The 72,089-nt window shown below is 35.9% G+C and overlaps 3 protein-coding genes across 4 annotated transcripts; all 3 read right to left on the minus strand.

Moving 5' to 3' along the window:
- Positions 1–37,974: 37,974 nt before the first annotated feature.
- Positions 37,975–41,646, minus strand: LOC113312658 (protein FAR-RED ELONGATED HYPOCOTYL 1-like). Its single transcript, XM_026561392.1, has 3 exons — positions 41,402–41,646; positions 38,396–39,012; positions 37,975–38,271 (listed from the first exon to the last, which is right to left on the minus strand). The coding sequence occupies exons 1-3, from the start codon at positions 41,440–41,442 to the stop codon at positions 38,198–38,200; spliced, it is 732 nt and encodes a 243-aa protein (XP_026417177.1). The 5' UTR covers positions 41,443–41,646; the 3' UTR covers positions 37,975–38,197.
- A 6,494-nt stretch (positions 41,647–48,140) lies between these two features.
- Positions 48,141–50,629, minus strand: LOC113313486 (laccase-17-like). Its single transcript, XM_026562269.1, has 5 exons — positions 50,408–50,629; positions 49,897–50,293; positions 49,655–49,783; positions 48,566–49,537; positions 48,141–48,477 (listed from the first exon to the last, which is right to left on the minus strand). The coding sequence occupies exons 1-5, from the start codon at positions 50,555–50,557 to the stop codon at positions 48,347–48,349; spliced, it is 1,779 nt and encodes a 592-aa protein (XP_026418054.1). The 5' UTR covers positions 50,558–50,629; the 3' UTR covers positions 48,141–48,346.
- Positions 50,630–51,442: 813 nt separating this feature from the next.
- On the minus strand, positions 51,443–54,188 carry LOC113307782 (E3 ubiquitin-protein ligase SDIR1-like). Of its 2 annotated transcripts, none has more exons than XM_026556231.1 (9): positions 54,000–54,188; positions 53,483–53,615; positions 53,276–53,330; positions 53,132–53,184; positions 52,791–53,019; positions 52,525–52,639; positions 52,321–52,366; positions 51,992–52,120; positions 51,443–51,845 (listed from the first exon to the last, which is right to left on the minus strand). In XM_026556231.1, the coding sequence occupies exons 2-9, from the start codon at positions 53,558–53,560 to the stop codon at positions 51,720–51,722; spliced, it is 831 nt and encodes a 276-aa protein (XP_026412016.1). In that variant the 5' UTR covers positions 53,561–53,615; positions 54,000–54,188; the 3' UTR covers positions 51,443–51,719. The 2 variants fall into 2 exon arrangements, with proteins under 2 accessions (XP_026412016.1, XP_026412015.1); XM_026556230.1 differs by having other exon boundaries at positions 53,483–53,621.
- Positions 54,189–72,089: the final 17,901 nt, after the last annotated feature.

A 72,089-nucleotide genomic window follows, 5' to 3' on the forward strand; every position in this document is an offset into this window, starting at 1 on the left:
GGCAATAGAGGAGGAAGAGGGCCCAACCTTCCAATCCCTAAATTATTAATTTTATTTCCCTAATTTTGCCATACCTATTTGTGTTTGGAAAATGGGTTATTTGTCCAAATATTTTTAAATCACGGTTCAAATGGAGAGTAAAAAATAGTTTGGGTGAAGTGGTCAAAAAAAAAATAATAAGGATGAAACTGGTTTCATCCTAGCTTAAATTTAAAAATAGCATGGATAAAACTGGATACATCCTGTGTAAATTAAAAATAAGAAAAAAATATTTGAAAATGGGCACGATGAAACTGGTTACATCCTGCCTATTTTTACATTTTTGTCCATTCAAACAGTATCAAAATCTAACTGTCCATTCACCCAGGACTTGTTGATTTTGGTCTTTTTAACCAATTTTGTGTTTGTTATTCCAGATTGAAATCTAGTTGTTTTTATTTTGGGTTTGTATATTCATATGCCATGAGATGTCAAACGTTATGGTTCCCCATTCCCAGTTTCGTGGGTCAAAATCCAACCGTACTCGCGTAGGTGAATGTGCTTCTCTAACAAAGTTATGGAGTTGCTTACTGAATGTTAATATCCTGAAAAGAAAGATAAACTTGACAATCCACCGATTTGCTGATCGGAAATACTGTAAAAACTTAGGAGTAAGCTCGGAAGGGTCAACCGTTAACATGGTCCATGATAGTAGACTTAACAAAGTAAGAAATATTTTAAATGTTTCTAGTAGTATTGTGATTTGTGAGCATGTATATGTATAGTGTGTACGTAAAAGCAGTTAAAGTGCAGCATGCATAGATCAGTTGTCCTCGACAACCAGAGTGATTGCAGTATGTACCTTTGTTTCCCCTCCGCATGTGAACTTTCACAGTTAACGTTACTAATGAGTGTGTTTCGTGATCTTAGTATCTACTTTACTTTGATTCGGATCCGGAGGGCTAATGTAATTTTCTATTGATTATATACGAGTTATTCTTGTTTGCTTAAAATAAAATAATTGTTAGGGAGAAAGCCACTTTTACTACAGGGAAAGTTGATTATAGGGTGGATTTAGAAAAATGTTTTCGTTTATTAACAATCTCTTAACCAAATATCATGAGTTTACATAGCAAGTATATATGTAAACAGTTAAAGCCAAAACGTCATTAGTTGTGAGGTTTTGGGTTCAATTTTGACAACTATAGCTATACGTACCTTCGAGTGATGAACATCAACATTTCAAATGTCTTTGCCATTTTCATGGTTCACTTGGAAGCCATCATGCCAAAATCTATTAGGTGACCGTTGTCTCGTAAGATGTTGTTGCTGTTTTATCAATTATAATCATCATGCCCCATTATCATTAGCATCATAAGGAGGACTGTAGGTTGTATACATCAATTTTTCAATCTAAATGTCCATTGGCACTTCGAATGTTCTTGTGGTCCTCTCTGACCTCGTTATACTTTGCCTACAGGAGTCGTTACATACCCATATAGTATATTTTACAAAATAATCAACTAGTATAACAAATTATTCGCCTACATCCTAATTTAGTGATCACCGAAATGCAAACCAATAACTTCAATCACGAACTACTGCCGATAAGATTAAGTCTGACTGATCATTTGGCCACATGTTTATATGAATATGAGGACTGAGTAGGTAACACAAGTATTTTAAGTAGGATAAGGGTGGTCCGGAAAAAAAAAATGATTGTTGGTAAGGGGAAGTTTTATTTAAATCCACCCCAAACTCAGCTTCCTCCTAATAAAAGTGATTTTCCCCCTATTAGTTATCTAAAATAAAGAATTCATTTCACTTTAGCTTTCGTATATCTTGGGCTTTAATAACCATTCATGGGTCTGTAATCCATTTTAAAACTACGGCATATGTTCGGGACATGGGTTTTTCCTTGAGCAACTCCTTAACTATTAGTTAAGTAAGTAATTATTTTTATTTTTTGGTAAGTTTTGTAATTAATTTATTTTTTGTAAGTTTTGTATCAGTACTAGAGCGTTAGGGTAAGTCCAATGAAAATGATCAAATTTGCTTATTTGATGGTCACGTGATGGGCAAATTCACTTTTTCACGGTGAGAAAGATAAATATTTGTAGAGCCGACCGTCCTTACCAGGGACGATTATCCCAGTTTGAGTTGAGGCTTGTCTCATCAAGAACCGAGCCTTGATACAACTTGAAAAACGGAAATATCTCTAATCGTTAAATCTAACGGCTATATGCATGTTACTCTTATATAAATCATTATCCATCCACCAATAAACGCAACAACTTTTATCTATTTTTCTATTTTCACAAAAATTCATCAGATTTCTTCTATCAAATTTTTTCCATCGATATGTTTTGTTTTAAGGCGTGTTAATCAAATATTTTTCTCTTTACGGATCCTACTTTGGAAAATGAGGAAGTGCAGATAGTTGCATTGTTATTTCTCCAACAACAACAACAACAACAACAACAATGGATGCTTCAGCTAGATTGAACGAACGAAGCTTCGGACGACGACAAACTCCATGAAACAATTATATGTGCAAGTGGCGTGAGCTCTAGAACCGAGAGCATCATTGGCATGAAGATATATGTGGAGATTTCGAGAGGAATGACATCAACAAATGATGCATGATTATTTTATCAATAAATGTGTTTACTCAGATGAAGATTTTCAACGCCTCTTCCGTATGCCGCAACACTTGGTTATTAGGTTTATCGGAGAGTTTTGTAGGGTAAATCTTAAATTCAACTATCAATTTGGTGCAATGAATTTATGGGGACATAATCCTGAACAAAAAGTCACAACAACCCTAAGAATTCTAGGCAACAGATACCTGTGATAAGTACAGTCGTATGGAAAAAACGACATACGAAAATCTCGGTATTGTTTCGGCGAAACTGTAGTCAACTATTTTGGTCCACATTTTTTACGACAACCAACGCAAGATGATGTCGACCGATCACTCGTTGAAAATGAGAATAAAGGCTTTCTCTGGAATGCTAGGTAGCCTTGATTGCATGCGTTGGTTGGTTGTGGCATGGATGTCATTATGCTTGGCAAGGGAAGTATAAGGGCCAGTACTCAAAACCAATTGTTATTTTGGAAGCGACGACATCTTATGATTGTTATATATGGCATGCTTTTTTTGGACCCCTAGGTTCAAATAACAACATCAATATTTTGCACAAATCGCCTTAGTTTGACAAACTGAAGTATGGAAATGCTCCAGCTGCAGATTTCACCGTCAAAGGAAATAACTATAAGATTGGGTATTTTATTCAGCGTGGTCAACTTTAGTTCAAGTTTACGTCGAGTTACCTGAAGCCGAGGAGCATCGTGGTAGAAGGAATTTTAATGTAAAGTAGACGGCGTGTATAAAGAACTCGAAACAAAACTTTACATTTAAGATTAAGGGAAAATCTCACTGCGTACAATTGTGTTGAATTTGGAAGAAGAAATCCTCACAGGATTGAATTTTTTTTTACTTTATGGTTTGTTTAATTAGAATTAACAAACACTGAAATTGAAACCAAAAATCACATTGAATTTAAAACTAACTATTACATACATGATTTAAAACTAAAACTAAACAAGTGTAATAGCATTACTTAATTTTCATTTTCATCTAAGTCATCTTCATCAAAATTAAAGTTAACTGTTGTTAGTTGTTATCGTGCCTTCTGTGATTAAACTTCATCAAATTCATCATGCCATAATCGTAGTTATGTAGCATTCATTCTTGGCGCATCCCTTCCCATGATTCCTCTCATGTGTGCATTGAACAAATTCTGTTCCACCACCTTACGACCTTTCCTCATTTCTGAAACCATTTTCTTACACTTTATCATTGTAACAATATCATTTTTTTTTCCAAAAGATTCGTGAAGGTTGTATTATGAAGTTGATGATTATTCGGCATCTTGAGCCGCCTTTCTGTTTCTTTTTGCTCTTTTGACACCCACTTCATCAGATCTATTTGCATTTCCATTAACATTAAGATTATAAATACCATGTGGGAAATTTCCAGCGTTGGGATTAGGGTTTGAGCTTGTATCTGGTGGAGAATAAGGAGACCCAATTTGCTGAGAAACATTTTCGACAGTTCAGATATATCGATTCAGCTTTATGAGGATGTGGAAACATGCTTCATACTTGAAATATGAAGAGTATTTTCTTTGCCATTCCTCTCGAGTTTTTCTTGCTTTAGTTTGAATATTTTTAAATTAGTTGTTACAACAAACATAACACGTTTTAAAAATCGATTCAAGCAAGAACGCGACTTATCAAATCGATTTCAGTATCATCGCTCGTTATTCGACGATCCATTTGCATCATCAGAGCAACCCAACTGTTCATGTATTTGATAATTGCATTAAAAAGACTCGACAACGCCTAAACATCATGCTTTAACATATTCCAGTTTGCTGACCAAAAAAATTATAAATTTCCCCCTAAAGAGTATTATGATGTTGTTCAACACCATTGATGGAATCAAGCGTAAATGTTATATAAGCTCTGAAATATCCTTATCTTCATCCAGACTATATTTTGGACCGCAAGTTTTCTGGGAAACATTTGTGTATAATTATTTTGGGTTACTGGCCATTTTTTTTTGGAACTATTTTTATATTAATTTAGAGATTAAGAGTTTGAGGGCGAAAATTTGAATTGAAAATGAAAATATAATATTTTTGGGGTATAAAAGGTATGATTTAGGGGTTGAAATTAATTGAATTTATACGGAATTAGATTATAGCCATTGGATGAACCAGTTATCGGCTCAAACATGACCCAACATCTCAGTATGAGATGAGGCTCGGCCTTACCTAGGACAACCGTCCAAGTTTTGAAAAAGTGGGGGTATAAAAACCACACCCAATAATTCATTCGGCAATCGGTATGGACTAACTCCAATATAATTCCGAGAGAATCAACTAGACAGTCAGACTCATTCAAGAAGAGATATCAAAGAGTTATATCTCTTTCTCAAATCAATCAACAAATCAACAAGAAGGAATCCGTGAACTGATTGATATGAGAATCACTTGAACGGTACCAAAGACTAATGTCCAAGTGTCAATCAATTTATATCCAACAAACAAGGTCGGATTTCCCAATTGATTGAACCACGCACAACCTGTGATATTTCAATTATATAAAATATAATGCGGAAAAGAAATAACACAGACACCAGAAATTTTGTTAACGAGGAAACCGCAAATGCAGAAAAACCCCGGGACCTAGTCCAGAATAAACACACACTGATTATAAGTTGTTACACCAATTTCCTAGTACCTATTCGAACTAGATGTAATTCCTGCTTCAGCTGTATTCAAGCACTTTTAGAACTCCTAGCAGAACACCGATTCTCTTTAGGAATTCTTAACGTAAATCTTCTAGAAGAACACCGATTCTCTTTAGGAATTATTAACGTAAATCTTCTAGCAAAACACAAATTCTCTTTAGAAGTTATTCTCGAAATCTTCTGGCAGAACAGAGTCCTCTTCAGAAGCACTCTTAAAAATCTTCTAGCAGAATGTTAGTTCTCTTTGAAAGATGCAACAACACGTTGATATTTGTCGATCTTTTGTTTTCACAAAACACCGGTTTGATTTCCCTTTAGATGTGAATCAAGGTTTTGGAAAGTTGTGTTTGTTTTGAGAAAAACAATTACTAGGTAAAAGTAATATTAAAACAAACTTGTAGATTAGAGTTTATTATACTCTTCAAAAATGGAAGAGAAAACTAATTATTCTACAACAAGAACAACTAGAATAAATCCAGAGATATCTTGTTTAAAATTTCTTAAGGATTTTTTACGAGATACCTTAATCGAAGTTTTCTTTCTAGTTTCGATTTCAACTAACAAGTGTTGGTATACGATCAACAACTGAAATCTATGAAAACCTAGGGTTTACGATCAATAACTCTTGAATGGTCTTATATTAGAAGAGAAGACCTTATAATAGACAAGAGGTGCAAAACCTAGATTACAAGTTGTGCAAACAATCACGAAGATTATTATCAACTCGGCTTTGCGATCCCCAAGGCAAAGACTTTTATCTCACTCTTGTTCACAAAGAACAGAAGACATAGAAAACAACCTTATGAACCTTACACCAATTTTCTAAGGGATGAAAATATGGTATTTACGAACCCTTTATTTATAGTGAACAAGGTAGCTTGAAATCTAAGGAAAGCTATTTTCAGTTTCAAGACTCTCCTAATTTTGAGAGTCTTTCCTAAGTTACAACTCTTACCAAAATAATTAAATAATTAATTAATTTAGCAAATGTTGTATTTATGTGAATAAATCACAATTTATCTTAATCTTATTTATGTGAATAAATCAAATATGGTAAAAAAATATCTTAATTATTTGTATGTATTAAAAGATATCACAAACACTTTAATATGGTAATCAAATATGTTTGGAGTAATAGCTATCTTGCCTAGATAAGGTGATGAGTGCCAAATATTGTATATATTTATCCCTTTTTGTTGGCATTTAACTCATCTTTTGTGCATTAATTCTACATTTTATCCCATATTCTGTATTTTCATTGTTTTCAAGAATAAATATTTTTCTTACTTAATTTGCATTTTTAGGTAATAAATAAAGTTTGGATGAATTGCGGAGCGGAAAAGAGCAGAAAAGTAGTGAAAAGCCGGGAGGAATTACGCAAAGAAGCCGTGAAGAATGATGTGCGGAAGACCAAAAGGGTAGAAATGGGCTTGAAGAAGAAGAATTGATCTTAAAGAAGAAGTGGGCTCTAGATTGTCCAAGCCCAAAACTCATTTCTCAAACCCAAAGTCTAAACCCAAAGCCTAAAACCCAAATCCATTCCCGCCTCCGCCTGTAGCCGTCAGATTGGATCTCAGCTGAATCCAATGGTCGCTTCAGTAAAGTGCATCAAAATCCGAGGTTCTTGTCAAACACCATAGTGCTTAAATTCCAAGCCTTCAGATTAGATTGCCTTTGAATCCTACGGTCGCTCCTATGCCTGTGCATCAAATATCGATACTCCCGCTTAAACTACAACACCTAACCTAATCTTGCACCGTTAACTTCGTTGTATTTTACATCCAACGGTTGCTACAAACTCTGTTCCATCTCACCGTCCGATCCACCTACCATCTCCATATCCTAAGGCTTCAGCTTGCGATACATCAAACTTTTCTGTACCGACTCACACCAAGTTTTTGGCGCCGCTGCCGGGGAGTGGTGCTGCCATCTGCTGATTTCCTTTGCTGATTTCCTTTGCTGATTTCCTTTGCTGATTTTCTTTTGTGGTGTTGCTGATAAACAAGCCTGCAAACTGCCTGTTGCTGTTGTTGAGCTGTGCTGCTAGCCTGAACTGCTGCCTGAAGCCTACCTGTGCTGCTGCTGCTGCTTCCTGTTTCTGCTGCCAGCCTCTGCTGCTGCCAAGACTGCTGCTGTTGCTGCTCCCTGCTGCTGCTGCTGAGTCCCTGCTGAAGCTGCTGCAGCTGGTGTAAGATAAAGCCCAACTGGGCTTGTGAAGTGAACTGATTTGAACCAAGCCCAACTGGGCCTTGAGTGTTGAAGCCAAAGCTTAGGATGATCCAAAGCCCAACTGGGCTTTTGCAACCAAACTGAGCAGCTGGGCTGTGCTTCAAAGGTAAGCCTAAACCCATTAAGAGAACCCAACCTGTGGGCTTCCATTTTTAATTTGTGGGCTTGTAATAATTTTTGTTTTTCTTTATTTTTTATTTGGGCTTGTAATAATTTTTCTTTTTCTTCTTTTTCTTTCTTTTATGGGTTTGTAATTATTATTGTTGTTTTTATTTTCTTTTATGGGTTGTGCTAATTTATGCTAGGCTAAGTTTAAAAAAAAAAAAAAAAATTTGCTCCTTATTTCAAAAACCAAAATTTTATCCCAAGCAAAACCAAATTTTCTTTTCAAAACCCTTTCAAACCAAATTTTCAAAACCCATAAAAACCAAATGTTTCCCATCAAAAACCAAATGTTTTTCATTCCCATCAAAACCAAAATTTTCCCATAAAAAACCAAATTTTGAAAACCCTTTAAAACCAAATAGTGGGCTTTGTGTCTTTTCAGTATGGGCCAACCTAATACTCTCCATGAATACATGTATCCCACAATAAAAATTCCATTATCATGTATTGTCTTACCTCAAACCAATAACCCTTTTAAAATAAATGCAAGCATGATACAAATACTTCCTATATTTCGAGGGTTCGATTCTGAGAACCCCTATACTCATGTAAGAGAGTTTGAACAAATTTGTCGGACTATGCAACCTGATCATATGTCCGAAGACTCTCTGAAATTGCGTTTGTTTATATTTTCTCTAAAGGAAAGGGCCAAAACATGGTTTTACGGTTTGAGACCGCAGTCAATCACCACTTGGGACTAACTCACAAATCAATTTGTCGGAAAGTTCTTTCCACATCATAGGACCATCTCTATTCGTCGAAGTATTAATTGTTTTGTCCAGTTAGATGGAGAAACACTTTTTCATTATTTTGAACGATTTAATGATTTGTTGTTTGAGTGTCCTCATCATGGCCTCGAGAAGTGGAGACTGGTCGCCATTCTTTATGAGGGACTAGACTTTAAGTCTCGAGCCTTGGTTGAATCTATGTGTAATGGTGAATTCATTGATAAAACTGTGGACGATGCATGGTTATTTCTAGCTGAAGTTGCAGAGAAAACCCATCAGTGGGAAACCTATAGGGAAACTAGGACCATGCCACATGATATGGGTAATCACCATGAGTCAGATGTTGATTTTCCCAATGAGCTTAATTCTGGATATAGTGTTTCATACCCTATTGCTGAAAATGTCAATCCATATTCACCTATTTTAGAGGCAGATGTATGGACGAAAAACACTAATGGTTTTGACAAAGTAGGATTTTCATGTATTTGTGATGATGATGATTATGATGATGTTATATTAGAAGAACATGTCTATGCTGAAAATGTTATGGAACCTTTGGGTTCAAATACATTAGGCTTTTCTGCCCCGACCTTCATGAATGATGTTTCTTCTAGTATTCCATATACATGTGATGAGGCTACTGATTTAGATGTTGTGCAGTTATCCTGTGAAGAGCATGACTTAGGTAATGTTGAATCTTCTGTTGACACTAATGATCCTATGCATGAAAATATAGTTGATGTGTCTGATTCCATACTTAAGCCACAATATATTGCTTCTTTTGATGTTAATTTGGATATTTCGGATAACCATGATTCTGAATTTGGACTTGTGAAATTGTGTTGTGATGATGAGCATGCTACACAACTTGATTATGATTTAGAAAATGCTGATGTGACTGATAATATTGGTACTTTTGATCTCATGCATGTGAGAAACTTAGATGTCACCTTCTTGCCTAAGTCACAGATTGAGATCATTCCACCCAACCTAGATTTGGTTTGTAACAAAAATTTTAAACCAACTTTTCTGAAGATTCCCAACCTAGGATTGGAACTGTGTGCCTCTCAAGTCCTCTTGGACTATTTTGCATCTAAATACAATACTTTTAAGGAGCCACAGTTGGAATATGCATGTTTGTCCATCCCAAACAAAGTCCATTTTCAGTTAGACCTTGTGAATCCTGCACCCCTAAAATTGTTAGATTTTGTGCTTAAAAGTAAACCTGTTGAAAAATTTAGGTTTAGGGGTGATTCATCCGGTTTTTCACTCTCGCTCTCATTTCAGTCCAATTTTAGTGTTTTGAAACTGTCTATGTTTCAACACTTTGTCTTTTGGGTTGATCCTCAACTCTTTAGATTGTTAGTGTATGGTGAATTTTTGTATATAATCCAGTAGATAAAATTTTAAAAACCCTTTTGTTCCTTTTGTATATTTTGCTAATCCAATATGATCTCGGCTGAATATGTTGGATTTTCCTTGAATAACGGAGTTTAAGCTTTCGCCGAAATCGGGTATTCTCTTTCCTTTTCTCTACTCAACATGATCCTCTTCATATTGTTTTTTTTTCATATTTTGAAACATTGAGGACAATGTTTAGTTTAGGTTTGGGGGTATAGAGTAGATACCATGATAATATGCCATAATTGAAAACAAGAACTCCTCTTTTTGAAAAAATTTGAAAAATTCCAAAAAAAATTAAAAAATAAAAACATAAAAATGGAGCTCATTTACCTTGAAATGTTGACTCTTGTGCAAATATGTAATTATTAGGAGTCTTAGTCTAGATATTTAGGCACCCTGATTCTAGCACAATTCACATAGTGATAAGAAACTTGCACGCGCACGATCTACCAATACATGTATAGCCTCGATCTTCAAGGTGTTTGATAGGAAGTTAGATTGCCAATCACTTTAGAATACTGAATGAGACTTGACTAGCTTGTTCTTTGGTTGGCTGGGATAGAAGTTGGAGGATACGTTAAGAAAAGCAACCATAGAATTTGACCGGATGCATTCGATAAGGGCCACCTCTTGCTAAGAGTCATGTAATTATGTTTTTCTTTTTGTTCATGTATCAAAAGTGTCACTATGTTGTAAACATCAAAGTTATTTCTTCTTTAAAAAAAAAAAAAAAAATCAAAAAAAAAAATAAATAAAATAAAATAAAATAATAATTCAATCAAGTATTTATTTATTCCATGTTTTGTCATGTTAAAGACAATAGTTCTCTCTTGTTCCAAAAATAAAAGAGAGTAATCAATGTAAATAAGAGTCATGTAAAGAGTCATCTTTTTGTTGTAAATAGTCTTGTAATAAGCAAGGAGGGTACAGCCATCGATGTATAACGCGGGTAAACTGAAATATCACCAACTCATTGGGTGAACATTCACAATTCTCGTAAAGCCGGACAGCTAGCTTGGCTTAGAATTCGGTTCTTAGCCTAAAAACTATCTCTTGGTGATTAGTAGTCATAACTTCAGATCTTTCTTTACACATGTGTAGATACACTTTACACTCTTATCACATGTCTTTTTTTGTTATCAGTGCTAGGATTGTGCCTTTGATAGCTAGATTGACATCTCCATTTTTCTGTGAGCTTAAACTGACTTGCATATGTCACATTTGATGGAATCTGAGCTTATATTTTGACCTAGAACTTTGTAGGTACGTTCTAAGCAAACCTTCACGAGACTTAACTCGTCCACTAGGGACACTTAGTGGTTTAAAAGGCTTAGTGCATATGCTAAATGCATTCGAGAGACCAGCGACAGTGGTATAGTTAGGATTTCCTTAGTTTTGTTTTACTTGAGGACAAGTAAAATTCAGGTTTGGGGATATTTGATGAGTGCCAAATATTGTATATATTTATCCCTTTTTGTTGGCATTTAACTCATCTTTTGTGCATTAATTCTACATTTTATCCCATATTCTGTATTTTCATTGTTTTCAAGAATAAATATTTTTCTTACTTAATTTGCATTTTTAGGTAATAAATAAAGTTTGGATGAATTGCGGAGCGGAAAAGAGCAGAAAAGTAGTGAAAAGCCGGGAGGAATTACGCAAAGAAGCCGTGAAGAATGATGTGCGGAAGACCAAAAGGGTAGAAATGGGCTTGAAGAAGAAGAATTGATCTTAAAGAAGAAGTGGGCTCTAGATTGTCCAAGCCCAAAACTCATTTCTCAAACCCAAATTCTAAACCCAAAGCCTAAAACCCAAATCCATTCCCGCCTCCGCCTGTAGCCGTCAGATTGGATCTCAGCTGAATCCAATGGTCGCTTTAGTAAAGTGCATCAAAATCCGAGGTTCTTGTCAAACACCATAATGCTTAAATTCCAAGCCTTCAGATTAGATTGCCTTTGAATCCTACGGTCGCTCCTATGCCTGTGCATCAAATATCGATACTCCCGCTTAAACTACAACACCTAACCTAATCTTGCACCGTTAACTTCGTTGTATTTTACATCCAACGGTTGCTACAAACTCTGTTCCATCTCACCGTCCGATCCACCTACCATCTCCATATCCTAAGGCTTCAGCTTGCGATACATCAAACTTTTCTGTACCGACTCACACCAATGTTTCAAAATATGGTTAGTTAAATTTTCAAAAAAATTTAACTAACACATTATCTACAAGAAAATTTAACTAACCATATTTTGAAACATTGGTGTGAGTCGGTACAGAAAAGTTTGATGTATCGCAAGCTGAAGCCTTAGGATATGGAGATGGTAGGTGGATCGGACGGTGAGATGGAACAGAGTTTGTAGCAACCGTTGGATGTAAAATACAACGAAGTTAACGGTGCAAGATTAGGTTAGGTGTTGTAGTTTAAGCGGGAGTATCGATATTTGATGCACAGGCATAGGAGCGACCGTAGGATTCAAAGGCAATCTAATCTGAAGGCTTGGAATTTAAGCACTATGGTGTTTGACAAGAACCTCGGATTTTGATGCACTTTACTGAAGCGACCATTGGATTCAACTGAGATCCAATCTGACGGCTACAGGCGGAGGCGGGAATGGATTTGGGTTTTAGGCTTTGGGTTTAGAATTTGGGTTTGAGAAATGAGTTTTGGGCTTGGACAATCTAGAGCCCACTTCTTCTTTAAGATCAATTCTTCTTCTTCAAGCCCATTTCTACCCTTTTGGTCTTCCGCACATCATTCTTCACGGCTTCTTTGCGTAATTCCTCCCGGCTTTTCACTACTTTTCTGCTCTTTTCTGCTCCGCAATTCATCCAAACTTTATTTATTACCTAAAAATGCAAATTAAGTAAGAAAAATATTTATTCTTGAAAACAATGAAAATACAGAATATGGGATAAAATGTAGAATTAATGCACAAAAGATGAGTTAAATGCCAACAAAAAGGGATAAATATATACAATATTTGGCACTCATCAAATACCCCCAAACCTGAATTTTACTTGTCCTCAAGTAAAACAAAACTAAGGAAATCCTAACTATACCACTGTCGTTGGTCTCTCGAATGCATTTAGCATATGCACTAAGCCTTTTAAACCACTAAGTGTCCCTAGTGGACGAGTTAAGTCTCGTGAAGGTTTGCTTAGAACGTACCTACAAAGTTCTAGGTCAAAATATAAGCTCAGATTCCATCAAATGTGACATATGCAAGTCAGTTTAAGCTCACAGCAAAATGGAGATGTCAATCTAGCTATCAAAGGCACAATCCTAGCACTGATAACAAAAAAAGACATGTGATAAGAGTGTAAAGTGTATCTACACATGTGTAAAGAAAGATCTGAAGTTATGACTACTAATCACCAAGAGATAGTTTTAGGCTAAGAACCGAATTCTAAGCCAAGCTAGCTGTCCGGCTTTACGAGAATTGTGAATGTTCACCCAATGAGTTGGTGATATTTCAGTTTACCCGCGTTATACATCGATGGTTGTACCCTCCTTGCTTATTACAAGACTATTTACAACAAAAAGATGACTCTTTACATGACTCTTATTTACATTGATTACTCTCTTTTATTTTTGGAACAAGAGAGAACTATTGTCTTTAACATGACAAAACATGGAATAAATAAATACTTGATTGAATTTTTTTTTTTTTTTTTTTTGATTTTTTTTTTTTTTTTTTTTTTTTTTTTTTGATTTTTGAAGAAGAAATAACTTTGATGTTTACAACATAGTGACACTTTTGATACATGAACAAAAAGAAAAACATAATTACATGACTCTTAGCAAGAGGTGGCCCTTATCGAATGCATCCGGTCAAATTCTATGGTTGCTTTTCTTAACGTATCCTCCAACTTCTATCCCAGCCAACCAAAGAACAAGCTAGTCAAGTCTCATTCAGTATTCTAAAGTGATTGGCAATCTAACTTCCTATCAAACACCTTGAAGATCGAGGCCATACATGTATTGGTAGATCGTGCGCGTGCAAATTTCTTATCACTATGTGAATTGTGCTAGAATCAGGGTGCCTAAATATCTAGACTAAGACTCCTAATAATTACATATTTGCACAAGAGTCAACATTTCAAGGTAAATGAGCTCCATTTTTTATGATTTTTCATTTTTTAATTTTTTTGGAATTTTTCAATTTTTTCAAAAAGATGGAGTTTTGTTTTCAATTATGGCATATTATCGTGGTATCTACTCTATACCCCCAAACCTAAACTAAACATTGTCCTCAATGTTTCAAAATATGGAAAGAATTAAAATGCAACATATGGAAAGGGACATGCTGAGTAGAGTAAAAGGAGAGAGAATACCCGATTTCGGCGAAAGCAGAATTAAAACTCCGTTATCCAAGGCAAAACTCCAACATATTCGGAGTCCAATGGATGAGCACAAAATATATACAAAAGGAAATTTAACTAACACATTATCTACAAGAAAATTTGGTTTTTAATGGGATTGGACTTTTTGGGAAAAATTTGGTTTTTAATGGGATTGGACTTTTTGGGAAAAATTTGGTTTAGTCGGGAGACATTTGGCTTTGATGGAAAAAGAAAAATTTTGGTTGTTTAGGGAAACATTTGGAAAACTTTGGTTTTTATGGGAGAAATTTTTGGTTTTTGAAATTGGGAGCAAAAGAATTTTTTTTTTTTTTTTTTTTTTAAAAAAGAAAATAAAATTTGGTTTTTGAATGGGAGCAAGCCCACTGTTGGTTCTCTAATGGAATGGGAGGAAGGCTGCGGCCCACGAAACACTAAGTTTTAATTTTGAAAGTTTAATTTGGCCCAGTTGGTTAAGGCCCGACGTTTGTTTTAAAACTTTGGTTTCGAGGTCTACTCTTGAGTGGAAACAAGCCCACAATCAGTTACAAGCTCAGCTGGGTTTAAACCCAGAGTCCAAAATACAAGTCCAACGAAAGAATTTAAACAAGCCCACAAATTAAACAAACAAGCCCACAAATAAATTATTACAAACCCAACAGAAAATAAGAGAAGCCCAAAAATTGGCTTTAATATTACAAGCCCACAATTTAAAAAATTGGAAGCCCACAATTCGGGTTCTCTTAAATGGGTTACCTTTTAAGCACAGCCCAGCTGCTCTGATATTGTTGCAAAAACCCAGTTGGGCTTTGGTTCTTTTCCTTGGTGGCGTCCCAGCAGAGGAAAAACAGGTTCAGAACAGCAGGTCCAACAGCAAATGAAGTGAAGCAGATGCAGATGCAAATGCTATGCAGTGAAATGCAAAAATAGCTAATAAAACTACAAGAAAAACACAGCACCAATCCCCGGCAACGGTGCCAAAAACTTGGTGTGAAAATGGGGTTGCACACAAAACTTGCAAGTATACAAGGCCAAGCTTTATAATATAGGGATGAGTAGGGGTTTGTCCACAGGGAGTGGGAGCATACAAGAAGTTTTCCTAAGCTAGCAATGGAGACAAGGCACTATGGCAGTGAGCAGGGCAAAGTAAAATGGCAATTGCAAAGAACCAAAACAGTTAATCAAAGCAAGGATGACAAAACAGCATGGAACCAAGGCTGTGAGCCAAGGGCAGGGGTGAGTTTGTGCACTGATTTCAATGCACAACAGGCTTCAAAATACAAGAAATAAACATCAAGATAGCTAAGAAATTTAGCTGAGCAGGGAGCAAAATAAGACTGAAATTGTAAGTGACTGAAATAAGGTATTGTGGTCTAAGCTAAGGCTTAGAGTCCACCTTTGTGTCCTAGTCAAACAATGTGATCCTAGGTTGAGTTGAAAATCCTATGCATACATCTAGAATGGGAGGAAAACTAATTTGCTCATTAGTTTGCCCCTAGCATTGACTGTCTTTTGACAGAACAATCAATCACAGGCACTATGAGCATCAATCTCTTCCCATTGCTCAATCAAAACAATGCACTAAGGCTCTAACCTAGCATTCCACTATCAGACAGTGCACTGAAGTTTCATCTGAGCCTCAGCTAGTGAGACTTAGCTCATGACTAACATGCTAACACTAACATACATCATACAAGATAATTGAAACATGAATTCAAAAATTGAACATAAACAGAACATGAACATTACACAGTGAATACCAAGAATAGAACATATACAGAACAGCAAAGTTCTGGACACTGGCTAGTCCAGCATAAAACCTCACACACAAACCCACAGTTCCCTTTTATACCCAATACCCAATTTAGGGTTTATAGAAAAATACCCAAATTCAAACAGTGAAATTAGGTATATGATTTACCTAATTTTTGACAGTACAAATTGAACCCATAACTAATTCATTGCTTCTCCTAACAGAAATTATGGTTTTCTATAAAAATCCCAAAAATTGAGAAATTAGGGTTTCGTAAAATCTTACTTTGATGGCGCAATTTCTTCAATCAATCGCTGACCCATCCTTCCTCTGACTTCACTGCTCCTTCCCATGCCTTTTCTAGCTTCGATTGATAACATGCAATCATTCTCATCAATTCCACACGTCACTGAAATCGTGTGATGTTGATGAAGTTGATTGAAAGTTACCATGTGCGGTAGGTGGTGGTGATGATAAAGAAGGTGGTGTGGTTGTGGCAGAGTTGGTGGTGGCGGACATGGTGGTACGGTGGAGCGGCAGTGGAGTTGGTGGTGGTACGGGTAGAAGGAAGAGAAGAGGGGAGTGAAAATGATTAGGGTTAGGTCTATTTTGGGGTTATATATGCTAGGGTTATTTCGGTGTGAGTCGGTACAGAAAAGTTTGATGTATCGCAAGTTGAAGCCTTAGGATATGGAGATGGTAGGTGGATCGGACGGTGAGATGGAACAGAGTTTGTAGCAACCGTTGGATGTAAAATACAACGAAGTTAACGGTGCAAGATTAGGTTAGGTGTTGTAGTTTAAGCGGGAGTATCGATATTTGATGCACAGGCATAGGAGCGACCGTAGGATTCAAAGGCAATCTAATCTGAAGGCTTGGAATTTAAGCACTATGGTGTTTGACAAGAACCTCGGATTTTGATGCACTTTACTGAAGCGACCATTGGATTCAGCTGAGATCCAATCTGACGGCTACAGGCGGAGGCGGGAATGGATTTGGGTTTTAGGCTTTGGGTTTAGAATTTGGGTTTGAGAAATGAGTTTTGGGCTTGGACAATCTAGAGCCCACTTTTTCTTTAAGATCAATTCTTCTTCTTCAAGCCCATTTCTACCCTTTTGGTCTTCCGCACATCATTCTTCACGGCTTCTTTGCGTAATTCCTCCCGGCTTTTCACTACTTTTCTGCTCTTTTCCGCTCCGCAATTCATCCAAACTTTATTTATTACCTAAAAATGCAAATTAAGTAAGAAAAATATTTATTCTTGAAAACAATGAAAATATAGAATATGAGATAAAATGTAGAATTAATGCACAAAAGATGAGTTAAATGCCAACAAAAAGGGATAAATATATACAATATTTGGCACTCATCATAAGGAAACATCAAAAACATGACTAAAAAAGGCCTATAATCATGTATTTGGGCTCAAGTACGTGAACCGTTACAAACAGTTCGTGGCTTGTTTCCTACTAACGAACTGTAACAGTTACAATAACACTTATAATTGTTACCTTAATAAATCACTCATAACTTCATCGTTTAACTCAAAATTGAGTGATTATTGGCTCGTTGAATTCGTAGGCACATTCACTATAACATGAGAACCTTTCCAGGGATAAAGGTTATTGTCACAAAAGTCGTAGCTCAAATAACCTCGAGTATATATATACATAAATGTACATTTACCGTCATAGGAATTGTTCCATAGAGTGGGCATTTGTTTCGACAGATTAGAAAGGTAGAATTGTACAAGAATCCAAATGGAATAAATCACCACATACCTTTGTTGATGAAGTCCTTATTGATGTCTTCTTGTAGTCTTCGATCTTCATCCTTCAAGGATAGCTTCGATTCTACTTCTTAGACCTAATCTAGTCTGAAACTAACTTTAGTATACTAAATCAAGAATGTGTATTGATAACTAACTTGACATACCAACGCTAATGGGTTCAACCGAGCAATGCTCTAATAATCTCCCCCTTTGTCAATTTACATATGGATTAAAAAATAAAATCCTTACAACTCCAAAATCCATCATGCTTGATTTCCTTGGTTATTCAAATTCTTGAATTATGCGTATGTTCATCATGTACTTATTGAAGATCCGTAGCATAGTATTATTACACAGAATCAAAGTTCAATTGCATCACAACTTTGACAATAATACTATGGTGATATGTGTCACTCCTCCTTAGTCAATACTTTATCTCACAATGAAAACCACTCCCCCTTACATAATGATATGTAAACCATATGTATGTAGTGTGAATTACAAAATAATTCTCCCCCTTTTTGTCAATATAAATTGGCAAAGGTACGAAAACTAGCGGTATACATAAATGTACAATTTACCGTCATAGGAATTGTTCCATAGAGTGAGCATTTGTTTCAACAGATTAGAAAGGTAGAATTGAACAAGAATCCAAATGAAATCAATCACCACCTACCTTTGTTGATGTCTTCTTGTAGTCTTCAATCTTCATCCTTCAAAAATAACTTCGATTCTACTTCTTAGACCTAATCTAGTCTGAAACTAACTTTAGTATACTAAATCAAGAATGTGTTTTGACAACTAAATTTGACAACTAACTTGACATACCAACGCTAGTGGGTTCAACCAAGCAATGCTCTAATAAGTTTGACCCGCTCGCATCTTATTGAGACGCTCGACTCAATCTGAGATGGATATACAAACTCACAAATTTAAGTGTTTGTCCATCCATTTTGATTGTTTGCGGTCCCACTGTCCATTTGCTCATCTGCTTATTTGGTGGCAATAGGAAAATCTACTCATGATTGTGGCGATAGGAAAATATGCTCATTTGCTCTCCCCACTGTCCTTGCCCTTACATATATAGGGAGGGCTCTTTTCATTATATCATCGAACAAAACATTATGCAAAAAATAAGGAGGATCCTGGATCTAAACATTAAAAAAAAACCTCATTTGCAGTTTTTTCTTCTATCATACTTGATGTCGAGTTGCTTTTTCTATCATGATTGTGGAAGCTAATATATATTGTGAAAATAAAAAGGCATAAATATATATCAATTTTCAAATCCTCAAAACACCAAGTACCATATCTTTTACCGTTGCACAAATTTATTATGTGATGAGAGTCACTTTCAATTTTAATATGCATTATACCATGTCTAATAGAAAGCTTCATATCCCTAATAGCCTAATTTCCATGCACCATTGGTATTATTGAAGATTGAGCATCCTTATACATATGGAGTATCTAACACATGCGGAGATCTTTTCCGTTATGAAAAATATACATAAATCTTCACAAAATCTCCGAACCTTTTTGATCTTTTAAAATATTTATTAAAACTATAACAAATCGGCTACGTTCATCTTAGTGTAATTTTTTTTAATGTATCCGACGTTCGATGACCGGTTGACACATAAAGGAAAAAACTTTTGATGACCCGATAGGATATCTATATGGATCTCCTTAGATTTGAGGGTTATCATCCGGATTTGATAGATTTGTAGATAATATACCTTGTCATAGTAGCATATTTTGGTCCACATCATATGCATCACCACAAATTCATGGATGTTTTATTTCTTTCGTAGGATGTGCAAAAATTGTCTTTATAATGAACTATAAAAACAAATTAAAAAAGAGATGAAGATGCATATTTTTGTATCGGGATTATACTTTCGGAATAGGTACCTACACAAAATTACGATTGGTTTACTGGTTTAATTATATCTCCCGACTTGATCTGTTGCGGATTTACGTCAATCGATTTCTTATTTGCGGGTCTAATTAGTGAGTTTATCTCTAGGTCGATGATCATAACTTAATAGGAGATAGAATCAGATAAAAAATGATTCTTATTGATTGAGTTAGACTGAATCATACGTTTTATCTCCAAGTCTTGAACCTCATATCCTTGGTATTATCTTCACTTCTGCACAACTCGCGTCTTCCACGTGTCGTGATATTATTTTTCCTGTCACGTCCTATGTTAAGTTATTATCTTCAGATCGTTCTCGAAGTGAGGACTTGTTACTCGATCTCGACGTGATCTCCGTCTTATCTCCGAGCTCCAGGACACTCCAGTTGTCAGTTGTTGGTAGATGCTATATTTTGTCATCTACAAGAACCGAAAATTGAAATAAAATATACATATATACAAACCAATTAAATTAGTTTGTTAAGTGTTTGCATTTTAAATGGCTTTTTTTTTCTTGTGGAAAAGTCTTGGTATTCCTGAGCTTTTATTTCTTATTAAGATCTTTTTAATTAAATTAAATTGTTTTCTTGGATAATATAAAAAATTCACTAATAATATCATTCGTTAATGGAAGACGAAAACAAACAGAGTGCACTTGGTAATTATATAAGTGAAAAAGTTTACATTTTAAGGTAACTGGCGCAACACATTACATCACATAAAACTTAACATGTAAAATTAAAAACTACAAGTACTTCCATGCCGAGATGGTAATTGTATATACAAATAACTATGGCATAAAATCAAAAAATAATATAGATAAGTTCCTAGCTGGAAATTTGGCAGGCGAAGAAAATATGGATTGGCAAAAGTGTGTGCCTTAATAAGCTATGTGAAATGTAACTTTCCCCAGTTATTCGTGATTCGAGAAAAGTGTGAAAATGCTTAAATTCGTACTTAATGTGTTTATCATATTCAATTATGTGGTAATAATTATGCATATATTTTCTAATAACTAGTACTATATCAAGCAAATTTGTTGATTGATAAATTTATATTCCCTATTAATGTAGAGTAATTTTTAGATATCTACCATTTTAAATTTAATTAGAAAATAGTACCTTAATGAACGTGGTATTTGGAAACCGGGAATATAAAGTTTAATCTTATTTTAGCATAATTGATACCTTTTGTAGCTAACGAAGAAAAATTGTTTTCTTTTGAAGCATAAAATAATTTATTAATTTAGGAACGCATTATACGAAGGTACGTAATACCCATTGAGTTTTTAATAAGATTTGATTTAAAATAGATGGAATTGTAAAATCCCATATGGTTCTTGAGAAAACTTTTGTCTGGTCCTAGTCTGTAGTATGGTCTATCAATTTGTATGTCGCTTGGTTTCCTTCTTTATTGTTGTGATCTAATGCAATGTGCGGTTTTGTTTCGTTCATCGCTTGATTTCCGCTATCATACTAGAGATATGCCAAAGTGGTTTTACATCGGTTTTTATGAAGTAGGCCAAGTTTTTTGAGTCTATTTTAGGGTACACTTCCGTTCATTGTTTGTCCGTCACCGTTCCTGTTGCCATCAACATAGACCATGTTTTAGTTATCATGGCAATGGTGGTCCCAAGAGGTTAGCCTAATATTGTGAGGGTTGTTGTCCTGGAATCCCTACAGAGGAAACTAAAGGAGAGGTTGCCAAGGAAACCACCAACTTTTTCGTTCGAAAACCTGTATGGATTAACTTGCCAAAATCAGTAGTGTAAATCAAAAAATGAGATCTTATATCTGACTTGAAGAACAAGTTTTACTTGGACGATCTTACAAATAAATATCCAAGTAATAACCTAGTATGTACCCGAACTGTATGTGAACCGAATTTCAACAAGAGAAACTTGTAATTTGTTTTTCAAGATACGAATTCTCAAGAACAAATCTTGTAGGTTCATCACAGTTTTTTAAGCTTAAATTTTGTCTAGGTTATTTAACATACTACTTGTGATATTTCTACTATAAAGATAAATAATACAATGAGGGAAAGAAATAACACATGACACTAATAAATTTTGTTAATGAGGAAAATTACAATGTGCTGAAAAACCCTAGGGACTAGTCATGAACTTGAACACCATTTTGTATTAATCCGCTACAGACAATAGTCTGCTATCAAACTTCGAAATGGAATGTGACTGAGACTGAATTGACCCCACATGTACTTCAGTTTCAGTTGTGCTCCTTTACGTCTCATGGATCTTGCAAGACCCTACATAACACGATTCCCCTTGCTGGTGCACTTCAGGGGGCCAATGAGTTGCTTCAATCTAAGAGAAGACTTTTTTACTATTCTGCCTCTTACAAAATGTCTATTTGATTTCCCTTCAGAAAAATATTAAATCATGGTACTGACATCTATATACTTATAAGGGATCTTCAAGAAAAGAAGATATCAAGCAAAATCAATAATTATTACTCTCTTCTAAACTTATAAAGATGGCCTAATCAATTCTACCTCACAAGAACAATCTAAAAAAATCAAGCCAGAAGTAATTTAGATATCTATCTTGTGGAATCACAAAGTCTAAGACGAAGAATACATTGTGATTTCTATCTATCTCATTTCTAATTTACAATTCTGAAACTATAACAATCTGTATGAATAATATCCGGATATCAAAAAACTATCATATAAAAGATAGTCTGATCGAGCTTTATGAATCCCTTAATGAAGTCTTTCAGAGTCGTAACCTGATACAGTTTAACCATAAGAAACCTAGATTTTAGAGGACGACTTTAGCCGCAACTAGGACACAGAATTGTCAAGATTAAGATTCTAGTGTGTAAAGATTCTCTATTTTTATTGACGAACAAGGCTTGGTAGATTACAAACAAAACTAGGTTCGTGAACTAGTTTCCATATTTACGAATTGTTTGTAACCAAGCACGCTAAACTTCCACATATATATTGTTCATATAAAAATGTGAGAAATATGCTTAGAATCACAAAGAGATATGTGTAACTGTAAATATACGTTATGCACCAAGCGGTTTTCCAAGAACAATGATTTAGTAGTTCTGCAATCGACAAGCTGAAATTTATAAGTCTGAATCAGTTCCTGAACTGTTCAAACAGTTTGTGAAAAAATTATTGTCTCGTAACTCATGAGTCTTTTGTATTTGAAAAGTTCATGAACTATCCAAATCAGTTTTTGCACTTGCATACAAAAGGTGTACATGAAAATCTAAGAATCAACCAATTCGCGAACTGTATAAATTATCTTGTTTCCTATTGAAATAAAATAGTATCCGGGACTATCTCAAAATCGATTAGTTTGCAAACTGATCAAATCAGTTCGTGTACGCGTGTTAATTGATATTTAATTAAAAAGTCTTTATTTTTGTATGTTCAAGTTCGTGAACTGAGTAAAAACAGTTTGTCAACATAAGAACTAATTTGACTACTCCTTATTGATTGAGTTCTTCCTTGCATTGTTCATTATAATACTAAAGTCATCTTATGTGTCTCAGAAGATGGTAGATTATATGAGTAAATAGGATAGTCAATTTTCACATACCTTTGTTGATGAAGATTTTGTTGACATTGGTGTTTTCATTTTTCATTCTTCAAGGTCGATTGGTGGATTTTGATACTTAGCTACCATGCTTTATTCCAAGTCCGAGACTGGCTACAATAGACCATAAATCAAGATATTGTTTTGATCAACTAAATATGACAACAAACTTTATATACCAAAACTTGCGAGTTCGACTGAAAGATGCTCTACCTGAAACTATCCCATGCATGACCCGGGTTTTCTCTTCCCATCCCATCGGTGTTGATTTTTCCAGTTTGGAACCGGATAGCCCCAACCTACTGAAATCATCGTTGTAGATCTAGTTATGCTTTTGTGATTTGGATTAACCGTTGGCGGTACGTTTTGTAAATACAGGGGTAAAACCCCAACATCACAAGTGAATTCCTAACCTGGCGAGAGCGTTATTTGGAATATAAGAGATGTGTTGGTTGTTGCATCAGGATAAGAGATGTATTGTTATTTGGAATATATTTTGGAATCCATTTACGACTAACCATGAGGAGTATAAAAGGAAACAAAATGTGGTGGTGATTCCAGATGGGCTTTGTATTGCATAATTTTTTTGGATCAATGTCGAACGATTAATTGAAGTAGGTATATTAGGCAACGTATTTGAGTGACTAAAGAGATACATGAAGAAGATTTTCCAAGTTTTCACGAGACTTGGCATTGCATAAGAACATAGATAGTTGTTTCTGGAGCAGCATATCATATTGAGAAGATGCTAGAGTTTGTGAGGTGGATTTCGTTGAGAATGTTGAAGGTGGGTAAACATTCATTCATAACTTTCCACAAGAAAACTATATCTTTCATGGGCACTGCAGTGTCTGATTGGCGTATTGGATTCAACAGTTGTATCCTGGAGAATTATTTATAAATATTCGGATATGGTATTTGGTCAAATGATCTTGTCACTGGTGTAGAGATGTTTATAATTCTTTTCGTTCTCAAGATCGGAAGTTGCGAAAGCTTTTCATAGACCCAATAATGTGAATATCAACCATTGTTTTGTAAAGGTTGGCATTGGGTTGCATCGAGGGGGTGAATTGTGGGATCAAATTTTCCACGTAGAATTTATCATTTTATTCCCATTACAATAGAAAGTATGTTGTTTAATGATAGGTAAGAGAGAAATTCATTGTTTCTATTCTAGGCTAGTTATGGGAGGTATAAATAGGTTAAGAGTAAAAATGAATTCCTATTTGAGGTATTTCTCTCTTTGGAAGTTGACTTGTTGTATATTTTTATTAAACAATTTTATGAAAAATAATTAACCCAAAAATATTTATAATGAAATTTTAAAATTTGTGTCTAATTCGGAATTAAGTCGTTAGGTCCAAATAGAGCGCATTTCAGATTCGATGATTAATAATCCACATTTCAGATTCGATGATTAATAATCTACAATAAACATGCAGAAAAGAAACTATGCGTTTATGACTGTTAGTGAGAATTCTTTGTTGAATACTTGTTGTCTTTGCAGGTCCGATACTAAGTCTAATTGTCATACTTTTCCAAATTGTTCCCTTTCGGAAAAGAATGGTGTTAAAGTTTTAAATATAACTGGAAAACACCTCGTTTTTCTGCTCGCGGTAAAGAAATTTGGAGACTTTATGTTGCTTCCCTATGGGTTATTTGGTTAGAACATAACAATCATACCTTCAACGACAAAAAACGCAAAGTTGAAGATCTTATAAAGGATATTAAGTTAACTTCGTTTAGCTAGGTAACTTACTCTCCTTGTATAGTTGGGTTCCTAGTTAGTAAGTTCGCGAATGATTCGCGAATCATTCGCGAATTTTTCCGTATCACGAATTTTACCGTCTTATTCGCGTACGTTTGCAACTCCGAACCCAAGTCGCGTATTATGTGGCATTCCCGGATTATTCGCGAACCGTTCACGAATTTTACGTATCCCGAATGATACGTCCGCTTAATTCTTCATAAATTCTTTAGCTTTTACTTTTCAAAGATCCCATTTTTTGGGCTTTACTGCCTCCCGAGCATACACGACCGAATATTAGACGTGTTGTAATTTTTCTGAAACAAAAACGACTGAAGAGATTTGAAGGTGAAGGTGAGAGAGATCTCAAACTCACTAACCAAGCATCTAAACCACCATACGACGTCCTCTTGGATAACTAATGTTGTATATATTATTAATATCATCATATTAAGTTTATTTTTTCTTTAAATAACTCACACATATGCATAAAAATTGGTCTATGACCTTATAAATACAAATTATTTGTTATATATAGATACCGAATTTTCAGAGCCGAACTCACATTTATAAATCGAATTATATACGTACGTATGCCGTTCCGAATTACTAACGAACCACGTCCCGTTGACCGAATTTTGGACCGAATCTGGATTTTACAAAACCGTATAATACTCGTACGTTTGACGTTCCGTACGTTTGCCGAATCCCGAATTGCTAACTAGGGTTGGGTTATCTATTAATTATGTACTACAATTTTTAACTGGAAAGAGTTGTTCTTTAACTCTTCTTGTTTGTTCAATGTCCTTTAGTTTTTTTCCTGTTGGCTTGTACCTTCTTTTCCCATTTGTTTTTATGCTTTGGTGGTTGGTTGTATTTTGACACTCCTTCCTTTTCCAATAAATTTATTTTTACCGAACAAAATAAATAAATACTCCACAAGAATAAATTCGTAATTATTAATCCGGTATTATTCGTATATGATCCCCAACTATGCTCATTTGATTTTATTCAATTTTTTACCTTCTTTTGAAGCATCTGTCATTCGTTATTACATATAAATTTGTCACATTCTTGATCTATTTGGGTAAAGCATCTCTCATTTGTTATAACAGATAAATTTGTCACATTCTCGATCTATTTGAGTAGAAACCAGATCCATGGGCAACTACAATCGTAGTGGAGTTCTTTATCATTAAAGGCATATTCACTTAAAAAAATTAATAAAGTACCAAGAAGGTATAAAGTTTCTTCAATTGTCAATGGAAGATTGAAATTGTGAAGAATCTGGATACATATTCTTATTATTTTAGGGTTTCAGTTCAGTGGTCCTCACCAAAATTCCTCTTGTACTTTGGCGATATTGGTGCGTAAAGTTGCTATACCGGACAAGTGCAGCACCAGTGAGGCTTAGCATCAGTGCCGCACACCACGTTCCAATTCAGACGAACTTACGGTTATAGATTAGTTGTATCTAGTCAACAATGAAACCACCAAATAATTTATGAACCCATTTGTTTGTTTTTGTCTATTTAGTAGGGTGTACACGTTATAAACGACGCGAATGAACGCAGTGGCGCTTCCTAGTCATAGCTGTAGAGGGGCCGTCACTCATCTCGGCTCATCTCCTCTCAAGTCTCAACTCCTCTCTCCCCTCTGTTGTCTTATACTACTGATTTCTACTACATCAAACTAGAATTTCCTCTCTAGTGCAAGTTACTAGAGGAAAAACACCTAAAAGTGTGTAGTGCATAAGTAAATATATTTTATTAAGATGAAGACAAAAGGTGAACAAAGAAAATTGACATCAGTGAAAGCCCACCAAAAAGTTGCGTAGAGACGGTAGAGTGTAAACCATCACCTTCTTTTTTATCCTCATCAGGCATGAACTGAGGTTAGCAGTTTGGATATAGATATCACAATATAAATGACTGATACTGATACCAATGAACGTATACTGTATGGAGAATCCCGACTGAAACAAGTACTCCCTCTGTTCCATTGTTAGTTGACCTACTTTATAACAGTGGGACATAAATATTATTATACATCAATGGTAAAAAAAATGACTCAGTATTTGTATCTCATCGAGCTACACATGCACACGAAACAGTTGTACATGGTCATTCACCGGCATCGCGCTACACTCAAAAGACCTTGATGGGTTGTCAAATTACTGGTAGGTACCAAAATTCACATAAACTAAATGATTTTCTAATTTGTTTCATACGGATTTTTATACATTCCGTAAAATCCAGTACCTATTAGCAGCTATGACCATGCTAAACTTTACATGTCCACCTAAAAACTAGTGATGGATGTGGATGCAGCTAGTTGCTAGTTTCACAAGCCATTGTAATAACTATACAGTAATCATCTTCAGACTGTGAAATGATCATACCTCTGCATTAAAGATTAATTATCTCAGCCAAATAAATACTCCCTCCCTTACTTTTTAATAAGCCAGTTTTTATAAATAAATATTCCGAAAAAATAGTCCAGTTTTCTAATTGGGAAAGTCAAATGTTACTTTAATTTTCTGGGACCATTTTTCTTTTAACTTCTTTTGATGACAAGTGCTATGTGGACCATTTCACTTATTTCTTTGGCTGACAAGTGTCATGGGGATCATTTCACTTCACTTCTTTTATTGACAAGTGTCTAGAGGACCACTTTCAATAATTAGTTCTCTTAATTTCCTTAATTTTCTTAAAAAAAAAGAAACTGGCTTATTAAAAAGTTGGCTTATTAAAAAGTAACGGAGGGAGTAATTAATTAGACTATCTTAGAATATGGTTAAACAATTTAATTAGACTAATGATGCTGTTACGTAATAAGAGCAAGTCTTATGGTGGAATCCATCCATCTTCCATCTTCCACGCCACCTCTTCACTTGAAACTGTGGATGGAAACGCAAGTGTAATGGTGGAATAGTAGAAACGCTATTCTTAATGGAACTAAACAAACGCAATTAAAAATGGAGTTAAAAAAACGCAATTAAGAATGGAACTTTGTTTTTCAGCCGTTAGATTTGAAAAACTCATTTTAAACCTACGGATAAAAAGAAACGCAATTCTTAATGGCGTTTTTTTAGCGCCAATCTTATTTGTGTTTAGCGCTATTCTTATTGGCGTTTAGATGGATTCCACGAACCCTTCCAAACCCTCGTTGAATTTTTTGTGAAAAACCCCAACTTGAAAGCCACTAGACTTGGTATTCCATGATTTTTCCACACTTGAAATAGGTTGGATTCCACCATAAGACTTACTCTAATACTAATACTGAATAAAATTGGTAGAAAAAAAAAAACTGAGAGTGTGGACCCTTTTAAAGAGCGGAGATGGTGCCTCCGCTGCCACACTATATCTCTGCTATCTCACAGTCACAGCCTTATAAATAACCTGACTCTTTGTTTCTCTTCCCCCATCAACATTAACATCGTCACCCCTCTCTCTCTCTCTCTCTCTCTCTCTCTCTACCAAAATCAGAAAGTGAAACTGAAAATATTAGGGTTCAGTTTAAACTGGTGTCCATCTGATTCTCTCTAAGTCAGGTCATGGCTGTGGTTACTGATGCTACTAGTTCTCATCAGTTTTTTCTAGATGACAAGTGGAAATTATCAAGAAAAGAAGGATCAAGAAGCACTCACCATAAATCCTCATCAAATTCTCATCATCATCTAGTAAGGAATTCATCAGAAAGAAGATGTGCTTTTACAAAAAAGTGTTCAAGTTTAGTTAAAGAACAAAGAGCTAGGTTTTACATTATGAGAAGGTGTGTTACTATGCTTATTTGTTGGCGAGAATACTCTGATTCTTAATCTCATCAACACCTTCTCTTCTTCTTTTTTTCCCCATCCGGTGGAGATTTTGTACAAATCTTTTTATCTTTTTTGTTTGGTTCCACATTTTGGAATCAAATTGATAATGCTATTACTGTTACTACTAATAATCTACAGACAAATTTTGATCAAAACTTGCTTCTTAATTTCATTAAATCATTGTTAGATAGATCTACAAGTTAGGGATTTTTGTTTCTCATACTCAACTTTCAATATCTCGTTTACTGGACCTGAAGTGATGTGTCTATGTGAGGCTGTGAGCAGAGAGATTCCCACGATTTGATTAACTGATCAAGGAAAGTGGAATAAGTTAATTTTGGTCATGAAAATTTGTGATTTGAATTGATTGATAGAAAATATGATATGATTTCACTTACTTAATTGTTATTAAATGAAGTTTTGGGTTTAAAATCTTTAAATTACTGAAACGGGGAGAAAAGATAATAAAACACTTCCACCTGCGAGGCTGTCACTTGAACAGTGTTGTTTATAGGTTGAATAGCTGGAGAAGTTATTGATGCGCAAATTGCGAGGCTTTGTATAGTACACAAATACCCTTACTTTTTTCTGCGTTTGACAAGAGAGTGCTCTACCTTCCAGTGTTTTATCAATTCAGTCACAGAGTCACTCAATTGGTAAAAATAAAAGAGCGTATATTGCTTTTTGACCCTCTTCTTTTTGTCCTTGAATCTTGACCTCCTTTTTCTTTTTTCTCACAAAGGTTCTTTGGTCCTTTGACTGAGAAAAGAGAAAGGTCGAAGAAAATGTTCAGAAACACGGATGCGATGCGATATGGTTTTTTTGGCATGCAACAAAAGCTTTTTAGAGGGTGTGTGGACAAATCTTTTGGAAGTTACTTTCTGATTTATAAAAGTAGAAAAGATCCATGAATTACGTTGCGAACAAAATTGAAATCCGAAAATATTCACAAAACAACAGATTTGTAATGATCACATTTAATGTGTGATGAAAGATGCTAGACTAGAGGGCCACATATGCCTTGCGGACCGGCAAGGAAATTGCGATTTGCACTTGGGAAGGGGTTGAGAATTGAGATACTAAACGAGTGAAAATGAGGGGCAAATGAACCCTACACCACCCACTAGCTAAGATATGCTGAGTTTTTTGTCGACATGATGATATTGAATAATATTGTTAACAGTAGTATATACTAATTATTTGGAACCGAAATACATACAAATTCCAGAAAGACCACGGATTTTATCCCATTTTTATTTGGTCCAAAACACTCTATTTGGAAAAAATATCAGATTCATTTGCGAAAATATAAAGATCAGTCATTCCAATGTGAACAGTACTTAGACTTTGTCGATTTCCCTGAACTTATACTTGATTTTTCGAACTCTATATGTAAAAAGAAGGAAAAAAAATGATCGTCCGCGGTGAAATCCTCAGTTCGCTGCCAAAGCCGCCTGTTTAGACAAATCAAAGTTCTGGAAATGGGGGACTTCCCTACGCATATATGTGAATCCATGGTAGTAAAAAAACGAGATGGTAAGTGGTAACTTGTACTTAAAGAATCATTTCCAAACAATATATGAGCAATGAAGGCAGGTATTCAGTGCAGTAACGTCAAGGAGTGTGGAGAGGTAGTGTGAGTCGTGACCACTGCCCACTGTAGTTGTTGAACTGATGGGGTAGTTTGCAAGTTGGATCTGAAAATTCTGAACTCTGAGGAGGAAGTTAATGTGGAATCATTTTTAAATATGGGTGATAGAACGCGATGGACTGATTTATATTCTTGGAAATCTTTCCCTGATCGAAACAAATAGTTATAATAATAATCTGTTTCAAGTAAACAAACAAGGCCTGTATTTTATGGTATGATGATCAGCTGATATAAACTGCACACAAAATAGAAAGATAAGTATAATTAAAACCAGACAGCAACCACTTGGGAAATTGTAACCAGGAGGGTGGGGGTGGAGTGGAGTAGGAGATATTGAAGTCTACTACTACCTACTGTGAAGCTGATGATGAGATGGAGCACCACGGGTTCACCACATGGGAGTTTAAACTATAGGTAATACATGTGTCTTAGGGTCTGTTTGGCAGCTTGGAAACGGAACAATATATCTTAAGTAGAGATATTCTTTATCTAATTAGGAATTGGTTAACTTAAATGATGTTTGAATCAAATTTTATCTTGTCCCAGATTAACATAAAAGCTGTTTGGTTAACAACTCAATCACCTAACATATATCCTAAGAATAACGTCAATCATGTTTGTTTCATTCTCAAATTTAAACAACAGTATGCAAAATAACAGTATCCAGGTCTAGTGTCAAATATTTTCACAAAATAAGCAGTACATTACATTAAACATTAGCCGCGACGGTGACGCTGATAATCATTCCACATTGTATCTGCGATTGAAGTTCGAAGTTCTGAAACTACTTCTCGTTGTCTATTTCTCCCAAGTGTAGGGCATTCACTGTCTTATTGTATTCTTGGATCGGTTTCTAGTAAGTTTTGTAAGTTCTCATCATCGAAAATCAAGTCATTAATGCACTCTCTACGGATGTGGTTATGAAGGATGCAACATGCAAGTATATTTTCACTTGTGATTCGAATGGATATTGAGGCTGAACTCTGAATATCAAGTCATTAGTCCCATTGGACGACATAATTTGTTTTACTATTTTTCTTAAACTAAATCTTTTAAACAAATTTTTATACATTCATATTTTTTGTCTTTTTTTTTCTTCCTCTGTTTTTTTCCCCTTTTCCTTCTTTTATTTCAGAGTTTCCCTTCCAATAAAGGATTTTGGCGTCGATGGATTTCAGAGTTTCCCTTATGATAAAGGATTTTGGCGTCGATGGATTTCGAACTCTAAATATCGATATCTTTACCCCAAAATTTTATCATTGTACCAACGGGACATTAGCTTTTTTTTATTGTTTTGTTTTTTTCTTTTCGAAGCGTATTTTTCTTTCTTGTTGCTATAATTTTGTTTTGTTTTGAAGCGTATTTTATCACTATAATTTTCTTTTCCCAATTACTAGCCTTTGTAACTTTTAATTTTGTTTACCCTCATTTTAAAAAGGAAAAAAAAATACTATTGTGTAGTTTGTTTTTTGTTTTTTTTTTTTGATAAACAATGAATCTTTTTATTAATGGAAATTCGAAGTTACAGTGGTTTTAAGATCGAAAATAAGAGAATACAAAGTAACAAGAACATACCGTAAAAATACAATACCGAGAAATCCGACAAGAGAAAGAGAAGGAATACCAGAATAAGACACATACAAGTATGAATAAGATCCGATTAAATCGGGGGGAAAATGATTTTTCTCAGAATTAAAATCCAACCATTTAGTTTGTTTTTCTTCTTTAGAAAGATATGCTCTTAAAATATGAGTGATTTGCTTAAATCTCTTGTAACTAGTGATTCGCTTAAGTTGATGATGAAGATTTCGTCGTTGGAGAGCATCATTATTGATCTTAAAATCCAACTCGATAACCAAGAATCGTCATTAAAGCGAAGATAAACCTCAAAAGAGTAGATAAAACCACCATAATGGTGTAGATAAATAGAAAACATGATGATAATTAAGCTACAACAACAAACCGATATTGAAAGAAAAGAATAGTGAAGAAAACTGCTCAGATCTGGTTCATAGAAGGGTTGTTGGTGAAGGTTTTGTTGAAGAATAGGAAGAGTGAGAGAGAGGAGAGAGAGAGAAAGAGGATTTTTACTATTAAGTAGCGTAGACTTATTAAGGGTAAGGGAAATTCTTATTGAATAGGCAAATATTTTGCTCCCATTATGGGATGAAAAAACCTGAAACACCCGTGAAAATGACAACATTATGATTTGCCCACTGTGGTCAACAAAGAGCCGTGCGCTTCAAATTAAGCCGTGTAGCTGGACTTTGGACGCGCAGTGAAATTTCAACCGCTGGCGTCTTAGTTAAGCCGTGCGGTCAACATTCTAACGCTCGGCGGAACCATCCAACGGTTTTCTTTGAATTTCCTATAAAAACTCATTTCTCACATCATATCACGTTACACCTTCTTCAAACCCCAAATATCACAAAAAAAATCTTTTAATTTCAATATGATTTGTTTAAAGATATCTCGACCCTTGTTAGTTTATCGAGATCACGGTACTCGAGAAGAAGATTTAGCTATTTATAGAAATTATGTGTTACAAACTCATCTTGTTGGAGCACAAACACCAAGTGTGCCTTTTTGGCAGAGTATTTACGAGAAGTTCTGCAGTGACACCCGTAATCTGAGTCATCGTGCTATAAGTCATTTACAATCTCATTTTTGAGACAATAAAGAAACATATAAGTGCATTTGTAGCTCTAACCATGCAAGTCCATTGACTTAGGGTGAAGATGAAATTGATGTTGAGTAGGTAAGAAGATCTTTATATGAATGACAAAGATGGAAAAATATGGTTTTACATTGCGAAGGTTGTTTCAAAATCTTTAAGGTTTGAACAAATTCAACCCCTTTTTGTTGGACATCGTTCCACCAAGTACAACTCAACGAAGATGTCAATTTACTGGTCAATTACAAGTATTTTGATTGGTCAATTGAATTAGTAAATTGAATGATTATTTCTAACTAGAAGTAAATGTAATGCTTAATTGAAAACATATATATTTGATTTCAACAGAAAGCAGTATTTTTCATTGATTAAAAAAATCATATTACATTAGTAGCAGAAAGAAAAGTTACAACTGTTATAATGTTCGTTCATCATTGCCTTTTGGTTCCATTCTTCAAGATCCAGAATATTACCACTTGCCAACAAACTTTAGAATTGGCATATATCTCCATAATGAGAAGTGGGCGGTTGTAAACCAGAAGTAATCGTTTCTAGAAACATAGAAGAAGTTACTTATGGTGCAGCGGGATAATAACCTTCATTTTGGTCTAAGGTCGGAAATGAATCATATAAGCGTCTCGAATCTGGTTGAAATACTTGAGGTTGGGAAGTAGGCACAATTTGCGGTTCAGTATCTGGTACTTGTGTATCTCCCACATTCTTGTGCCATGATGAATTGCTCCTAGAAGTACGGACAGACTTTTCACGACCATCAGGATTTACAGAAGGACCCAATCCAAACATGGTATGCCATTTTCGAACCATCTCCAAGTGCAAAACAACCATTTGTTCATTTATCTAATACAAATTATTAATTTATGTCTTCAATTGATCCTCATTGGCATCTATATTGTAATAAAGATAGGTACGTTCCATAGACTATTGGGTACGTGGTTGTAGTCGAATATATGAGTGGTTCAGGAACCGGATCTGGATTCGGTTTTGGAATCAATTTAGAAACCAAATAGCTTATAATCGGTCTGGAATCGGATCTAGAATTGGTTTTTAATTCATGTTTGAATTCGAAACTTAATTCGAGTTTAGACTAGCTTTCGAACATGCATACAAATTTCCTTTAAACCATGTTTCCAAAGCATGAACTCAAACTATATTTAGATATATAGGAACCGAAATTTCAACACTAAGTTAGTAACAATTACACCACTAGTGTTATGCCAAAATCTCGAAAGTATATAAAACGGTACTTCTTAACTATATACAATAAGTTATAGAAACAACTAATGCATACGATTCCTTCGATACACTAATCATACTAAAGCCATCTAAGAAAACTTTGCATGCTAACTTTTTAATGAATAAGAATATTTAGAACTAGATTGAAAATGTACATTCATTCAGTAGTTACTAACCTTAGTTTGAAGGATGATGTCTTCGTTTGTTCTTCAGTTGTTTACCTTCATCTTCAAATCTTCAAGAGTAACTAGAGTTCTCTCTCAATATTTCTGAGTCCTAAGTCTAACCTAAAGAAGTTGACTTTATAGTAAACAAATCAAGCGGTGACTTTTGACATCTAAACTTTACAACCATGCATACCTTACATACCAACAAATGCTAGGGTCAATTGTACTGCTCAAACAATCTTCTATACTTCTTTTAAAGAGAAAGACCTCTCCAACATTACACAATCAAAAGTACTCATGATAGCGTATCCAAATCTTCAAATAAAGGCATTACTTTATGTTATTCAATTCAATGAAGGTTTGCGAACTCAAAGGGAATTCTGAATTTAGGAACTTTGTATTTTTATTGAGTTTGCGAACTCACCTAAATATGTTCGTGAGCTGAAAGTGGTTTCCAAGTTCAGGAATATAAAAGAGGTTTACAAACTCAAATTCGTAAGGTTCGTAGTACTCTTCTCATTTGGTTCACTGTTTCAAAAAGTTTCAAGTCAGGACTTGAATTCTAAACATCATTATATATTTGATGTTGGTTTATCAGTGATATGATCTTTCTTTGTATATGATAATTCAGTAAAGTCCTCGATTTTGCTTCATTAGATGGATAGATCGAAGAGAGAGGAAAAACAGTTTTATTAGCCAGTTTTAATCTTCTATCTTCAAGAGTAACTTGGAAGTTCTTAAGACTTTACTATCTATTATAATTTAGACCTAAGCAGACTTTTTAGTAGGCTATGAATCAAGATATAATTTTGGCATGTAAATTTGACAGCAGACTCTTTAGCACTAAAAGTGAATAGAATCCAACGAATGTTTTGTCTTGAGAGAACATAAGTAGTTTGTCATACTAATGAAAACCTACTTACATTAGCTGGATTGGTCAAAAAAAAATTTAGTTATACATGAGTTTAGAGGTCTTGATCTTCGTATTAGAATTTGTTGGTTTTTAAAAATTCTATATAATAAAGAAATAATTGGGAATCAAATGATCTTCCAATGATTGTTTGATGTTGAGAAAATACGAGTCGTTTATCATAGTAATGAGAACCAGTTTAGGTTAGCTCAATTTGTCAGAAATTTTAATTATACATGAATTTTTGGAGGTTTGCATTTCCATGGAATCCAATCTGGTAAGAAGAAAACATTAGGCTGTCCCTTATGGATGTTCACACATTTAACATTGGAATCTTTTCAAAAGCGTGGCCAAAGGCTTGATACAACTTAAGGTTCAAGCAATTCCTTGAACGCAATCTTGAATCAACACAGGAGCGGCCAATGGTTTGGCGTTCCAAAATTGCTTTAGCGTCCAATAGTTTGGTGCTCTAGAGGATATTCTCCTAGGATATGCTTGTGAGCGATTAATGGTTTGGCATCGAGATAGGCGCTAAACTATTGGTCGCTCACGTTAAATATTGTTTGACCTTTTTAAAGCTACACATTGGTCGGCAGAAAGCGCTGAACTGTTGACTAGGTCTAGTGATTAATTATTTGATGCTATGGAGGAAGCGCCGAACTGTTGGTTGCTCAGCGTCTTTCCATTTGGCGTTCTATGAAGAATGTTGAACTACCGTAGGTGCTAGGAGATGATTCACAGTGATGTGGCACCATGTTGAAAGTTGATTCTTGAAGCACCATAAGACTAAGCCTTATACCCACTTGTGCATATGAACCAACATAGATCAAAGTGCGATTTTGACAGGATCATAATTCAGAGCTCTTATTCCTAAGTTAATCGAACACTTAAACTACACTACGAAATGTAAAGGGATCAACTTTGAAAAAATTGCTTGAAATAAATCAAAACATGAGATTCTACCAAAAATTGCTTAATTTACGCATTCTCATCGGTAAATGCAAGAGCAGTGAGATAGCCGCCGAGCAAAGTCAAAAAGCAAAGCTTACTAATTTGCCGGTTACGCCAATGTTTAGCTTTACCCAAACACTAACTTTTAAGTTGATCACCAAAGCGCAAATTTTGAGATTATATACAACTTGATCAAGATTAATAATTTAATGAGAGGTGTTTCAAGAATTGGGACATTGGCCGGGAAAACAAAATCTAATTTCTCGATGGAATCTAACCAAAGAGTTGGGACCAATACTCCTTTTTTTTGTTTAATCGATGGGACCATTTCTTATGCTGGGAGATTTGGTTGGGGATATACTCATATACGTTTTAGTGTTTTTTCATGTTCTGGAGTTAGGTATTTGCGTACATAAATCAAGAGTGATTTTGTTTGATTAGTAGTAAGATCTTTGTTTTTCTTTTTTAATTGAGAAACAAGGATAATGAATTGGAATCAGGAATGTCATAAGTACATATATATCAAGAAAAGATTTGATACATGTGATTTAAGTGTTGGATCCTAAACTAGATCAATTGCCATGCAAAAAAGGAAGGTTTGCCATGCAAAAATTCTTAGGAGGAACTATCTAATGCACGCTGCCATATTAGTGCCTTGCCGGGAGGGTATGTGAATCTTGATACCCTTTCCAATAAACTAGTACCCGAATATCAGCCGTGATACTTTTCTCTCACTTATCAGCCGTGATACTTTTCTTTCACTTTGCCTAAAAAGGCATGAAAACAGGCAGAACTGCAGTGATCTTTGTTGGGAGTTTGAGACTAGACTCTAGAGTTAAGAGAAAGAGGGAGACCCCAGCAATCAATGGGGTAGGGTGGGGAGGTTTCCTTTTAACAAGGCAGGTTCCTCGATCCTTGATAACTGGATAGGGGGACCTCACTCTAACTAATAAACTCATGAATAGGCATATAAAATGAGAGAGATTTCCAGGAACAGCAAAAATAGGCGTTTAGGAAGCTAAAATGGTTGGTCAAACGTGAATGCAAACTGAAGAGATTTTTGTACCGCCTGTTCTGATCATTTCTGATGATTCATTCAGTAGTACTCATAAAACCCTTAAACCTAATAGTAGAATGATTTTAATACCAACTTTTAAGGATTTCTTTATACTCTCTGCAGTTTATTGAAATTGAATCTTGCAATTAAGAATACAAAATCAAAGTTATTATTAGATTATTAGGTGGTAGTAGATTATTGTTGATGATTCTGGTGACAATGAAATCATATTTGAATCTCCTTCGATCATTTTAGGATTTAGGAGAATAGTTCCAGAACTGTTATATATTGTCTGCATCAAAGACCAACGGATGAGGTGGTTAATCAAACTGTAGCCCGTTCATGCACAAGGTCCAGATAAACTTGACGGTAGAGGTTTTGCAGTCATTTTCCTCCAACTGGGTCATTTCTTGCATTATGGTTTCACATCCTAACCTGCAAGCTGCAATATAATTGGATTCACATCAAATTTATTTTGACCTGCATTCACATTCATATCAAACTCATTATCAATCTGCACTCCAAGACTTTTGGTAAAGCACATAAGAGAAGGATAGGGAATGTTAAAACTTGCAATTGAAAGATGATCAGTTATTACATATTATCTTACAAAGTACATATGCTTGCTTGATATATACACGAAATTATTAAGAATCGAGACTTACATTCCCTCAGTTTTTCATTCAACGAAAGGATGTTCATGACTTAAGAATCTCGAGTATCCAACCTGAAATTGATATAGTATATGGCTTATGTTACAGTATCATTTCATCATCTACAACATTAACATGGAAAAATATTGTTCAAATTCTTGATCAATAGTTGGCTTCCTCGAGTCTACTCGTGAATCTGCAGTGAATAAACATGAACTTAAATCAATAAAGAGCTTTTTGCGATCAAATAAGCTAAAGACATAAGACAGACACATGAAAATGTTTGTATTACATTTGAAGAACGTATGAGAAAGATTTACCAGGGTCGACGTCCCATCTTCCGGATGATAATACAAACAAATTGGACTCCGCTTCATTAGGATCAAGATTCATGTCATTGTCTTCCATAATTGGGCATTCCTCCATCGTTTCATACTCAGAGTTGATACAATTAGTGTATTTCTCAAACCCCGGTAATTCGTTTTCTTCAAATCGTAAACCATCCTTGAGAATTTCACCACCAAATTCTTTATTGATTGTTGAGTTGTCTTCTCTTATACTTGTTCCTGTTTCATCAGTACTTTTGAAACTGTTGCTTCCACAACTACCGTATGAAGTAGAAGGTTGATCATAGATATGAGTCTTTGAGTACACATTTTCAAACTTAGCAGGTTTGTTGTATGTATATACCTTCAGAAAATTTGGTTCCAACTTAGGATCAGGGTATGAAGACATGGCAGTCGCAGAATTGAAGTAATTGCTACCACTTGGCGATTCTAATCGTCTTGTTCCGTCTTCAGACAGCCCTCCACCTTGTTCAGAAGCAGGTTCCCCACATTTGTGTTTTGGTGAAGGCAAATCCACCTGATCATCTTCCAACTTCCTCTTCTTGTTCAAATCGACACTGCTGCCATAAATTGGCTTATCGAAAAGAGCACTGGATAAAAGAAAGACATTATTTAAGGTTCAGAAGTATGGTGGTTCAAGAATATGAACTTTCGTTAACATGTTTAACAAACGGGCAAAGTGACAACAAAATGTACGTAAAAATAAAAGCAGAATGATGTTCACAATTAGAAGGCATAGAAGCGACCCAACAATTGAGATAAGGATTTATAAATGTGGTTTTTCTTGCAAGGCTACCTTGTATGCTCCATTCTCAAAAAATATTTTCCTCATAGTAGGAGAGGACCGGGAAGGACACATCTGTAATGCACCATACCCAGTACCCACGGTAATCACTGGGCTCCGAATGTGATGCGACTGTTCCTTCAGACACTTTCTGTGTGGGGATCGTCTGAGTGAGTGGAAACCCCTAAAACTCATTATATTTTTTGGGTTTATTACATTCATAAAGCAGAACTATGACATATAAAATGCAACATTAGCTTGTATTTACCTGACTTATTACTAGTACCAGATTCACACAATTCACTCACGGTTCTTCAATACCCACAACCGAATCCTCTGTTCCTCTAAATATCCTACTTTTATCCTCCTTCCCTCTTACAGACCATGAGCATACCAAGCTAACTTGGACATAATCAAATTCTATACCTTCATTTCAAAGCTCTCGAAATCATGATTTCAGTGTGTTGTTTTAAAGAATTATCACATTCTGCTGCAAGACTTGGTTGCTCAACAAAATCACCCACTTTTACCTTATCTAGGTCTCCCTATCGGAAACCAAATCAAACTCTAAAACCATCTAAAATCTTGTGATTCAGATGTTCGACTCAATGTAAACTTTGTGGAAGAAAAACATGTACTCTAAGGGAGCACACTAACCCCCTATCAAGTCTGTTCTCTGTAATTTTGTTGTTTATTACTTCTCTCTCTTTAAAGCTCCTACCTAAGTTACTAAGATTACTCAAAAGAAAATTAGAAGCTTTCTTTGGTCAAGTGCAGGTGGGCAAAAAGGTTGTAGCTGAGTGAATCGGGATATCAAAGATGTGGAAGGTCTAACAATTAAGAATTTGCAACAAATCAGCACTTCTTGCTAAGTGGGTTTCGCACTATAGGAATGAACAAGAACAGATGTCACATTTCTGGAAAGTATGGAAGCTGTTTAAAGCGGTTTACTACTTGGCCTTCAACCCCATATGGGTGTTCCTGCTGGAAATGGATCACTCTACAAGCATCGTTTATAAAGCAACACACGGGCACTTGGGTACAATCAGGCTCTTTTACTTCCCTTTTGGCATGATCCCTGGTGTTCCCCTAAGACTAAGTATCTCTTCCCAGCAATATACAGGCTTCCAAACAGAAATTTAGCTATATCAGATACACCTCCCATTTTTTCAGTTGATAGTTGATACCATATCGTGGTCTTCGTCTCAGAAGAGCCTTTTTTCTGTAGCATCAGCATTCTCTTCACTCACCCTTACCCATCCTAACAACCTCTGACCAGTTGTAAGATTTCCCACACAACTTTATCCTTTCACAATGAAGTCCTCATCCAAAAGCATCTTCAAAGAAGGGGAGCGAACCTTGCTAGTCGCTGTTCTTCTTCACTGCAACTTCACAAAACAAGCATAGACTTATATACTTCCAGATCATTGGGTGTGGGTCACGCCTGCAAGTATCGTCCAGCTAGCTTGGCCTTGGGCTTTCTAAAGGAATCTATACGACTGATAAGTTACTGCGGAACTCGGTTTCCAGCTGCAGTATGCTGGCATATTTGGTTAGAATAAAATCAAAGAGTTTTGGAGAAGAAAAAACAATTTTTCTTTTTAAGCGAGTGTAGATATAAAGACCTGCACTTCTGTTTTGGGGCTCAACCTTGTCCAAAGATTTCTCTAATTTACCTAGTGATCATTCTTGTTTCCTAGTGATCAAGTGATTTTCAACTGCAACTTTTGTTTAAGCCAGCTATTATTAAGTAAGGTGGCAAAATAGTTTTAGTTTCCACTTCTTTTTCTTCTCTTTACTTGTTCTATCTTCTTCTCTTGCTTGTTCTATCCTGTTATCTAATTTATCTCTCTTTTGAGGAGATCTTTCTGTGTACATTTGTTATCCTTCTACACAGTCTTTGTTCATGATCAAAAAAACCATAATTTAATATCTAAGTTATAACTAAGAAACCTCATAAATCAGTCAACAGCTAAATTACTCAAACTGAATTCAGATATTACTGTAGTATTCTTTTTCAATTTGGAGAAAAAACTGAACATACCCATGAAACCACTAAGAAGAACAAGGGGATGTATTATGTATCCATGATATTATTTTGACAATTTTGTAGATATTAAAAGAACTAAGAACATGATTAGAAGTAATTTTCAAAGAAATTAAAGTAAAAGCTTGGAGAAAATGAGAATTAATACCTGTACACCTCAGTCTCAGATAGAGTATTGTCCACATCCATATCAAAATGAAAAATTAACTAAAACGGAATTCAGAGTAGTTTGATGAAATATGTATCTTTCTAATCAAAAGCAAACATTTTCACAAGAACAATCAAGTTATGACTGGTGGTGGTGGTGAGTGGTGACCACTTTGAGAGACAATATCACAAACACCCAGATTCATTTCCCTTTTTCTCTCTCTCTCTCTCTCTCTACATTCAAGCTCTAGCCTATTAGACGTGTGCACTGTTACCTTCACGTGGGGGTAATCACATTCAGTGTCTGACATGTCAAGAGGGTTGCACTGTTTTGATGTTCATATTTCTACCGAATCTTATCTTCATTGTAAATAGTTTGGTTGATATATTTTTAATTAGCGCAACTGAGTTCAGTTCAATGATCTCTCAAGGTTCTGAGCTCAAACTCAGTTTAAGCCTTCAGGGTCATCCGAGGACAAGTTCCACGGTAAGCACTTCGATTTTTCTCGTTATGTAGCAGTCAGGTTACCCATTCTATGAACAGTATTCTTTTCTTCTAAAAATAGTCGTAGGCAGATAATCATTTTTTTTTCTCTTAATATAATCCAGGAACCTTTCCAACGGCAATTCCAGATTATAATAAATTTAAATCCGACTAGAGAAAAAAGAGGATTATCAGAGTTAGACACTTACGAGTATGAATAAGATCTGATTAGATTGGAGGAAAAATGGTTGATCTGGCAATTATACTCCAACTATTTTTCTTCTTATGAAAGATGTGCTCCCAGAGTGATCTGCTAAAATCTCTTGTAACCAGTGATGAAAATTTTGTCATTAAAAAAGTCACAATTGGAGATTCCGTCGCTAGATAAATTAATGATGAAGATTTTGTCATTAAATTAATGATGAATTAAAAAAACACAAAAGTGTGATCACAAGTAGATCAATACTACGAGAAAATTCTCAAAGAGCTTGTTCTATTTTCTGTTTATAAAAAACATAATAGATTTAACTTCTGAGCATATATGAAATATCAACTCGATTCACGAAAAACATAAAGGCACAAATATTTCATAAGATTTTTGCAATAATTAAACCAATAATGATTACATACTGCAAATTCATCTTCCAACAACTCTAGAATTTAAATAAATAAATCTAAAAACATGCAAGATGAAAATCGTTGGAAATAACTTGTGTAACCACAATTTTTGCTATACCAGACCCAAGTTATCCTTCTCAAAAGTGAGAATAAATTCTCACAAGAAGTTTCCTGCATAAATAGGAAAAAGGAATCAAACTAGATTTTTCCAAACTCTTCATTGGTATTGAGACCCTTGAATTTGTCATCAACTGTATCCACGAGCTCTTCAGAGAAAGTATCCTCATTGAGAAGTTCACGAACATGAGATTTCATGAGAACAAGGTCAACAGAAACCTTTTTCAACGCAGTCTTCAACATGTCTAGACTTTTTAGCGTTTCAACAAGTTCTAGTTTCGATTCCTCAAATTGTTTAAGAAAATCATAAACAACATCAGCAGATATCATCTCTTCCCCTTCAATATCTTGATGATCATATGCAAAATAACAATTCACATCTGAAGGTTTTTCGGAAGAATCACAACCTCGTCATCAACCAAAGTTCTCTTCTTTCCTCTTGTTTCAATACCATCGTGATTAAGAGCTTTCTCCTTACTTTCAAGAATTCGTGATATAGGAGACATGCTTGGGTGCGGAACCTTGGATGAGAAATACTCAATCAAAGGTTAAGGTATATAAAGGAGTTTGTAAGGAAGTATTCACTGGGATGGCGGTCGGTTCGTGATATGTTATATTAGGGTTTCCGTACGGTCACAAAAGAGAGTTTAGTGTACCTTCTGATGGTACGGGACCCGTTGTTCCTAATAGTTTTTTTTTTTTTTTTTTTTTTTGAACCAAAATTGTAAGGGTAGAAAAACAGTGTGCTAATTTTTCAATACTGCAATTCTTCCTTATCTATGAGAAATATTTTTCTTTGAAAATTAATGCATTATTATCTCAACAAATGTGAGTTTAGAGCACAAGAGAATTAATATTCATGAAAAGAATTTAATCAGAGAATGTTAGCTCAACAAGAATTCTTAACATTCGAATCTGATCGAAATTATAATCGAAAGGTTGCATTATGAAAAAGATTATTGCTCATCATATTCAAGTACTACTTGAGACACATAGTACACATGTCACGTAGTAATCCATATCCAACAGGAATTTCATGGATAAGGTTCCAAGACTTGTGCTTAGATTGCATAAGGGTGAGATGTACGCTCACCACAGGAATTATGTTGTTGTTTTCTTTTGTTCTTACTTTTGAAACATGAAAATGATCATAGAAATTACTGTCATCAAAGAAGAAATATGATTAGAAATCTTACCTGAGATTGCTTGCCTTGAAACGCACAGTTAATCAATAAGATCCTTATATCCTGTAATTATCAAATTCATGTTAGCTTGTTGAGCTATTTCAAAAGTTTCAACCCTTTTAGGAGGTGTAAAGGAATTCTTTCGAACCCATATTTGAGATGGTGTCACCGAATTCTTCTTAAACCGATTTTGCATACTACCCTTTTGACTTGTATGAATATTTGTGGACCATGAAGTACTGACATTCCTAGAAGCAGATTTGCTTGAATGTGATTTCACCTCAAGAGGTTTAGACAACCGAATATCAAGTACACCCTTCAGAATTAAATTCAAGGTGTCTTAAAGACGGTCAAACTGATAGTTTTTCAACCTCAGTTTACACTTTCTTTGAACATGTCCTTTAGTGTTGCAGTAATAACACATTTTCTGAACTTCAATGAAATCAGAATAGGTAGTTTTATCATACTTGTCTTGTAAAGAACTTTTTCTCCTTAGAGTCACAGTTTTTTCTTGGTCAGAGAATTTTAACTGATCATCTCTTATCAAAGTAACAGTACTTTGTTTATCAGTTTCTGACTGTGAATTTGTTAGCATATCATGAACAGTAGGTGTTCTTACTTTTACCAACTCATCTCTTTGCACAGAGACTGTATTCACGGTAGTTTCTTTAGATTCACTATTGCAACGTGGAGTAGAGTTCTTACTCGACAAACGTTCGATCTCTAAGGAATTATCTTTAAGATCAGCTACAAATGAAAGAATTTTCGATTTCACATTGGCATGTTCATCAAGAAAAATCCTTGTTTTGAAATTATATTCAGAAATACTGCCGATAAGAGTATTGACTTTGTGTTTCAGCCGAATGACCTCAGAAGCCTGAATTATACGTTTGAAAATCTCAGAACTTTCTCTGGCTGCTTCCCGTTCTACTTCTGAGTCAGACTCATCGGTAAGATAATAGGGATGACACTTGTCAATATCTAACTGTTTTATGGAAACACACTGTTCGTTTCTAAGAGAGTTTGAAAAATCAGGCTCGTCTACAGAATCCACATAAACAGTTTCTTTTAAACTAGTGCAATGTTTATCAGAGATTTTACTCTCTTCCATATAAGCAGACTGCTTCAAACACATACTTGTTAGGTGTTGACGTGTTTTCATGCTCTGATACCAATTGGAAACGCGGGGGTACCAAAATACACCACCAACTTTTTCTTAGGCAATTTGTATGGACAAACTCAACACAACTTTGAGAGTTAACCTCAATCAAGGAATAGTATCTAGAGTTATCTCTCTCTCTCTCTCTCTCTGTTGCGATTAGAGCGTTTACAGAAACAAATCCGTTAAATTAATCACAAAGAGATAACTTGGACGGTACCAAAGACCAATGTCCAAGAATCAATCAAGTCGTATCCAACAAACTAGGTCGAATGTATCTACTATTATTGATTAACGCATAACCTGTGATATTTCAATTATAAAGATAAACAATATAATGCGGAAAAATAAATAACACAGACACCAGAAGTTTTGTTAACGAGAAAACCGCAATGCAAAAAATCATCGGGACCTAGTCCATATTTAACACCAAACTGTATTAAGCTGCTACAGACACTAGCCTACTACCAATTAACTTCGGAATGGAATGTAGTTAAGCCCTAAAAAGTATCCTACCGATTAAGGTATAGTCACGCTCCTTACGCCTCTTGAATCCCAGCAGGACTCCATGCAATTGATTCCCTTAGCTGACGTTACACCAACTAAGAGTTGCTTCAACTCAATTGAAGACTTTAAACCAAATCTGCCTCCCACAGATTAAGCCTATATATGATTTCTTTTTACAATCAAAAAGTTTGATCAAAGGTGATGGAAATCGATAGCAATAGACAAAGTCTAGCTAACCTCAAAATCCGGACTTATGCAACCCAAAGTGCATCCTAGATTATTATTCACCTCAAAAGTATAAAACTTGTGGAATCAACAAATTTTGAGACGAAGAGAACTTTGATGATTTTTATCTATCTTGATCGAGTGAGCATCTCAACAATCGATCAATATCAGGATACTCGAGTTATCATGGGAAGATAACTGGACCTAGCTTCATGAATCCCTATGAAGTCTTTGTAGTCTCTAAACCCTAAAAGGGTTAGGAAGAGGACGACTCTAGATACAACTAGGACACACCCTAAAGTAGTGTCGGGATTCAAAGATCCTAGTTGCTTGAAGTTCCCCTTTTATAGACATTCAAAGCATAGATTGCTTTAAGTTTAAGCTAAGATAGCTTTGGAACCAAGCAATCAATTACCACCCTTAGATTAATTTTTGAATCTAATTTTCATAAACAAGATATACACTCTGGTTGATGAAGTTATCCAAAATCTTCGGTTGATCTTCGCCTTCAAATGGTAGAACGCAATGATGACTGTCGTGATCCACTGTTTGTCAACTACATTTCTATCCTAGTCTGAGACTTAACTAATTGTAGACTAGAAATCAAGATATAGTTTTGACAACTAAATTTGACAACAAGCTTGAGATAGCAACACTTGTAAGTTCGACCGAGCAATGCTCTAATAGAAGCAGCTTCAAGGGGGTACATTCAGAAAAGAAAAGAGCACAAAAATTTATCAACTTCGGAAAACACTTTACAGGCTTAAACAAGCACCGCGTGCTTGGAATACCACGATGCATGTATTTTCTGGATAACGTTTTCTTCAGATATCCTATTGAATCATCTCTCTATATAAAAAAAAAACAAAAAAAAAACAATGATGACCGTTTTCTCTGTTGTCTGTATTTATGTGGATGAATAAATTTGTGGGTGTACCGAACCAGGAATGATGTACAAATTTTTAAAACCCATGATGAGAAGGTTTGAAATGGCAAACTTGGGCCTAATGAAATACTTCCTTGGTATTCAAGTGGATCAGCCCCAGTATGGTATAATATTATCTCTCAAGAAAAATATGTTACTGATTTGTTGAAAAAACAAACATGAGTGATTGCAAAAAAAAGTTGAAACTCCCATGGCAATGAATAAAAAATTCTCAAAAGATGATGAAGCACAAAAGGTAGATGTATCCTTTTTTATCGAAGTCTTGATGATTGGTTCGGTTATTTATCTCACAAACACAACACCTGACACTGTTCATTCAGTTGGAGTTTATTCTCGATTTATGCATAACCCTGGCAAACTACTAAAATGATTATATGGTGCGTCAAGGACACCAAAATTTTTGGCTCAACTATCAAAGGAGAAGACAATTGTCTCGTCCGGCATACCGATAATGATTGGGCAGGTCCAACAGATGAAAAAATGCTCCATACTAATTTTTGTTCCCTTTAATCTAAAGTGATTACTTAGTCTTCAAAGATGTAAAATACAATTGCATTATCTTCCCTATAAGTAGAGTATATCTCTGCAACAAGTGCAGCTTGTGAATCAATTTGGCTAAAGAAATTTTTGGTTGATCTTCTACAACAACAAGAGTCAACTTTTACCATCAATTGCGACAACATATCATTGATGTCAACTATTTCAATGACAAAATATCCAATTTTTCCTAGCAGATCTAAGCACATTAAATTGCAATATTATTTTGTTCGAGATTTAATGTGAAACATTGAAGCGGAGTTAAAATTTTGAAATACTAATTTGTAAGTTGCCGACATCTTTACAATATCACTTCCAATATGAATATTTAACGGTTTGAGAGGCAGCATAAAGAAATCAAATTAAGTAAGAGTGAGATATTAATTTGAAATTAAATCTTCTATAAGAGTTACAAAACTCGCAGGGGCAGAACTACAACCAGACTAGGCCTGGCTTAAGCCACCCTAAAATCCCAGAAAGTCTTTTCTTTCACTACCTATTTTAGTTGAGCTGATAAAAATAAGCCCAAATAATAGGCTTAAGCCGCCCCTGAAAGCCCAAAAGCCACTCCCAAGTTAAATTTCCAGCTCCGCCCCTGAAAACTTGTAAGGTCTTTGTCTAAATGAAATAGTATAATAGCACAGGTGTCGATGTCAAGTCTCTACTTTGTCTAAATAACATGATGTAACCAATCAACAATAAAGATTGAAATCAAACCTAAAATTAGACGAGTTGCTTAAGTTTTTACCTGTTTTCACCTTAGTTTCCTGCTATGTTGTAACAAAAACAAAATTAATTTGTTATCATTATAAGGCTCCTTAAAGAAAAGGATTTGGTTGGTGAAAAGAATAAAGAAAGGTTAAGAAAATGAAAATATTTTTCTTTTTTTTTAAACAAACTGATCTTCAATTATAAGGTTTGTGACCATTGTTCATGGATTTATCCTCACAGCATAACCATTTGTTGAACTCAAAAAATTTATTCATTGATAATTATTATTATTAAACAGGTAAGTATTCCCTCAAAAAATATTACAAAAACCTTAAATGAGATGAACTCAATTTCTCTCTGTTTTCCAAATTGAGGCCGGAAATAATCAAATCACATAGGAAAAACAAAACAAAAGCCAGGAACACAAAAACCAAACAATAAGCCAAAGAAGTAAAAGGTCAGCATTTGGGTAGATCTGCCGGTGGAGGTATAAGCTTCTGATTAGGGAGTTTTCCATCCAAGACTAGCCATGCCATCTTCAAACCCCAACTCGTGTGAATTTCCAAATGGCAATGCATGAACCATACACCTGTGGCACAATCGTCATGAACGTATTGTCAGAAAGCTGAATACAAATAGCAAAAATTTGAAGTCTTTTTTTTTTTTGAATCACTAACCTGGATTGTCAGCGCGGAAGCGAATAGCAACCCAACCACCAGATGGAACTCCAACAGTGTTCCTCTCAACTGGGTCAATGAGATTAAATTTAGCAGGGTCGTTAACGGCGTCATAGTTTCCAAATCCTTGGCCCACGACAAAGAAGTTATACCCATGGAGATGGAGTGGGTGACTTTCGGCACCCAGAATACTAGTGTCCTGCAGGATTAACTCCACGTTGGTGTTGAATGGAAGTACCACCAAATGAGTTGTGTTACTGATCACATTTGTGTTGTTTGGTGGATATCCGGTGTAGTTAAATGGATGGATTGGGTAACTCGGAAAGTAAGGGCTGTAAACACCATTTGACTGCCCTGTAAAATGAGCCTGAAGTAATGCTGTGGTTGGAAGAGCAAATGAGACATTATTCACTGAAGCTGAAAACATGGATCCATTTGGTCCTTGACATGTATGGTTTTGTGGGCATGGGTTTGTGCCGAGACCCACAGTGAAAAAGAAGTGTTTATCAATATTTTTGGGGACGTTAGCGGGGTATTGCTCTGATGCTAAGCTGCGGAACCTGTTCGCGAAACTGAAGGCACGGGCAGTGTCATTTAGAGGGGGAAGAGTAGGTTTAAAGAGTTTACTCTTTGATTTCTTTGTCCTAAAATTGAACAGAGAGGGAGATTCATATTCGAGGATTCCTGTGGTGGTGGAGTTGTCGAAAGTGCCTTGGCCAGTAACGTAAGGTCTTGCAGCCATAACAAATGAGGCATGTGGATGGAAATGTTTGGTTTTGAGAAGAACATTGCTGGTTTGTCCAGGTGTGAGAAGAATGGTATCGGTTTCAAAAGGCTTAATGTAAACAGCATCAGCATCTACTACCGTAATTGTGTGATTCGCAATGCTGAAGAAGAGCTCGTCATTAAGTGCAGCATTGATTAAACGGAGAAGGTAAGTTTTCCCGGGCTTCACCTTCAGATTGAATGTATCTGCACATTCACCCCGTGCACACAAGAAAAAGTCTGGCTGTTAAAACTCTAAATGATAATTTATACTAGGAAGTACGATTAACCAACGGACCTTGGGATAAAGATTTTACTATATACCTTTCGCGGAGCAATTGTATAACGGCCCTGGAAGTCCGTTGATAGTATAAGCATCAGAAACATTTGGGCCTCCTCCAGTTCGAAGAGCTTGGCTGATGATTGCTTCAGTGTCTACATTAAACCACTCTCCTGCAAATCATATTATTGATTTGATGTTAGCTAGCTAGTAATACTTGTTCATAACATACCCCATAAATCAAATGGTTAATATACTTTGTTCACTCGTCGGAATAAGCACTGACCGAGAATGACAGGAACTTCCTTGTACGGTTTAACGAATGGGTAAGGTACGTTTCGCTTAGGGAGGATGATGGTTGGTCCATAAAGAGTAGATCTGAGCCAAGAAATATGAGCATGCCACCATAGAGTTCCTCTTTGCCCTGTTATGGTGAAATTGTAGACATAACTCTGTCCGGTTTGTATAGGGCATTGGGCTACATATGCAGGACCATCATACCATCCACTTCTCAGTTGTCTGATTCCGTGCCAATGGATGGTGATATTGTTCTGGACATGGTTAACCACCTTAACAACTACCCTGTCTCCTTCCCTGGCGAAGATCCGAGGTCCTGGAAATTGTCCGTTCACTGTCACGATACTCCTCGTATGGCATAGTCGTGTCACCTTTTGCATTTGAATCTGCAACAGAAGTTTAAAAAATTGCAAATTGATGAGAAATTATTATTGCATTCATATCCGGAAACAGAAAATTAAGAAATTGAAGGTTGCCGTAAAATCATGCAATGTGCATACATTAAACGTGTAGTGCCTTGTTTTTCCTCCTGTTGCAATCGTGTTGTTGTCCGCAGTTACAACTGACGCTAAATGCAAAGTTATACATAGTGCTAAGAGCAAATAAACTCCGAGAGAAGGTAATGGTGTTGGAAAAGAAGAAGAACACATCTCTCTCTCTTGATGAGAACAAATGAAATAAAAAAAAGAGAAGTCAAGAAGAAGGTGTAGTGGATGTTGAGTGATGAGAGACTATGTTTCATAGTTTTTATACAGACCGGAAGAGAAAGTTTATTGTCATTTGGTTGCATGATTAGGTGATTGATGGGATTATCAAAGAAGTAAATTGTAGGTGCATCTATCTAGTCAAGCAAGCCTGGACTACATATTTTATTTTGTTATCTACCAAGTCTATGAAATTTTTTTCCAGTTACTTGATGATACCCTCTTTCTCCTTCAATTGACCATTACTTGTGTATTTTGCAACAGGTTGTGTAGTTAGTTGATACTGTAAACTGCTAAGGTAGCGTTTTAACCTTGGTCACAGTTGTATGTGGACAATTAGGGCTACCATCTTTCAATTTACATGGGACAGTTTGTTCAACCTCTATTGGCCAAGGATGCTATTACTGATAAAGGAACTAAGTATTTTCTTGGGAGATACCATTCTAATAAGGGAGAAAGGACGTACCATCCGACTTTCTTTCAAGCAAGACTAGGTATTTCCAGTTATGTCTTATCTAATTACTCTGCCTTATCTATCAAAAGAAGTGCCCAGAACCCCAATCCACTCCTCAAAGCTTATGTTTATGAATCTTCCTGCTCAAAGTTTTGAAATTGTAGTTGTACCAACTGAGCATGATTTTGATTGATCTTAAGACAAATCTACATAAATATACGTGGGATCATTTTCCCCTAAAGATTTCTTTCTCTTTCCTATTCTTGGTAAACATCTCTCTCATACAGGATGGACTTATCAATTTGTACAGAATTTCAGAATTTCCACCGACGATATGCAATAGGAGCTGTAATGCTTCACAACACAAACCAAAGACAAAGATAACGAACGGCATACTACTTTGGGTACTTTGTTTGTTAACATGTTAGGGTGCATGATAACAGTTTGGGTAATTTGGAACCGATAACAGTTTCCATCTTCTACATCTAAATACACCTTAGACAAGCACAACAACCTTTAATTACTTGCATAATACAACTTACATCATGGAGTACTATATATATTCACGTGGAAGACAGCACTATTTATCTTGGTATCTTTACAGTAACTACTTTAAATATTTGGTTACTGTGACAGTATTGACGAAGATATTCCTCAAACCATGTAGGAAACATCATTTCCAGTCTCCCCGTTTTCCTGCCATCTAGTCCCTGCTCTGAACTTACACACAGGGCAAGTCCCTTGCTGCCGAAGCCATGGGTCAATGCAGTTAGCATGGAACTGCACAAAAGGAAGAAAAAAAAGTACACAATTGTAAATTCGTGATCAAACACCTAAATGATGCCCAGTGCTGACAAATCTTTTAATGCAGATTGACAAAAGATACCATTATGTGTTAATAAAATCAAGAAAAAACTAGGAGGAACCTGATGCAAGCATGGCAAGCTACGGACAATTTCTCCCACGTCGACTTGCTCCAAGCAAACACTGCATGTCAGCCCATCCTCCGTGCTCTTCAGAACTTCATCTGGCTTAGCAGCATCTGGCTTTTTTTGCTTTGATATAGCATTGAAAAGTTGAAAAGTAAGAACATGTTTGTGTAACATGCATTTGTTATACGTAAAGATGAGGAAAAACTCATGTTTAGATGTTTCTATTCTTTAAAGCTCAACCTGCATTCTACTATTATAATAGATCATGTCTATGTTTATATAGGGGGTCATCCAAGGTAGCTACAAGGATATGGAAGTAATACCTCAGGTATGGCCGAAGATGAGGCCTGTTGTACTGTTGAACTTTTACTGTAAGCAATAACCACAAGATATTAAAAAAAAAGATTTGAAAACTTGAGTGAGCTCTGTTTTAATGAAGAAACTGTCAATTGAAGGAAAGTAAGTGTATTAAAGAAAAATGCATCAGTCAGGCAACAATCCTGTAAGTCATAAGACTAGTTACTTGCCTTTGCGGTCCAGCAGCCTTGTACTTGTGAACAGGAAGGGCATTTATCTCTTCCTCACTCAGCGATTGTGCAGAGGAACCATTATCAGAATCAAGAGCTCTAAGAGTTTCATAGTCTGCAAAAAAACGAATAACCCTTATTTATGACTTGCTGACACTATAAAACCTGACAAACATCATAAATATAAATTTTGATAATAGTCAATCAATGATGTGCACTGTGCAGTTTCATATGAAATAAAATATATATGGCAGTGTAAAACATACCTAAGTCATCGAATTCCCTGTCAAGAAGTGCAAGTTGAAGTCTGAGTCCCTGTAACCGTCCTCTAGTTGCAAAAGCTATGGATGGTGGCATGTGCAAGCGCAACTCAGTATGACCCAACAGGCCACTGGCGGCCGCAGCATGAGCTTGTGCCTGAGCCTGAAGTTGCTGGCAAGTTGCATACATTCTAAGGCTTGTGGCCATCAAAAAGACCCCAAGAACTAGCCACAGCTACAAAATAAAAAACACAGGAATACTTCCTTAGAACATATAATCTCCAAAAGAACAAGTCATCAAAAAGATTTACTGGCCCTGTTGAAATATCAGCAGTTGTATTGAATACCAGAAAGTTAGGTGACATCTGATGTGAATTTAATATCATGAACAACAAAAGAACTGCAGGAACAAACAGTAATTAGAAGCGAGAAGTGACTAAAAAAAGTATAACAACACAAAACTTTTAAATAAAGGAAGAATCAAAGTGTACCTGTTACAAGAAAAGCCATTGAATTGGTATTCACTGGCCGACCTGCATGAACGCGCTGATAGAGAAAGAGGCATGTCAATACAAATACATAATAAATACTAAATGAAGCACCTTAACTTTCTTTTTTTTTTAACAAACATGAAGCTTAGTAAACTTTGAGTTCTTCACAGCATATATCACACTGAATGAATAAGATTTTATACGTACCACTTGGCGACGTTCAGGAATAAATCCTGGAAAACCACTTTCTATATCTCCTCTTGTCCCTCGGAAAACGAAACTCATGGTTGCTTCAAATTGATAAATAGCAAAACTCTACAGAACTCCCCGTCTTTAAAACCTATATCTATCAACAAAGTAAACATACAAGCTTACCTTTGGAAACCATGTGTACATGCATTGTATCAATCAACAACAAAGCAACAAATTATACGACTTTCGAGAACCCATTTTTCAGAACCTCTTAACATAAACTATGCCATCACCATAAATAACAATGGCTTGCCAGTAAGAGAATTTCATGCACCATTATCAAACATTCATATACCTACACACAAAATAAGACCTCAACTACACCTTTCTAATTATCATTTCTGAAAGAACCGGTTCAATTAAATAACAATGTTCAAGGAAATTTCTAAATAAATAAAACCCCTAATTTATTTTTCTCCAATATCAAAACCCTAAAATCAAAATTTGAGGGGAAAGAAATATAGAGAATTACCCGCTGAGTGAAATGTGAGGGATCCGAAGCACAAAAAGAATGAAATAATTTAAGTGGCGTCGTAGATTTCGTCGCCCTAAAACACACTATGAAAAAATCGTTCTTGTTCTTGAGCTTTTTTTCGTCCTTCCTCCGTTTTCTGAGGGATAAAAAAAAACGAAGAAGGAAAGAAAAACGAAGAGGAGGCGAAAAATGTCAGGTCTTCTTTACTCCTGTTTGACTGACGTGGATGGATAATATTGACTCCATAAGACACTTGAACATTGTGGGCCCAATTTTACTTAAATCATTATGTAATGGAACATGGATGCTAAAGGCACACCAACACTAACACTGCTCGGACGGGTGCTAGAATTATTTTCTTTTATATGAGTTATTATCTGCCTTAGCAATATCGATACCCACTACATATATTGAAATGGAAAGGTATTTATAATTGTACATGCAAAACTACAAGAACTCTCACACCAGCAGCTAGCTCATAGAGAGCATTATAGTCATATTAGAGCGTCCACAATGGACGACTAAACCCAAATATAGTGTCCAGTGGATAGGTGTAGTGGGACGGACCATCGATCAAAATTTGATCAAAGACTAAAATTCAGACCAAATTTGGTCGGGGACCAAGACCAAATCCAAATATAGTCGGGCGTTTATATAATGTCCGCCTACCCAACGGGCGTAGGTATAATGTCCGCTAGTAGCCGCGCGTTCGTAAAGTTAACGCCTGATGCAGGGCGTTGGTATACCTTACGCCTGGATGGAGCGTTGGTATAATGTCCGCCTGGATGGGGCGTACATAAAGTTAACGCCCCTTAGTTGGGCGTTGATATTCTTTGAGTTGAAGACCAGGCGTTGATATACTTTGGACCAAAATGAGATACATCACATGGGGCGGGCTTTATACCTCCGCCCCATTTTTTTTTCTTTTTTTTTTTTATTTTTGTTTGAATTCAGTGGGATGTAATCTTTATTTAACGCCTGATTTCAGGCGTAATCTTTACAAACGCCCCATTTCAGGCGTTATCTTTACCGACGCCTGATTCCAGGCGTAAACTTTACCAACGCTCGATGTCCAGGCGAACTTTATATCAACGCGCGACCAAATTTACTCTTCTTCCTCTACGCCACACGACGGACTAAACCCAAATTTGATCTTTTTTTTTAGTCTTTGGTCTTTGATTTTGGTCGCACCACTGCAGTTGCTCTAAGAACACCATTATAATTTTCCATTGGAAGAAAAGTTGATTTATAGTTACATTATCGAAAAATTTTGTCGAAAAACTCCATGAGCAAATATTCTACTTAACTGTTGCTCTAGTCTCTTCAGTAGCTCTCGATTTGCCCCCATAAATTCTCGTGTTATATTTTCTCCAAACTTCCCGCAAAATTACAAAAAGGATAATTTACCAAATCACATGCTTTCTCTCGCCAACTCTTGACGATCTTCATCTTTGAAGTAATGCTTTAAAAGAGTCTAGCATTGACCAGCTTACATGCCGAGAAGAAATAAAATAATTCCAAAAATTTGCCATCCAGCTGCAGTGAATGAAAAGGTGTTCAATGTCCCCATCTTCTTGATTGCACAAAATACATGTAATTGACTAAATCTGAACACCTCTAGCTCTTAACATGCACCTGGCAGGGAAACCCAAGTCATGAAAATAACTTTAGAATGAATATATTCGCACTGCAGTAAATATAAAAAATTCATTTCATCGAGTGCAACAAGCAACTTATAACATGTTTTGGCAAAGAATCTGGTACTCATAGAGTCATCAACACCAACCGAGAGAAAAATGTTTCTTCTGTCATGCAGAAGCTTCAAGAAATCTATTATATCTGCAAGATTGAGTTCTCTATAGAAGATCAATCTCACACTATCTCCCAAAATATCCGCTATCAAACCAATTTTTTGTGTGCTCAGCTTAAAAAGTCTGTGGTATTTATACTTTAAAGCTTTCTTTTATATCCACCCATCAAATCGGGATCCCACACTTCTCCCGTTTCCAATTTCAAAATCAGAAACATCATAAAAATCTCTTACTTTATTAAGGAATTTTCTTTTGTACAGTGCTAGTTTCTTCTGCATCTTATTGTCATGTACATGTTGCACGAGTCCTGGAGAATTGACTGGTCTCTTGACTTTTAGTCCACTTCAGTCTTTCTGTTTAATTAATAAGGTCATTTGAGTCTTTTATCTTATTAGGTTACTGCAATCAACGTTAGTGATTGGCGGAGAGAGTTTTTGAGGATTGGTGAGTTCTATTTATTCCCAAATGATTGTATTAACTCGGTAAGAACAAATTTATCAAAATTCATGCTCTTTCCTTTTGGAAGAGAAGGTTACTATCATGTGTTGAGTCGTCTCTAACTTGTTGAATCATAACATTTGGTATCAAATTAGTCGATCTTGTGTCCCGATTCATGAAGGGAGGAGTTGATAAAGCACCTACAATGAATGACGTTGCTCATCAGCAAAAGCTTGATGGAGAACGATTATCGGCTGTGGAAAAGGATTTATTCGATCTCAAAAGTCAGATGAGTTCATTACAGACAATTTCAATATTCAATTTGGTGATTTATGGAAGTATTTGGGGAGCTCCAATTCCTACTGTACCAGCTTCCAATTCCTTTCCAAATCCAAATTTCTAATCTGGTGCTGAGGCCGGAAATCCTTTTGGTGAATCGAGTCAGATTCATGACTTCCATCTGACTTCAGGTAACTTTCATTGCCACCCCAAAATTGATTTTCCTAGATTTGATGGACCTCATCCTCGAGGATGGATTAGGAAATGTGAATGCTACTTTCACCTTAATTCTATTGAGCAAGTTAAGAGGGTTGAACTAGATTTTATCCACTTAGAAGGCAAAGCAGATTCTTGGTTTTTGGATTATCAAGAGGGTAAAATGATTATTGATTGGGATAATTTCGCTTTTGATGTTTGTATGAGATTTGAGGATTTTGCTTTTGACAATTATGTGGGTAGTGTTAATAAGCTGTCTCAGATAACCACAATAGAAGAATACTATGAACGTTATGAATCTCTTAAAGCTATTATGAAGTCCGACAACAAATATTTATCAGACGAGTATTTTACCATGAGCTTTATTAGTGGGTTGAAGGAGGAAATTCGTAACCCAGTTCAAATGTTTAAACCCAAATGTGATATTGATGCATTCTATCTGGCTCGTATTCAACAAGCCTCAGTCGACTCACAGGTTAAACAATATAAACCATACACTCACACCTTCCAACCTTCTACCAGTTCCTTCACATCTTCCTCCTCTACGTACAAACCTGCATTACCATCTCTCACTACACCACCTAAACCATCTTTTTCTTCTACTAAAGCATTTGTCACTATGCCACCTACTCCTACAAAACCAATATCCAATATTCCTCCTATTAAAAAACTCACTCCTTCTCAAATGAAGGTGCGTCGTGTCCAAGGTTTATGTTACAACTACGATGAATTCTATAGACCAAGGCACTTCTGCAAGATTCAACAACTATTTATGCTAGTGGCCTCTGATGAAGAACAATCACCAATGTATGTAGAAGACTCGGAAGAAGAAGCAGCATCTTCAACCACTTCTGGTGACACCACCATGGAGATTTCCTTACATGCTTTAACAGTCCTTATAACGCAACACACAATTAGAGTACCAGGACAACTTAATAAACGCAAGATTTTGGTACTTATTGATACTGGCAGTACTCACAGTTTTGTGGATGAAGCTTTAGCAGAACAATTGCACCTTCAAATAACACCAACTGGTCACATTCTAGTCACAGTTCCAATGGAAATACCACAATTAGCAAAGGTGTGTGTTCTGAGCTCAAATGGTCTATGCAAGGATATCAATTCTCTAGTGATCTAAGAGTCCTTCCCCTTGGTGGCTACGATATGGTTTTTGGAGTGGACTGGTTGAAACAACTGGGTGATGTGATATTTAATTTGGCTGACCTAAAAATCTCCTTCCTGCATCAAGGTAAGCAAATCACACTACATGGAAGTACTTCCACTCCTTCTTGCAACATGATAAGTGGTGACTCCTTTTTGAAGTTTCTCAAAAGCAAAGCTCTTGCTATCATTGGCCAGTTCTTTTCAGTATCTTCTATTCCTACTTCTGAGGTTCCTCCTATCATTGCCTCCCTGTTGGGTAACTTCTCTGATGTGTTTGCTGAACCAACTACCTTACCTCCTTCCAGAGAGTTAGACCATATGATTCCTTTAAAGACCAATGCTACCCCATCTGCACAACCACTGTTAGAGCACTGCTCGGTCGAACTCGCATGTGTTGCTATATCAAGCATGTTTGTCAATATTATTGATCAAAACTATATGTCTTGATTTCTAGTTTACTTATGACTAAGTCTCGGTCTAGGATAGTTAAGTGCAGTTGAGCTCCAGACTCCATGGTGATCATCTTACGAAGACGAAGAGCTACTCGAGGAATAAGTGGAACTTCATCCGACAAAAAGGTATGTGGAGACTTGAACTTATGTGTCACTCAAAAGTCTATTATATCTCATACTCTTGAGACAAAGTCATAAAAGTAAGATAGTTTTCATACATACACATTTGTTATTTCGAGCCGAGTTTACTCACCTATCTTTTTCTCGAAATATGTATTGGTGAAATTTTGCTTTAACCATTTTCATCTTTACCTGTGACGCAAGTCATGAAGACGTTTCAATCTTGAAAATAGCTTTGATGACGATAGTCGTGAATAACGACTGTTATAACATTATAGAAGAATGTTTCAATGATTGAAATGTAGAGTTGAGATTACCAACTATGGATATAAGCATATATAGTGTGTTCGCACATTAGTGTATAATCCATGTGCCGGAAACCAAGTGCGTGCATATGTGTGCATGAGGTATTGGTGAAGGAGACAGGTTGAGTACGCGTACCTGCGGAAGTTTTCATACCGAAAATTTCTGCTGAGTTTAGTAAACCAGTCACCTTAGGTACGCATACCCGTACGCGTACCCACGGAAGTTTTCAAACCGAAAATTTCTGTTGAGTTTGTAAACTCAAATCCGGTAGCTAAGGTACGCATACCCGTACGCGTACCCAAGCTGGTTAATTCTCAAATCGGTTGTTCATGAACTTAAAACAATAAATTATAAGAAATGCAATCTTTGCAAACCGTGGCTATATTTTTCATGAATTGATTCAAGTGAATCAAAACGATTTTGCTTCAATTGTTTCTATGAATAAAGACCAAAGCAATTGAACAACTCTTGAACTAGTTCTTATGAGTCATTTGAACTAGTTATGAGAAAGATGAATACGGTTAATATGAAAGTGCTCATATGGCTAACCATTAGTTAACTATTTTTGAACCAACTAAGTGTACACGTTTAGGTACGGTTACTCAAACCTAAATGAATACATTTCTTTTGTGTGTGACAAGCTAAGTTTCGGTCTAACGGTTAAAATATATTAGCTTGGAGAAATCAGGTTTTTCATCTGACGGTGAATATTGAATGCTTTGTTACCAAGGTAACTTGGATTGCAAACCCTGATTTGAAAACTATATAAATGAGACATCTAGAAACTGGAAAAACTAATCCCCACACCTCATGTATGATACTAGTTGGTTTTGCTAGAGTCGTCTCCTTTAACCGTAGGTTTCTTCTCGAGACCCTGTCGGTTAACAACTGAAAGACTTCATTGGGATTGTGAAGCCATACGAAACTACTTTCTTGTAGTTGAGCGATCTGATCTTGCCATTTTCTAACGTAGGAGTTCAATTGAATAATTGACTTGAGATTATATCTCTGATAGGACAAGATAAAAAGAAATCTCAAACATCTTCGTCTCATCGTTTGTGATTCCACAATATCTAGTTTCGCTACCATACGATTTATATTATTGTGAGGTGATTGATAATACTAGTCTGTTCTTTGGGAATATAAGTTCGGGTTATCAATTAGTTCTTGTTCACCTTGATTTATCAAAAGACGGAACAAAAACTCTTGGGTATTTCTGTGGGAAACAGATTTATTCAATCCCATAGATTTTTCTGTGTGAGACAGATTTGTCTATCAGTTCTTCGACTTTAGGTCGTAGCTGAAAAAGCGGGGGTCTAAGTTTCTTTTTCCTTCCGAGACGAGGAAATAATCCCTTGTTATGTGAGAAATTATCATAAAACTTGTTGTCATCAAAATACGAGACATAGTTTAAGTTCTTACCAGAAGAATTTTGGTTTGATGAGGAAGACAACCTGTTGACGAATTCTTTATACCCTTTAATTATCTTCTTCAGATTATCTCTCAATCATCAATATTTGTTCTTTTGAACTTTCTTTCTCAACAGGAGCAATGTTATTTTCAGAGATCATCACACGATCTTCCTTTAGACGATGTTTATTCAGATGTATGTTTTGTTCTCGAGTGTTTGAGGAACTCATTGAACTGAATTTCCTGGTAACATACACAGGGTGGGTACGAAAACCAATTGGTTTACGAATGTCAGTTACACCTTTGAGAATCAAATCTAAGGTGTGTTGAAGTTGAACCAAGGAGTTTTTCTTCAACTTAGAGGTCCCCTTTTGTTTCACCGAACTCTTTGTTTCACAGACAAGACATACTTTCTGATCATCAGAATGGTTAGATAGTACGGACTTAAAACCATCGTCAGAAGATTTCCTCCCTTCATTTGATGTGCAGTCTTTTTGATTGATGGTGACTCCAGACACATTCGTTTTACAAGAAGGGGTTTCTGTTTTTGCTTCTGAACATGAACTGTCTTTTGTGTCAGAAGTACTTGGTATATTAGATTGCTTTGAGCATCCTTGAATAGAGAGTTTACTCAAGCGATGTTCAATTTCCAAGGCATCTTTTCTGAGACTAGCTTCAAAATACGTACACGATGACTGAACATCAGAGTTTCCTTTGGATTTGCAATCTCTTATTACACCAAGTAGAACATCGACATGATTTTTTAACCGATTAAATCTATTAACTTGGATTCTAGCAAGGTTTAGAATCAATTGACTCTCTTCAGCTGTTTCCCGTTCAATTGAAGGGTTATCAGAAGAATACATGTCGGTGTTAGTCTGTCTCGTCAGTGTGGAAGGTTTATCTAAGTACAAGATAGTAGAACCGTTCTTTTTAGAATTAGATGAGATAGAACTCTTATTTTTGGTATTACGTTTATCAGAGATAGTACTCTTATCCATAGAGTTAGATTGCTACAAACACAGACTTGTGAGGTCTTAACGTGTTTGCCTGCTCTGATACCAATTGAAAAAGCGGGGGTCTAACAACACCACCCAATATTTCGCTTAGAAATTTGTATGGACTAACTTTGAAATGCTTTCTAGAGAATTAACTAGACTGTCAGACTCAATTTAGGTAAAAGTATCTCAAGGAGTTAATATCTCTCTCTTGTTTTGATTCGCTCAAGCTAATAGAAATCAGCGAGTCTATAATCAAACACAAGGAATAACTTGGACGGTACCAAAGACCAATGCCCAAGGATAAATCAATATCAATCAACAACCAAAGGTCGGATTTCCAATTGATTGATTCAAACGCACAACCTGTATTATTTCAATTATATAAACAAATATAATGCGGAAATAGAAATAACACAAACACCAGAATTTTGTTAATGAGGAAACCGCAAATGCAGAAAAACCCCGGGACCTAGTCCAGATTGAACACACACTGTATTAAGCCGCTACAGACACTAACCTACTCCAAGCTAACTTCGGAATGGACTATAGTTGAACCCCAATCGGTCTCCCACTGATCCAAGGTACAGTTGTACTCCCTACGCCTCTGATCCCAGCAAGATACTGCGCACTTGATTCCCTTAGCTGATCTCACCCACAACTAAGAGTTGCTACGACCCAAAATCGCAGGCTTTAACAATAAACAAATTTGTCTCACACAGACAAGTCTATCAAAGGATCAATCTGTCTCCCACAGAAAAACCCTAAAAGTTTTTATTCCGTCTTTTAATAATAATCAAGGTGAACAGAAACCAATTGATAATACAGTCTTATATTCCCGAAGAACAGCCTAAATTAATCAATCACCTCACAACAATCTTAATCGTATGGTAGCGAAACAAGATGTCGTGGAATCACAAACGATGAGACGAAGGTGTTTGTGATTACTTTTTATATCTTTCCTATCGGAGAACTCTCACGATCTCAAGACAATCAATATGATTGTACTGTTACGATAGAAGATGCAAGATCAGATCACACAACTACGATAAAAGTAGTATCGGTCTGGCTTCACAATCCCAATGAAGTCTTTAAGTCGTTAACCTGGTTTTAGAAGAAGAAGACAAAGGTTAAAGGAGAAATGACTCTAGCATGCAAACTAGTATCACACGTAAGGTGTGGGGATTAGTTTTGCACAATACTAGATGTCTCCTTTATATAGCCTTTCAAATCAGGGTTTTGCCTTAGATACAAAGCAATCAATATTCACCGTTAGATGAAAACCTGATTCAGATTCAAGCTAATATTTCTCAATCGAAAACTTAGATTGTCATACACAAATGACTGTACGCTTCTAGGTTTGTTAACCGCACCCAAACGTGTACATTGTTGGTTCAACAATAGTTTACCCAAAGAGGTTAACCATATAGCGTTTCATACCAACCATGTTCTTCTTCACCATAACTAGTTCAATTGACTCAAATGAACTAGTTAAGAGAGTTGTTCAATTGTAAGGAAATCTTATGTAACTACACAAGACACAATTGAAGCAAAGATGAATTGATTCACTCGAATCGGTTCATGAACTTTAATAGCCACAGTTAGCAAATGCATTCCTTAGTCTTTTAAGAATAAATTAAGAAATCATCTTTAGATATATAACCTTCTCAAGTTCGCAGACTAGGTTCGCGGACTTAAGACACCGGATAGAGTTTACAAACTCCAGCATAAATTCTCGGGTTCGAGAACTACGCCAGTTCGCGGACTGGGTTCGCAGACTGGGTTCGCGGACTTGGCTCACGCAAGTAGTTTGTCAACTCCAGCAGAAATTCTCGGGTTTGAGAACTTCGGCAGTTCGCGGATTGAGTTCGTGGACTTGGCACTTGCCATACTTCCGGTTCTCTTGATCAACAAAGTTCAAAAACTTCGGTTCAAGGAATCCATTGGTTATGTATTCTAAACTCTCATTCTAATCATTGAAACATTCTTAGAGGACGTTATATAGTTGTTACACTATTTCTCGTCAAAGCAATTTTCAAAGTGATTGAAACATTCATGACTTTCGTCACTAGATAAAGATAAACTTGGTCGAAGCGAAAAGCTTACCAACACATATTTCGAGATATAGATAGGCGAGGTATACTCGGCTCGAAATACCAAATGTGTATGATCTAGTCTATATATATAGCATACGACTTTTGTCTCAAGGAGTAGGAGATAAAATAGATAGACTTTTGAGTGACAGATAAGTTCAAGTCTCCACATACCATTTTGTCGAGAAGTTCCACCGGTTCCTTGAGTAGATCTTCTACTTGTATTATGAATCGCCATGAAGTCCTTGAGGTCAACTACACTTACTATCCTAGTCCGAGACTTAGCTATAAGAGACTAGAAATCAAGACTTATAGTTTTGATCACTAACATTGACAAACATGCTTGAGATAGCAACGCATGCGAGTTTGACCGAGCAGTGCTCTAACAGTATCAACTCTTAGTTTTGGGTGAGATCAACTAAGGGAATCAAGAACGTAGAGTCATGATGGGATTCAGAGGCGTAAGGAACGCGACTGTACCTTGAATCAGTGTGAGATTGATTAGGGTTCAACTACAGTCCAGACCGAAGTTAGTTTGTAGTAGGCTAGTGTCTGTAGCGTCTTAACACAGTGTGGTGTTCAATCTGGACTAGGTCCCGGGGTTTTTCTGCATTTGCGGTTTCCTCGTTAGCAAAATTTCTGTTGTCTGTGTTATTTCTATTCCGCATTATATTTCGTTATATAGTTGAAATATCACAGGTTGTGCGTTGAGATCAATCAATTAGTATATCCAACCTTTGGTTGTTGATTTACATTGATTGACACTTGGATATTGGTCTTTGGTACCATCCAAGTTTATCTCTCTAGTATTTGATAAAGACTCGCAGATTTCCATTTGCTTGAGTAAAGATCAAATCGAGAGATAGAGATATTAACTCCTTGATATACGTTTTATTAAGATTGAGTCTGACTGTCTAGTTGATTCTCTTAAAAGTATATTAGAGTTAGTCCATACAGATTGCTAATCGAAATATTGGGTGAGGTTGTTGTACCCCTGCTTTTTTAATTGGTATCAGAGCAGGCAAACACGTTTAAGACCTTCCAAGTCTGTGTTTATAACGATCTGACTCTATGGAAAGAGGTGCTCTCTCTATTAACGTACCACCAGTCTTCGATGGCTTTAATTACTTATGGTGTAAAATTGTTATGCAAGCTTTTGTTCAAGCACGTGATTTTCAATCATGGGTATATGTAGTTAATGGCTATGATGCTCCCATTGTGGCAGTAAGAAATGTAAATATTCCCAAGAATATTGGTGAATACAGTCCTGCCAAGATACTTGTTGCACAACAAAATTTCGACGGTTTGAATGCCATCATACATGCCATTACCCCAATTCTTCAGCACCATGTGTCAAATTGCACTAGGTCTAAAGATGCGTGGGATATCTTAGAAACCGTATTCGAAGGTAATACCAGTGAAAAGGAAGCTAGGCTTCAAAACCTTAATTTCGGTTGGGAAAACCTTCGTATGGCAGATGAAGATTCATTTGACGAGTTTAATCACAAAGTGTGTGAAATTGTTAATGCATTTTTTGCATTGGGTAAGACTATTCCTGAAAAGGACATTGTGATGAAAATTCTCAGATCGCTGCCATCTAGAAACGACTCTAAGAAGCATGCCATCGTTGAGGGAATTAACCTTGATACACTTTCCAGAAACACTCTGATTGGAAAGTTAAAAATTCTTGATCTTGACACTAACAGAACGTTCGCGCTCAAAGTTGTGACCAAAACAGGTGTATCCTCTCACTTGTCATGGGCTGATGAATGTTGCTCCAATCATGTTGATCTTGATAAATCACTGATAATCAGAAAGGTCAAGGATTTGATAAAGATGAGGAATATATGTGATCCATCTTCAGTTAATGCTTTAGATGATTCAATAGAAGACAAATCTACTCTGGATGTCTCAGATGAGTCTACTACAGATTCTCTCTTCACTTCAACTTCTGATTCAGAACTTGAGTATGACACAGAGCTTCTTGATCTCTTGAATAAATAGATTCTTCAAGAGAACCTTTACTTAAAGTCCTCCTTGAAAAAATTGAGTCATCACTCCAGGCGAAAAATATTGAGACAGAGCATCTCAATGATAAGTTCGCCAGAACCATGTCTCTAAAGGAAGAAAAGATTAACACTCTCAAGTATGACCTGCAAGGTTATCTGGAAGCTCTGACAAAATTACAGCAATGTTATTTGGTCAGAGATCCTTTGGAAACACGAATTGTTTAGGGTTCAAAAGCAAAACTCAAAGCTCAAAGTTGTTCATTCCAACTAATCAAGGAACAACGACTGTTGATTGTTGTGTTAAACAAGAAGGGTCACATAATGACGAAAATCCTCATTAATTTGTTCGTTTTGTGGACATTCTAAGCATGATCAAAACACTTGTTGGAGATTCAGAAGGAGCAATAAGAGAATCACCAAACTTAAAGAGAACATGCAGAAAATGAATCTGGGTCCAGATAACCAAGCTCTTGTAAAAAAAATCCAGATCCAGACGAGGTAAGAAATCTGTTTACACGACAACCAGTGGTAAGCCACGGAAAAATAAGAAATGTGAGCATATGGCTCACTCTGTCACCAAGTAATGCTGGTGACGTATGCATCCTCATTTTTAGCTTGGGAAAAATGAGGTTTGCACTAAAAATGGCTCAAGTTGTTACTTTTGTAAATATTTTTCTTATATTTGTTAAGAAAATATTCTCATAAGAAGATGGAAGGCGGATAATAAATCCTGAAAGACTTTGTCAATGTCTTCTAGGGTTTTGGAGTCATAAATCCGTTTTTTTTCCTCTCTTTCTCATTTCTGTTCAAAAGATACAATCTCATGGCTCCTGTGACTAGAGGGATTACAAAAAGAGATGCAGTTGAAGCATTTAATATGTATCTTTATGAAGGAATCTCTTCCTCAAGAGTAAAGAAAGTGAAGTCGACAATCAATGGAGAAGGTCCTTCCTCTAATTGTCTCTTGTTTGTCTGTCATTATGATTATGATTTTAGAGGCATGGTGAAAGATTTCATCATCAAGAGAAATGATTTGAAATCTCAAATCGTTTCCTCTTTGGAAAAGATAACTCACTATGAACAAATGTTGTCTCTAACCAAGAATACCTTGTATGAGCTAAAAAGAGAACTTAGTGATTTAACTGACATTTCTGAAGATCTAGAGGAAATGAATGATCTCATAATCAACAGTTTCTTTAATAATGAGAAGGAGTTCTCTGTAGATGCTCTGATAAAGCTCTATAATGTCTAGGAAACTTCTTAAAAGAATTTTATCTTGTTTTTGTTTAAGAAGGATAACTAGGGTTTGGAATAGCCATTATTGTGAGTACACGTAGCTATGTCCAACATTTTCATCTCCATGTTTTTAGATTTATTTGTTTAAATTCTAAAGTTTGGTTTGGAAGATGATTTTTTGCAGTATTAATCTTTATGGTTTTATATATTGCAATGTGTTATGGGATACGTGTGTTTGCGTCCGTGAACTATTATTTTCCCATATATTGTCAAAAGTTATCTCGTTTATATGTCGATATGCATGTATTGATACAAGATCGATGAACTTTTGACAAACAAAAGTTAAGCCTATTATGTCAATTATTGATGAAAGATAGGTTAAATCTTTTGTTTACAAGGATTATGTCTATTATATGTCATTATGCAAAGAGTGATGGAAAATAGAATGAATCCTTATATATTCCGCAGTATTGATCTTTCCTGATCCATATTTTATGTATATACTGTGCGGCTCCATAAGTCTTCTTGTGTGAGCATTTCCAACTAGACTAATCATAGATTCGTTTGTGGTTATTTTGGTTGAGTATTCCGATTAAGTTAATCATGATTTCTCTTGTGGTTAGTTTAATTGAGAATTTTGGATACAAAATCATTTTGTGGCTTTTGGTGTCCAAAGAAATCCTTCTTTTCTCGAAAAAGTAAGGTCGCTCTTGTTGTTCTTTCGGGAATGACATCAAATGGGGGAGAGTTCTTTTGAACTTACGCTTAATTGCCATATCTTTGTGGGGAGTGCGGCTGTGGAATATTTGAGGAGTTATCTTGTATCTTTATAAACTCCGTGATGAATGCATTTAGCTTCGGCTTTATGATTGCATCTAAACAAAGTTGATATGTACTTTTCTTTGGTCTTGAAGTGTCTCCATGAAAATTTTCATTAGGATCCTATTTTCGTACCTTTGCCAATTTTATTGACAAAAAAGGGGAGAATTAATATGTAGTTCACACTACAAATACATATGGTTTTCGGATCATTATGTAAGGGGGAATGGTTTTCGTGTTGAGACGAAGTATTGACTAAGGGGGAGTGATATATATCACCATAGTATTGTTGTCGAAGTTGAGATATGAGAACTTTTATGTTGTGTAATAATACTATGACACTGTATAACAATGATCGAGAGCTCTTGTTTTCTCATTGTTATGGCTACGGAACTTCAACAACTATGATGCTGAACTTACAACCTTTGGAATCATGGGAGTGCTTGGAAAAGACGAAGTTTTCGAGTAATGTTGAAGCGCCAAGGAGATCAAGCATTGGACGTGAAGCTACAAAGTTTTTATCTATTTTGTAATCCATATGTATTGATAGTTTTGTCACTAAAATTGACAAAGGGGGAGATTGTTAGAGCACTGCTCGGTCGAACTCGCATGCGTTGCTATATAAAGCAGGTTCGTCAATATTAGTGATCAAAACTATATTTCTTGATTTCTAGTTTACTTATGACTAAGTCTCGGTCTAGGATAGTTAAGTGCAGTTGAGCTACAGACTCCATGGCGATCATCTTACGAAGACGAAGAACTACTCGAGGAATAAGTGGAACTTCATCCGACAAAAAGGTATGTGGAGACTTGAACTTATGTGTCACTCAAAAGTCTATTCTATCTCCTACTATTGAGACAAAGTCGTATAAGTATGATAGTTTTCATACATACACATTTGCTATTTCGAGCAGAGTTTACTCGCCTATCTTTTTCTCGAAATATGTGTTGGTGAGCTTTTGCTTTAACCATTTTCATCTTTACCATGAAGACGTTTCAATATTGAAAATAGCTTTGATGACGACAATCATGAATAACGATTGTTATAACATTATAGAAGAATGTCTCAATGATTGAAATGTAGAGTTGAGATTACCAACTATGGATATAAGCATATATAGTGTGTTCGCACATTAGTGTATAAATCCATGTGCCGGAAACCAAGTGCGTGCATATGTGTGGATGCGGTATTGGTGAAGGAGACAGGTTGAGTACGCGTACCCGTACGCGTGCCTGCGGAAGTTTTCATACCGAAAATTTCTGCTGAGTTTGTAAGTTTCCAAACTAGTAAACCAGTCACCTTAGGTACGCATACCCGTACGCGTACCCACGGAAGTTTTCGAACCAAAAATTTCTGCTGAGTTTGTAAACTCAAATCCGGTAGCTAAGGTACGCGTACCCAAGCTGGTTAATTCTCAAATCGGTTGTTCATGAACTTAAAACAATAAATTATAAGGAATGCAATCTTTGCAAAACGTGGATATATTGTTCATGAATTGGTTCAAGTGAATCAAACCGATTTTGTTTCAATTGTGTCTATAAATAAAGACCTAAGCAATTGAACAACTCTTGAACTAGTTCTTATGAGTCATTTGAACTAGTTATGAGAAAGATGAATACGGTTAATATGAAAGTGCTCATATGGCTAACCATTGGTTAATTATTTGTGAACCAACTAAGTGTACACGTTTAGGTACGGTTACTCAAACCTAAATGAATACATTTCTTTTGTGTGTGACAATCTAAGTTTCGATCTAACGGTTGAAAGATATTAGCTTGGAGAAATCAGGTTTTTTATCTAACGGTGAATATTGAATGCTTTGTTACCAAGGTAACTTGGATTGCAAACCCTGATTTGAAAACTATATAAAGGAGACATCTAGTAACTGGAAAAACTAATCCCCACACCTCCTGTGTGATACTAGTTGGTTTTACTAGAGTCGATTCTCCTTTAACCATAGGTTTCTTCTCGAGACCCTGTCGGTTAACAACTGAAAGACTTCATTGGGATTGTGAAGCCAGACGAAACTACTTTCTTGTAGTTGAGCGATCTGATCTTGCCATTTTCTATCATAGGTGTTCAATTGAATAATTGACTTGAGATTATATCTTCTATAGGACAAGATAAAAAGAAATCACAAACATCTTCGTCTCATCGTTTGTGATTCCACAATATCTAGTTTCGCTACCATACGATTTAGATTATTGTGAGGTGATTGATAATATTAGGCTGTTCTTTGGGAATATAAGTCTGAGTTATCAATTAGTTCTTGTTCACCCTTATTTATCAAAAGACGGAACAAAAACCCTTGGGTATTTCTGTGGGAGACAGATTTATTCAATCATATAGACTTTTATGTGTGAGACAAATTTGTCTATCAAGTCTTCGACTTTGGGTCGTATCAACTCTTAGTTGTGGGTGAGATCAGCTAAGGGAATCAAGTGCGTAGTATCCTGCTGGGATCAGAGACGTAAGGAGCGCAACTGTACTTTGAATCAGTGTGAGATTGATTAGGGTTCAACTACAATCCAGACCAAAGTTAGTTTGTAGTAGGCTAGTGTCTGTAGCGGCTTAACACAGTGTGGTGTTCAATCTGGACTACGTCCCGGGGGTTTTCTGCATTTGCGGTTTCCTCGTTAACAAAATTTCTATTGTCTGTGTTATTTCTATTCCGCATTATATTTTGTTATATAATTGAAATATCACAGGTTGTGCGTTGAGATCAATCAATTAGAATATCCAACCTTTGGTTGTTGATTTACATTGATTGACACTTGGATATTGGTCTTTGGTACCACCCAAGTTTATCTCTCTAGTATTTGATAAAGACTCGAAGATTTCCATTTTCTTGAGTAAATATCAAATCGAGAGATAGAGATATTAACTCCTTGATATACTTTTTATTAAGATTGAGTCTGACTGTCTAGTTGATTCTCTTAAAATTATATTAAAGTTAGTCCATACATATTGCTAATCGAAATATTGGGTGAGGTTGTTGTACCCCCGCTTTTTCAGCCACCCTACGGATGTCCTTATGTGCAGAAAGCTATGGTGGAAAAAATGGTTTAGGATATGCTAGCATCAGGTTTATCCAAGATAGCCATAGTCCCTTTGCATCACCTATTTTATTAGTTAAGAAGAAGGATGGATCTTGGAAGTTTTGTGTCGATTACAGAGAATTGAATGGGCTAACCATTAAGAATAAATTTTATATTCCACTCATTGAGGAATTATTGGATGAATTAAATGGTTTTGTTATCTTTACCAAGTTAGACTTAAGATCAGGGTATCATCAGATTAGAATGCATCTTTCTGACATCTACAAAACTGCATTTAAAACTCATCATGGTCACTTTGAATTTAGAGTTATACCTTTTGGTCTTACTAATGTACCTGCTACATTTTAAGCTCTCATGAACAAAATTTTCCAACCTTTTCTTAGGAAGTTTGTTCTTGTTTTCTTTAATGATATTCTTGTTTGTAGCCCTTCACTTCAGGACCACATTGTCTATCTTTCTCAGACCTTACAAGTATTGAGAGACCATTCTTTATTTGCAAATATGAGTAAATACTATTTTTCTCAACCACAACTAGAATATCTTGGCCATCTGATTACTTCTGAGGTTGTTGCTGCTGATCCTGCTAAAATTGTTACTATGCAAAACTGGCCACAACCCTCAAATTTGAAGCAGTTGAGAGGTTTTTTGCATCTCACTGGGTACTATAGAAGATTCATTAAGGGATATGGCACTATTAGAAAGCCTCTCATATACATGCTCAAAAAGGACTCCTTCACTTGGTCTTTTGCTGCCTTACATGCCTTTATGACAGTCAAACGGGTTATGACTACTGCTCCAGTATTAGCATTACCAGATTTCTCCTTACCATTTGTGCTTGAAACTGATGCTTGTTCCAGAGGAGTGGGTGTTGTGTTGATGCAAAACCATTGGCTAATTGCTTTCTTTAGCAAACCACTTGGCCCTAAAGCTTTGGCCTTATCTACTTACGAAAAGGAATTTCTAGCCATTGTGATGGCAGTGAAAAATGGAAACATTATTTGTCTCACACCAGATTCATTATTAATACTGACCACCACAGTCTGAAATTTTTTATGGAACAGAAGATTACTTATGCACTTCAACAGAAGTGGCTAATGAAGCTTTTGGGCTTAGACTATGAGATCAAGTACAAGAAAGGGCTTGAGAAAAAAGTTGTTGATGCCTTGTCTCGAATACCTCATTTAGATGTTGCTTATCTTGCTCTCTCAGTGTTTTAATCTCAATGGGCTCAAGATGTTCTGAGTAGTTATGCAGAAGACTCTACAGTTCAACAACTCATGCCACAACTACTCACCACACCTACTTACAAGTCTTATACATTGCAGGATGGTATTATCAGATACAAGTACAGAATTTAATTGGTTCTACCAACAACATTAGACAATCTATCATCCATTCAGTACACAGTTCAACAATAGGTGGTCACTCTGGTTTGCAAGGTACTTATAACAGGGCTAAAGCCTACTTCTACTGGCCTAAGATGAAACAAGATATAATGCAGTTTGTAGTTTTTTGTGATGTGTGCCAATGCAACAAATATGACCATGTGGCTCCAGCTGGTCTTCTCCAACCCTTACCCATTCCAGACATTGCATGGCAACACATATCAATGGATTTTATTGAAGGACTACCACTCTCCAATAGGACATCTCTCATTTTAGTGGCTGTGGAAAGAT

This window comes from Papaver somniferum, chromosome 9 (assembly GCF_003573695.1).
Source record: "Papaver somniferum cultivar HN1 chromosome 9, ASM357369v1, whole genome shotgun sequence".
Taxonomy (NCBI): Eukaryota; Viridiplantae; Streptophyta; class Magnoliopsida; order Ranunculales; family Papaveraceae; genus Papaver; species Papaver somniferum.

What these genes read in the sequence shown, in the direction of transcription:
- LOC113312658 (XM_026561392.1), bottom strand. Translation starts at nt 41,442, where the DNA reads ATGGATGTGGACAATACTCTATCTGAGACTGAGGTGTACAG. An exon ending in TCTGAGACTGAGGTGTACAG is followed by an intron (nt 39,013 to 41,401) that starts GTATTAATTCTC and finishes TCTTTTATCCAG; the next exon opens with TGCTCTTTTCGATAAGCCAA. An exon ending in AAGATGGGACGTCGACCCTG is followed by an intron (nt 38,272 to 38,395) that starts GTAAATCTTTCT and finishes TATTCACTGCAG; the next exon opens with ATTCACGAGTAGACTCGAGG.
- LOC113313486 (XM_026562269.1), bottom strand. Translation starts at nt 50,557, where the DNA reads ATGTGTTCTTCTTCTTTTCCAACACCATTACCTTCTCTCGGAGTTTAT. An exon ending in CAAGGCACTACACGTTTAAT is followed by an intron (nt 50,294 to 50,407) that starts GTATGCACATTG and finishes CTTCTGTTGCAG; the next exon opens with ATTCAAATGCAAAAGGTGAC. An exon ending in GGAAGTTCCTGTCATTCTCG is followed by an intron (nt 49,784 to 49,896) that starts GTCAGTGCTTAT and finishes TATGATTTGCAG; the next exon opens with GAGAGTGGTTTAATGTAGAC.
- LOC113307782 (XM_026556231.1), bottom strand. Translation starts at nt 53,560, where the DNA reads ATGAGTTTCGTTTTCCGAGGGACAAGAGGAGATATAGAAAGTGGTTTT. An exon ending in AATGGCTTTTCTTGTAACAG is followed by an intron (nt 53,185 to 53,275) that starts GTACACTTTGAT and finishes TTGTTCCTGCAG; the next exon opens with TTCTTTTGTTGTTCATGATA. An exon ending in CATCTTCGGCCATACCTGAG is followed by an intron (nt 52,121 to 52,320) that starts GTATTACTTCCA and finishes GCTATATCAAAG; the next exon opens with CAAAAAAAGCCAGATGCTGC.